Source organism: Bombyx mandarina, chromosome 10, assembly GCF_030267445.1.
Source record: "Bombyx mandarina strain Sakado chromosome 10, ASM3026744v2".
Classification (NCBI taxonomy): Eukaryota; Metazoa; Arthropoda; class Insecta; order Lepidoptera; family Bombycidae; genus Bombyx; species Bombyx mandarina.
This window is the reverse complement of record NC_143217.1, coordinates 13,140,713-13,201,660: the sequence shown is the minus strand read 5'-3', so window position 1 is coordinate 13,201,660 and position 60,948 is coordinate 13,140,713. Positions and strand designations below refer to the sequence as shown.

At 40.0% G+C, this 60,948-nt stretch overlaps 3 protein-coding genes across 7 annotated transcripts in view; 1 reads left to right on the top strand and 2 right to left on the bottom strand.

Annotated features, from left to right (window-relative positions):
* The first annotated feature begins 291 nt into the window (after positions 1-291).
* LOC114249495 (uncharacterized) lies at positions 292-16,417 on the top strand. Of its 2 annotated transcripts, none has more exons than XM_089730461.1 (11): positions 292-394; positions 8,042-8,092; positions 8,882-9,094; positions 9,589-9,669; positions 11,293-11,520; positions 12,011-12,211; positions 12,311-13,034; positions 13,703-14,109; positions 14,459-14,578; positions 15,025-15,216; positions 15,416-16,417. In XM_089730461.1, exons 1-11 carry the CDS (start codon positions 340-342, stop codon positions 16,243-16,245), a joined length of 3,102 nt encoding a protein of 1,033 aa, XP_089586587.1. In that variant the 5' UTR covers positions 292-339; the 3' UTR covers positions 16,246-16,417. The 2 variants fall into 2 exon arrangements, with proteins under 2 accessions (XP_089586587.1, XP_089586586.1); XM_089730460.1 differs by having other exon boundaries at positions 15,410-16,417.
* Positions 16,418-18,207: 1,790 nt separating this feature from the next.
* On the bottom strand, positions 18,208-34,804 carry LOC114242138 (rhomboid-related protein 2). Of its 4 annotated transcripts, none has more exons than XM_089730462.1 (8): positions 31,826-32,282; positions 31,254-31,329; positions 28,204-28,309; positions 23,507-23,868; positions 23,049-23,201; positions 22,499-22,674; positions 21,284-21,492; positions 18,208-19,644 (listed from the first exon to the last, which is right to left on the bottom strand). In XM_089730462.1, exons 4-8 carry the CDS (start codon positions 23,840-23,842, stop codon positions 19,526-19,528), a joined length of 993 nt encoding a protein of 330 aa, XP_089586588.1. In that variant the 5' UTR covers positions 23,843-23,868; positions 28,204-28,309; positions 31,254-31,329; positions 31,826-32,282; the 3' UTR covers positions 18,208-19,525. The 4 variants fall into 4 exon arrangements, with proteins under 4 accessions (XP_089586588.1, XP_089586589.1, XP_089586590.1 ...); XM_089730463.1 differs by having other exon boundaries at positions 28,204-28,303; positions 31,826-32,274; XM_089730464.1 differs by lacking the exons at positions 31,254-31,329; positions 31,826-32,282 and adding an exon at positions 29,055-29,076 and having other exon boundaries at positions 28,204-28,303.
* Positions 34,805-54,079: 19,275 nt separating this feature from the next.
* UGT48C1 (UDP-glycosyltransferase UGT48C1) overlaps positions 54,080-60,948 on the bottom strand; it is a 9,854-nt gene continuing 2,985 nt past the window's right edge. The window contains exons 6-8 of the mRNA XM_028173178.2: positions 60,888-60,948; positions 54,974-55,193; positions 54,080-54,597 (exon numbers count right to left, since the gene is read on the bottom strand). The exon at positions 60,888-60,948 is cut by the window's right edge and continues 147 nt beyond it. Coding sequence (XP_028028979.2) covers positions 54,327-54,597; positions 54,974-55,193; positions 60,888-60,948 — 552 coding nt within the window. The 3' untranslated portion in view covers positions 54,080-54,326. The remainder of the gene's footprint in view (positions 54,598-54,973; positions 55,194-60,887) is intronic.

Sequence of the window (60,948 nt, the reverse complement as noted above, 5' to 3'; positions counted from 1 at the left end):
TATTCTGAGGCAAAAAAAAACCGATTCCTCAGTACACTCCCCATGGAACATACGATACAAACACAGAGAGACTCAAAGTCCGCCCGTAGAGCCATAGGTACAATAATATGATTATTAACACATGAGAGCAGATATTCTGACTATGAGATATTCGATGGATACAATTTGTTGAAATGAATCATTGATTTCGTTACTAAATTGTCGACTCAAAAATGAATAAATATAATAAGCCACCTCTATACATTCTTAGTCGAGCCGTTTCCCACAAGGCACGTTGTCGGAGCCGCCTGACCACCTGACAGAGCGCGGGCTCAGTGAAGCTCGGTGGGACGGTGCGTGATGTCGTTCCCGGTGGTGACTGTCGCGCTCGCAGGCCTCCTCGCCGCGTGCTCAGGTCCTTTGTCATCATGCAAATATCGGACGTTGACCTATGGCACGTACTCAGGAATGAACACGGTGCTTTTAAATACTCACACTAGCCAAAATTTTATTTTTCATGCTGTGATTTTAAATGTTTCTTTTATTTCGTATTCGTTCGTTCTTTTATTAAGTTGTTCGTTTTTTTTTGCGATGACGGTTAAAAATTGAAAGTTGATCGACAGTTGTAAATCACATAAACTGCTCGTAATAACTGAATTGTGTTATGCTCGTAGAAATAGTTATATAGTTCAATAGTTTCATACAACGTAAAAAAGATAATAACATTAACAAAATCCAAAAATAATAATAGGTGAAGAAAACATTACGTTGATGCTTCCGCCGCGGTCACTAGTTAAGTTGATTTAAGACAGGAATAACAATGTTTAATTGTTATTTATATAAGGCGTGTCATGAACAGAACCTGAATGCGTGCCGTGGTCAACGAGATGATCCCCGGTGGATCGCTATTCAATTGCCAAAACATTTAGTTATTAGCGGCGACAATGAACGAATTGATGATACCTGAAAACGGAAAAAACGAAACCAGAATGTTTCGATTAAAAAGCCATTGTATATATTTATAGTCAAGCTCTATTCAAGTTCATATTTTTATTGAACTTTCGAACATCCGTAAGTATCCTCACTTCATTCATAAGCAGCGTGAAAAGCGCAGGTGTGCATATTTTTGACAAATGATTATAATTCTGATAACACGCTTGCTTCGCGATTTTACATTCATTGTTAATTTAATTTTGATAATTAATATTTGTGGTGTACACTGTACAGTGGTAATTAATATGTGTTAGAGCTGCCTTTTGAACATTTTTAATGTAACATTCAATCATTCTTATTTTTGATGTTTCTAGTCAATTCAGAACAATAATAAACCATTTAGTATTTCTATCAGTAGCGGTGACTCTAGTATGTATAGTATAGTTGAAGTACCTACCTATAGAGTTGTGGCATGCGAATAATTTCAATGTATAGCCAATAGTCACAGTTAAAACTTGCTCGGCGTTTAATACTTGAATGTAAAAAACATAAAATATGTTTCATTATCCCATAAGTATGTTAATATCAATGTAAATTCCACCTTAAAAGATCCGCTGTGACCACTCCAGCGCGGCGCTGGTTCAATCAATTCTGATAGCATGTTAGGACACGTTTTGACTCGTTATTTTTAGCAACGATAGAGCTGGATGTTGTACGAGTATAGTATAAATTCCTCGTCGTGATGGTTAATAATTTGCCAAATATTGACAATTTTATCTACTTACATGGCTCATAGACGTAGCCACGGGGAGACATAAAATAGCCGGCCTACCGCAAATTCAAATTATTTGCAGTATATTAAATGTTCAAAAATGCCGGTATATCAAAATATAGCTTCAGTTATGGATAGGCGAGGATCATCTCACACTTTTCATCGATATTAGAACTTTGTTCTTGCATTATTGTCTTGGTTTTGATTTTGTCGTAACATTCATTTTGTTTCACTGCTAAAATCAATTTTCGCATTTCGTCTGGAAAAATCGATGGATCCTGAATCAAGAGATGAAAGGATTGCCCAATTCAATTGTCTCAAATAATCGCATGGAGTTTGTGTTCTCATGTGATAACGAGTAATATCCACGAAGCATGTGTTTTGTAACTGTTCAGTTCACAATATTCTTTAGGCTTTGAATAATGTAAATTAGAGTGTGGACTAGTGAGGCGTGTTGCGAGTATGTGGTTGCAGTGACAAGAGGTCTAACTCGCGACGTCACTGGGTCAGTGGGCCTCTAGAACAACGGCTCAAGGACCGCGTATTTACATTACAATGTCATTGACGTGTGCTTTTTAAAGTCTCTTCACACTAATAGGTATTGTATTTATTTCTCTCTCAGTATTTTGCACTGTATGTTGAGTCTTCTCAGTTAGGTAGGTATATTTTTTCTAATTATACTAAATATATGTAGCTATTATTTTACACCAAAATCTCAGCATAGGTTAGTTTTTATTTGTGGAATCGTTTTTTTTTAATGCTTAGATGGGTGGACGAGCTCACAGCCCACCTAATGTTAAGTGATTACTGGAGCCCATAGACATCTACAACGTATATGCGCCACCCACCTTGAGATATAAGTTCTAAGGTCTCAGTTATAGTTACAACGGTCAAACCGAAACCCTTCAAACCGAAACGCATTACTGCTTCACGGCAGAAATAGGCAGGGTAGTAGGTACCTACCCGTGCGGACTCACAAGAGTTCCTACCACCGGTAAAAGTTTCTTGAGTTGTTGATGCCTTAAACATGTGGGACTTGAATATGAAAACCCTTACCCCGAATAGTCAACACTATAAATAATCCTCTCGTGGTACCTGATGTAGTGTTAAGTGCACACGCCATGGAGGCTACAATGATGGAAACTAACTACTCTGGCCAAATTTCAGGCGGAATGAATCATGTGTTCAAAGCACACGTGGTAATATGATTCCTGGTAATATGTGCTAGTTTATCTGTACATTGGCCGAAGTGTCAATTATATTGTAATTCTTATAGTTAGCATTAAAGTGGACTACAAATACTATTGATCATTCATAAAAGCTGGGATTTGTATTTAACAAAAAATATTTAGATACAATATAATGAATGCTAATGGTACAGCCAGTTATGTCACGTTGATACTTTAACTATGGGGCAGTGGCAAGGCGGCCTATATTTGATGTTTGTCAGACACTTTTTAATAATAGTTAAAATTATAAATAATTATATTGGATCTCCTAGGACTAATGTTTACGAATTCCATCAGGCTGAAACTTTTGACATTTCGGAGGCCTTCTAACTTTTCAGGACTTCCTTCAACTTTTGTTTTTTCTACTTCATCTTTAGTAGGAGTCCACGGCGCTACTCTAAGTACGCGCGGAGGGGCTGCTTCAACAAATAGCGTAATCTATATGATTTGTTTCTCTTCGCTTGTCTTATCCAGTTATTTCCAGCATTTTTTTGCTCTCGTGGAAGTTTTTTAATCGGTCTACCATCGATCGGTTTATTATGTTCTACAGTGCACTATTATTTACATGCGTACATGCGTTCGTTGTCACTTGAGGAGTGTCAAACGGCGTAGCTTGGACTCACCTATGGCGCAGGCCTAAGCGATTAGTTGGTATATAATAATTAGGTGTATATAGGGTCTTAGGTAGGTCTACTGTCTCTAATATGTTGTCTTTATCAAGAGTCAACCGGAATAGTAATGAATGTGAGATATTTTGTTCTGCAAATTCTGTGAGTGTTTGCGTGAATGACAAATTTGTAATTCCGTTAGGTGTAGTGTTACGTTCACCGGTCTTGTGATTTTTAATGATTGAGTCTTAGAGTTCGAGTGTACACATGACGTGTTTTGTAAATGTAGGTTCAACAGACTGTATGATTTTAGTAGATAAGGCCGATTTATCATGATCATCATATTATTATACAAGAAAAAGTTATGAATTTGGGTATAACTGTACGGATTTGTTAGTGTAGGCGGCAGGTGACATCACGACCAATCTTGTATTAAGTGACTACGGAACTCTACTCAGTTCACATGAGGAATCTTGCAACGAGATTTAGTGTCAACTGTAATGTATGGCTCCAAACTTCAGTGTTGATTTGTGGCAGTAGTTAGCAGGATGGATGTATGTACCTGCCCGTGTAAGCTTATATTTACTTCAGAATAGAACATGCTTTTAGTATTTGTGTCCCGGAATATTTTCATCACGATTACACCGGGATGATTATGCATAAGATCACAGCTACGGCTCAAAGTTAACTTCTTTGAACTTCTTTACAACGCGTAATTTAAAACATATTTGGCAAAAAAAAAATCTCGTTACGTTTATACCTACATTTTATTGGGGCACTCTTTTTAAGTTTGAGGTATCCCATTATAAACGAGTCATAGTTTCCTTAGACTGATTTTTTAAATAAAATCTTTTGTAGATTAATACTAACCAGTGTCTTTTAATCGATACTGATTATCTAAGTAAAAGCTGAAATTCGTAAATAAATACAAATATATATTTGGAAAATACTTTACTTTAGAGCCGTATGTAGGTATAGTCGTATAGTAACAAAACTAGCGATGATAACGTTTAATTGAAGGTTTATAAAGGCTATTTCAGTAACAATTAAAAAGTCTTATTGTTACCATGCTTAGAGCCGTGTGAAGAGATTTTGTTGAAAGTTTGAGATATCTACCAGCTACGAGTCCAAGAGGTCGGTGCTCGTAATTGAAAGCATTGTTTGGAATTACCATAGTATTCATTACAGATTAGACAGAACACTTCACTATTATGTTTTTGGAATAGTTACTATACAAGATTTCTCGTGCGAATGGAATAAATTTATGTATTTCACAAAATAAGCTCTGTATGTAAGAAAATGGAGTAGACGTTAAATATGTGCTGGTGTGGATTTAAGAAAGCATTGCGTCATCTTTAAGCTATTAGTGTAGTGGCATTGCATGTGTCGTCTGCTGACCGATGCGGGTTCGGTCGTAGTTAACATGCGGGGAATGCAGAGTTACTAAAGTGTTTACTTACACATAAAGTCACCATTCTAAGACATTTTGCATAGGTAGCGGCTTGGCCCCTGGTATTGCTGAAGTTCATGGGCGACGGTAACAAATCAGCATCAGATGGGCCGTATGCTCGTCTGCCTACAAGGGCAATAAAAAAATAAAAAATAAACTTAGATCAGTCGTAAAGAGATATTTGACTCTTAAAATGAAGCCACTGAGCTTCTTTAGTAGACAATAGGATCTCATGACCCTGAGAATTTTTGTAGTTCCGGTGTTCTGCATGAAATTTGGATTCAAGCAACAGTTGTTTAATTTAAACTAGAGGTCCCGCAGTAGTCGAAATTCGACTATAATTAATTGGAATTGTAAGTTTGTACACTATTATGATTGTATTTTATACTTCTATAATCACAAATTTCGCCAAGACTACACTATAAAGAATATTAACAAACACAAACAATATTTAATCTATTCTCAATTTGGCAACAGACGTCAAGAACAAAAGTTTGACAATAAATAGTATGCATGCGTGTGTGCGTCAAATACATGGTATGTAGTGTGTGTAATGTTTTCTTTATTGATTTAATGTACCTTTTATGCATTATTTTAAAAAAATATTAGCATTGTGCACTTCTTTTTTATATTCTCTATAAGTGTGAAAAATTTCATACTCCTCCGTCCGCGCAATTTTCGTTAAAAGGGATACAAAGTTTTTGCTTCACGTATTAATATATAGATAGTAACAAACAAATCCAACTACAAAAATGTCAAAATGCTTCCTCAGATTCATAGTGACGTCATAGGCAATATGAACATATCTTGAGTTTTGATACGTGCTCCCAGGATAAGTAAAATCTGCTCTTCGTCTGCGCTGTTCTTTTTGTTGAATTTTGTTAGGCACGTAGTTGGCTTTTTTGTAACTACTTATTTTTACTAATTATAAACATATCAAATGTATACATATCATCGTAATGTTCAATTATGTAAAATCTATACTAATATAATAAAGCTGAAGAGTTTGTTTGTTTGAACGCGCTAATTTCGGGAACTACTGGTCCAATTTGAAAAATTATTTCAGTGTTAGATAGTCCATTTATCGAGGAAGGCTGTAGGCTATATTATAACATCACGCTAAGACCATTACAAGCGGAGCATCAATAAATAATGTTACAAAATCTGGGTTTTTTCCCTTTTGAGAGCTTCCGCTGCGTGCGCTGCAGAAACGATTAAAGTTTCGCTAAAACAATGAATGACAGAATTGCTCCCCTTTAAAAGATCTAAAAAAAAGTCCGCGACAGCATATAGCAAAGATATTATAGTAAAAATCCTAACTTCGGCACTACTTAGGATATTGTTATGTTGCTACTGAGGTCGTGTGAGTCATTTGAAGGATATATATTTATTATTGGACACCCTGTCTGACAATTGTTCACGATTGACCTCCACAGTGAAAGAATAACATCGTGTAATAAAATTGAAACCGCAAAATTATAATTTGCATAGTTAGTGGTGGTAGAACCTCTTGTGAGTCCGCACGGATAGGTTCCACCACCTTGCCTATTACTGCCGTGAAGCAGTAATATGTTTCAGTTTGAAGAGTGGGGCTGCCGCTGTAACTATACTTAAAACCTTAGAACTTATATCTCAAGGTGGATGGCGCATTTACGTTGTAGATGTCTAGGGGCTCCAGTAACCACTTAATACTAGCTGGGGTGTGAGCTCGTTCACCCATCTAAGCAATAAAAAAAAAAACTGTTCTCGAATACGAATGATTAAGTTTATTATTAAGTTTAAGTTTGTGCAGTAATATGATCCTAGTACTAACACTGTCGCTTTATATCTGTGAAGGGATTTCGTGTATTATTTTAGAACAGGCCATCTGTTTGAAGCCTTTAGAACTGTAGATATTAAAATGGCTAATGTAGTTAAAGTTTTTTGCGGCCGCCGGTTCGGTTCCGTAGCGTTTTCCTTGTTCCGATCAACTGAGGATACCGGTTCCGATGAGACTTCGAGATAACTTCATATCCCGCATTGTTTAGTTGCTACTCAATATGTGGTGGAAAAGTGATTGTCTTTTGTATGAGGTTAGATTAGCAGGTATTGGATATGGCTTTGGTTAGCATTTATCATCGACATTATCATGTCAACGGTGAACTCATCCAAGCTGCCAGAATTGTGTATTTAATAACGGGTATACATAATGTAGTACAAACACCCATTTTTAAGTCCAATAGTCTTCATAGAGTCTGGTGTTTGAGGTGTATTATAATTTCGCATATTAATGTGTATAGTAAGCCGGGGTCACTGGACCGATTGACTTTTATAACAGCCGTCTGCGAGCCTTTTAAAGGCAAACGATCATTTCAAATTAGTACATAACTGTATTAAAATAGAGACAAATTTCCCTTGCAGTAAATTTAAGGACTTAAAATTACTTGAAGTGCTATGGAATTGTAGGCTTTTTCATTTGAATATAAGAGTGGTTTTATCCCGCTACTTTATGGTTGTATTTATAATGGTTTTGAATATACACATTCAGACAGATAGTGCGAAGATTTAGCTAAATTTAAATTTAGAGGTCGAACCCCACCATGTTTTTTTTTGGGCAGGGGTCTTAACCTCAAGCACGGGGTTTCCGTGCCTAGGGGGCGCATATCAGTGGCGCATATATCATGGTCTCATCAATCATCATGGTCAATCGTGTCAATTTGTTAAGTACGTATTTCATCAGTAAAATTGGTACCCGCCTGCGGGATTCGAACACCGGTGCATCGCTTCAACACGAATGCACCGGACGTCTTATCCTTTAGGCCACGACGATTTCAACATTGAACATTGCACAATCAGTTGAGTCAGGTCCAGGCGGGCGTGTGCAGGATTTAGTTCTAATAAAATCTAAGAGTAAATCATCTTATTTACTCTTAGTAATGTTTTTTTACGAATTGTTGGTTATTTTTCAAGGCTTCCATATTTAATTCGTATTGCGCTGTATAACGCTGATGATTTCATTTCGTATTGCGCTGATGATTTCAGATATACATATAAGTTTAAGTAATAATTTGTGGTTGTTTTATGTTTTTAGGCACAAATATAACGGAGAGGCTGCTTAAGGAACGAACTCACAAGGCACTTGGTGAGTCGTGGACGTATAAACTTTTGTAATTACAACCAAATGAATATTCCATACTGGGTACTGGGTACTGGGCAGTGATTACTGGGTTCTGGGATCAAATTATATCGACATAGCGGTCCTCATGTTAATCTACTAGTAGTAGACTGCTTCTGAACTCGCATGGACCAGTATAGCTGCCCCGGCCATTCAGAACACCATGTGTAACAGGTTGAAGAGTATGAATTCAACCTTAAGCGATGAGGCGATCCTGTTGTTGTATCTCTTTCTTTGTTCGATATCCAATTAACATAAGCTTTATAACACTAGTCACCCTGCTGTGAATTTGAAAATCATTCAACATCAGGCGGGCCAGGAGCTCGGCCGACTACTCATCATCATCAGCTTATAGCAGTCCACTGCTGGACATAGGCCTCTCCAATTGCTCGCCACTGAGCACGATCCTCAGCTTCTCTCATCCAGCTCCTGCCAGCTACCCTGCAAAGATCATCACTCCACCGAGCCTGGAGGCGTCCTGCACTGCGTTTTCCAATTCGCGGTCTCCACTCAAGAACACATTTACCCCAACGGTTATCGGTTGTCCGGCTAATATGGCCAGCCCGTTGCCATTTCGGCTCACAACAAATTCACTGTGCTATGTCTATAACTTTGGTTCTCTGTCGGATCACCTCGTTCCGGATTCGATCTAACGGAGAAACTTCAAGCATAGCCCTCTCCATAGTTCACTGAGCGACTTTAAACCGTTTACTGCAACCAATTCAATAATTTATAAATAAGCATTTTAACTTTCAGGTTCCAGTCTACCAGCAGACTGCCTTTACGGAGGTCGTTGGTTCAGCGACGGAGGGGAAGTAGACACAAGAGAAGCTTGTCTTCAATGTATCTGTAGCAGTGGAGCCCTGACCTGCCGGAGAAGAGCATGTGCCCCACTACCGGATCCACCTCCTAGGAAGTGTCACGCAGTCTACAGGAAAGGCAGCTGCTGCCCAGAACTTCAGTGCCCTGGTCCGTGTCTTAATCTATATATATATATATATATATAAATGAATTGCTGTTTGTTAGTCTCGCTAAAACTCGAGAAAGGCTGAACCGATTTGGCTAATTTTGGTCCTGAATTATTTGTGGAAGTCCAGAGAAGGTTTAAAAGGTAGATAAATATGAAAATGCTCTGAATTAAATAAAAATAATAATTTTGTTTTTCCTTTGATGTGTCCCCCGTCGGACGGATACCTTTTGTTTGTTTTAAGTTTATTTTATACAAAAGTTTCGGTCTTTTATTTATCGATTGAGGCACTGCGAAGTCTGCCGGGTCAGCTAGTTTTTTAATAATTTATGTTGTTGCGTTTATTCATAAAAGTTAGAACCACCATTCACAGTAGCTTTTTAAGAGATTCAAAAGAGGAGCGGCCTTGCTCTATTTCTGTCAGTGCTTATGTCCATGGGCGACTAATTTCGGTTAAAAACAGACAATGAGGATAAATTGTAATTTTGTTTCAAAGATGGTGTCGCGATAGTAGATCACAGTGGGGCAGCAAGATCCGAAGACAACCTCAAAGAGGATTTCCTTCCACCTACCAATGGTGAGTTGGCCAATGTCTATTACATGTGTACCTTTTTGAGTAGTGTATCATTAAAGAGCTCGCAGCATTGATGTTTGTAGGGACACAGTTTAGTAGCGCATGCGGTTTTGTACATCGCTGGCATTAATCGGACGTATATAGCCCACCCGACACGTCAGACACTTGTGACAATATACGGAGCAAAATTGGAACTAACTTGTATTATTAATAAAGGGCAGATTACACCCTTCACATCGCATAAGCAACCGTACAATGTTCAGCGATTAGCCTTCTAAGCCATAAAAAAAAAACAAAAAAAAAAGGTTAACGAAGCTCACAGAGAGTGTAATGTGGATTCCTTCACCAAGTTCGAATCGTGTTTGATTACGGCGTACCCGGATACAACCAAAGTCTCTGATAGCTTCATTGTGGTAACATAAGTGGCAATGAAAAAAATGGTATCAATTAGTACCGTAAACATTGAACCAGCTGAGAATGAGGGTGAGGAGTACATGATGATCCGACAGACGATAGAAAAGCGCTAGTAGCTGAATGAATTGCCACCTTTCGCATAGAAGCATTTCAGAATTACTAAATAAATAAAAATCATTTAAGACCAAATTAAAAACATTATAATTCCTTAACTAAACAATTCATAGAATTATACAGGATAATTTGTGGTAATAAGTTAATTAATTGTACTATCACAAATTACTCAGTAATTGGAGTTATCTCTTATATTAACCAATTCGGTAGAACGCGAAGAGGATATTACGACGTAAGCGTAGTTTTTAACTAGTGTTTTATTTTTATTGCGTAGGCGACCGAATGAGCTCACGGCCCACCTGGTGTTAAGTGGTTACAGGAAGGAACCCATAGACATCACAACGTAAATGCAGCTATCCACCTTGAGTCTTGGACTCTACGTCTCAATGGCTTAATAATCGGGTACATATAAAAACAATTTTCGTTGGTTTGATTATTGATGTGAAAAATTTATAGCCGCGCGTTAAACCAATTATTATTGTAGTAGTGTGTACTGTGTGGCGACGCGTCGCCATGCGTATGCAACTGTTTTTTAATATTAGTATTTTAATATTCATTATGCGAAATGAATTGTCTGCGGTAAAACTATACTTTTCTATTAAATTTTATCTATACCTGTACAAAATAATATCAATATTTCACATCTGCCAGCCTTCCTGCAATGGCTTATTTTTTATTGCACGATATTCCTGCAGCGTAGGTAAAAGCCATCCGTAAATAGTGTTAAGTACATAGAATACGTAATACGTATGTACTTAATTCACTCGTTAGGACATTGCGCATTGGAGTTAACGAGTTCAGGGCAGAGCGGGTTCTGTAGCCTATAGACATCACACCGTGAATGCTTCCACCCACCCAAGTAACAAGTAAGTCGGTAAGCGATAAAAAAAAAACAAAAAAAAAAGTCCCGGTCGGCGGTCGCACTACCTGGGTATGGGGATACTCAGGGAACGCTGCTACCCGTTCTTTTATTAATTAGTTCTCTTTTACAACACTAACAGGAAGAGCATGAATGGTGTTGTCTAAGGCATCTAGGCACCGAACAACGTCGGCGTTATCACCTCATCTACATTTATAAACCTTCGAATACTTATTCAGTGTTTCCAGCTTGCGTGGAAGGTGGTAACGTATATGCGGCAGGGTCAGCCCTACGTCCGACAGCAGCCTGCGAATCTTGCTTCTGCCTTCAGGCTGAACGTCGCTGTCTCCGGCCTAAGTGTCTTCCACCGCCCCCGGGCTGTAAGCCTGAACCGGCTTCTGGGGCCTGTTGCCCTCAAAGATATTACTGCCAGCATGCGGATTCACCACATAAAAATAGTACGCGCGGTGAGTAAGCACGTGAAAATACAGATTTTTTTTATTGTCCTGGTAGGCAGAAGAGCATACGACCCACCTGATGGTGAATGATTACCGACGCTTATGGACGTCAGCAATATCAGGGCAGCAGTCAAGTAGCTGTCTATCAGTGAGTACTCTCCGTAAATCTGGTTTGAAGAAGAACATTTCATAACGCTTGGAAAACACCGGGAATGTTCCAGTAGCTGCAAAAAGAGCTCCTATAATACTCCTAGAATAGAGTTTCCGTCCCGTCAGTAAAAAAACAAAGGTATAATACTGTATGTCAAAAGACTCGGCTAACAACGATGGGTGGAGTGTTCTAGTGTTACAAATGTATCAGCAAATGGTTGTAAATGTGTTTGGGTGTTTAATTGTTTCTTTCGCAGTTTCTTGGGTACTCATTATTATTTTGTGGTGATTTCTCAAAAAAAAATTTTAAGTATGAATTAACTAAAAACAGAAAAATAATAATTTTCAGACTGTCAAGTAAAGGGTACGTGGGTACCTGAAGGACAAAGAGTAAAGAAATCGGAAGAAAATAGTTGTTCTCAGTGTTTTTGTCTGCGTGGTGCGGTTCGGTGCCATACGGTCCAGTGTGCTCCGCCGCTGAGGGGTTGCACTCCTTTTGTGGTCCCAGGGGAGTGCTGTCCACGACATTACCACTGTGAGCACGGGCAAGGTATAAAACAGGGTATTCTCATTAGTAGGTTGTATAAATTTAAACTAAAAAATTCAAATTAATATCTTTCTGACCTCATCGAACTAATTAATATTTCAGAACATCGTATTGTTACATATTCATACAAAGCACCTAACAGCCTGCTGGGATCCGGTGATAATGAAGATCGTTCATTCCACGACATGAAGACAATAGGGCTTGAAAGCACAACCGGTAGCATTATCACTAAAATAAATACACCATCAACGGTAATTACAAATGACCTAGTTGCCACAACTAAAGTGAAAAGGAAAACTGATGAAATATCAAATCTGCAAAGTGCTAAACCTGTTAATAGCACGTCAACTGTAACTCCAGAAAAAGTGACAACCACAGACCAAATGCAGACTGACGTTACTACTGAAAAAGCCGTAGAACAATCCGAAGGCACTGTGAAAATCATGGTTAATGGTACAATTAATTGTACAGCTGAATTGTCATCCACAAAAATACCATATAATACAACTTTAAATGAAACTAATATTTTCGACGTACAGCCGAGAATACCCATAGTTAATACTGATGACTTCGAAGCGCAGACCTATCCTCCAAATGACATCATCACTGATAGAACCCTGGGTTTTGACGAAAGCGAAACATTTACTATAAATGTTACTAGTTCCCTGGTGACTAATACAAGTCAAACCAAGCCTCCAGTTGTGTCTGCATCTAAGCCAGTCCCAAATAACATGGTTGACACTGCGAATACTTCTAAGAAGACTAAAGGAGATTATGACTACGATTATACAGAGCCAACTTTACCACCATCCCTACCTAATTTAAAGTATGTTGACCCTTTTAATTTTTTTTCATATCAATAGAAATATTTCCTTCTAATAATTTTAATGTTTTAACAATGAAATCAAAGCAGAGACAGCAGCTTAGAATTAGTCTCTATTTTTTTGTTGGGTGAACTAACCTAACGTGAATGCATGAATGGTATGGCTACCATAAACACGGAAACACATACGATTCAACAAAATAACAAAAATACATGTTTTTTTCTAACTTGGTTTGCCCGTACTGTTTTTTTTGTATTCGTAATGTTAAGCAATAAAGGTATTCCATTAGCTAAGCTAACTAATCCTTCGTGCTGATCACAAGATATAACGTAGTTTTGAACATCTGTATTAGAAATGACATCATGGAAATTTAAGAAACAAACTTTATAACAAAATTCAGTGATGGTAGGGTCTCTAGTGAATCCGCTCGGGTAGGTACGGTCAACCTATCTATTTTTATCGTGAAGCAGTAATGTGTTTCGTTTTGAAGAGTGCAGCCGTTCTAGTGTAAAACTGAGACTTAACTTTTAAGTAGTAACTTAAGTAATTAAGTACTAATTAAGTATTTATCTTAAGTTAATTCTAGCCTATTCAAGTTTAATTTAGCCATTGACTTCCGCAACTAATTAAAAGTTGAATTAGTTACTAATTCGTAATACTTTAATTTCAGAATAATACCCTTTGTAGCGGCAGATGCCGTGGTGGATGATGAAACTTCTAAAGCAACCTTAACGTATCCAATTTTAGAAAGAGAAGATAAATTTCCTGTTTATTACCCAACCATTGACACCAAAGACACTCTTTTTCCTACAAGAAGAGAAGATGTCTATCCTCCGAAATATCCTGTGTTTATATCCAATAAAGGAGCAGAGTACCCTAGTCTGCTACCCGAAATCAACTTATCAAATTCTGCATTTGGGAGCAGCAGTAATGACCTCGAATATACTGTACCGACTGCCTTGGATGATCAGGCTAATGTGCCTAAAGTCATGACGGCCAAACCTTCAAGTGAACCTTCCAAATACGAAGTGGAAACTCCTGCTATCAGTTTGTTTTCGCCACCCGCAGAAACTGAAGGTGAACTATGCTTTCAAATATGCTATATCTAATTAGTACACATACAACAGAGTGATATGTGAACTCTAAAGTTTCAAATTGGACTAATTGCTAAAAAACTATGAACGATATCTTAAGTAAGCGGATGTACAGATTATTTTGGACTCTGCATCTACCAGTTTTTAGATAAATTGCAAGTATTTCTGACAAAAATGCTGAAGAAATTTCACAAAGTTAATTTTTCATCTGGAAAACCGTTGTTCGAAATGTAATTATATATTGTGTAGGCTATTTATAAACTTAAAACCAGTCTTTCTTGTCTATGTCCTTGTCTTTTTCTCCTCTCAAACTATTTTAATTTATTTTATAGGGGGATTTGTACCCAAAGATCCTGAAGAAATAGATAAGTACTACGCAGTGTATCCTAGTCCAGCGCCGGGGCCGCCTATTCCACATTTGACCACCTCGATGCAATTAGATGTTGCCAAAGGTAAAATTGTAAATAAACCAGGTCACGAATCATTAATGTATTCTAGCTTAAGGAAGCTGAGGCTTTATGTTTCAAAATTGGTAGTTGTATCTGTGGACTCTTGTTATTGTGCTAGCATTCTGTACTCGACTCTTTAACAGTAAAATTATTTAAATCATCACATCACGTATGTCGTTATAGCTGAGTGAATACATTTATTACGCAGTAACAACTCTGAGCGCTCGTTAATATATTTCACGGATTGTGAATTTAAAAATAGTCAGCACAAGATTTATTCTTAAATTTGCAAAGACAACGAATGAACAACGGGTGATAAATATCTAAGATAGACCGTCGGTAGTGGAGAGATATACATAAATCAGATAGATATATACTTATGATCTATATAGATATATACTCAGATAGATATATATAAATTATAATTTACTTATGTGCTCATATTTCAGAGTGTATAACCAGTGACGGTCGACGTGTGAAAGATGGTCATAAAATATCAGTATGGTGCTCAAACTGTGCCTGTCAGGATAGAGAGTTGAGATGCATTCCGCGGGACTGCTCTGTACCCAGTGGGTGTAACCGTCTACCTATTACTTCAGAAGCTAAAGACTTATGCTGTGGCGATTTAGTCTGTAACTCGGGTAAGTTAGTGAAGAGAGTACATACTTAACGGTAGACAGAATTTTGTTTGTGGCCTAACAATGACATTTACGATTTACCACAAAGGTATAACCATTCCTGTGTTTGTAAGCCAGTAACTTTTCCATGAATGAAAACTAAATACAGATAAAGTCTTTTTTTATGTTTTGTAATAATATTAAAATGTATTTTAAGTTTCAGTGGAATCTACAACAACTCCTATCGCAATAACAACGGAAAATAAAATAGCCGATGATACAAGAGTTAAGGTAGAAAAGTTCTCGATAAAACAAAAAAATGATTCACAATCTCAAACTGACAATCAACATGAACTCAAAACAGAACAGAATATTAAACCTGTCGAAGTTAATTCGGTTAAGGATACAACTGATGGGATATTTACTACAACACTGCCAGCACCAACAATCACTGCTGCAGAAATAATTACAACACCAGTTTTTGTCACTGAAACGATACAACCCAATGAAACCAATCCTAACGAGTATGAAGATGATGAAGACGATTCCTCGTTTGGAAGTTTACTTCAGTTGCTATTAAGTGGCGAAATCGAATCCACAACAGCGAAACCTAAAACCACCATGAAAACCAGTACTATCACGAGTACTGCAAGACCGTATCGACCCACTTTGAATCCATTCATTCCCTTACCGCCTCGTCCCTACATTCCACCAAATAAAGCGTCAGTCAACAGAATAGACCACTTAGTCTTAGGAGAAGCTACAGCCATACACACCACCCAAAGATCCGCGCTGAAAACGAATAAACCTGAAATCACAAGATCACCAGCCGTCACCGAGAAAGACAAGCTATCGGTACAGTATACTTCGGTGACGCACGAAGGACCCAGACCACCAAATCTTGGTTTAGGAGGAGGAATCTTGAAGATATCAGGCTGTAATATTTATGGAAAAATGTATGGCGTGGGACATTTTGTTCCTGAACTAACAACAAAATGCCAAGAGTGCTGGTGTGCTGATTACGGAGTACAGTGCAAGTCTAAAGGATGTTAGATGTTTTGGTTAAACGGGTATTATGAATTTCAACAGCTAATTAAGCTAATTCAACAGCTTCTAATTCAAACATCAAACAAGAGTCAGTTGTAACAATACAGCCTCCTGTGATGTGCATGAACAGATTCATTTTAGTGTAGTGTTAATAATTATATGTTGCTAGAATACGGATAATTTATATTGATTTTATTGTACAGAGCGTCAGAAAATGTTTTTTGACGAGTTTTAGTTATGATTAAAAAAACTTTTTCTGTATAATCAGACTATAAGCGTAGCCTCATTCGCTGTGAAACAAGTTTTAAATTCAAGCTGTACCACAACTTCCTATAAATTAATAATATAATTATATATTTCCTATTATATATTCCTATAATTCCTATAAATCGGTCATTGATCTCAGAAAATCATGACACTAAAGTAAAATTTCATAGGATAACCAAAACTTAAGGATTTTTATATATAATTCTAAAAGATAAGTTTATGTCGGTATTGTTAAAGGTTCTTTATATTTCCTTCTATCCAGCCTTCTGAATCTAATGGATATAAAAGGCTAAGGACGAGCGCCTTGGAAGCAAACTTAGATTCAAGCCGTTGTGATGCGTAGCTGAGAATATATACCGAGCTTGTTAGCCATCTGTCTTAGATTTTGGTAGTTTAATGAGGTATAAACTTGTGTGACCGGACTGTCAGTGTGATGTGGCTCCTTAATAACAATACTTAATTAGTAAGGATTGGACAGCGTTTGTTGAAACATGGCCGGTGGTAGACTAATTATTGAAAAGATAAATCCAAATGAAGCTAATAAATTTACCTGGTAACGCTATTAGAAATAAGCTGGATCGAGTCGCACGTACTGTTGTCTTTTTTTCTATTCCATTTATGTATATGTTGACTTCAACAAAAGGCTGAGCTGGGGGATACCATGAAGGGGTCTCTGAATTATTCAGAGACCCCTTCATGGTATTTCCTGAGCGAAAGAGTCCTTAAAACGAGAAACAACAGTAACAAGTTCTTAAAGAGTCCCCTACAGCAGGCAGCCGCTAGACTATACCTCTGGAGTTGCTAATGGTTTTGACAGTGACAGTGGATAATATATCACTTAACCCGTATATGGGACCGCCTTCAAAACGAATGAAAAATATTATATTCTGTAAAATAAAATAAATTGTTCGACTCTTTACGTTTTTGGAAAATATATCTGATTTAGTATCTATCGATTGATGCTGTGCAGGTGTTCTCAGGTTGGATTACGGGATCACGAAATGTGACTAGACTATTACTATTTATTCTTAGTCTAGTTAATGAATATCGTTTTGTTTTTGTGTATGTTGAGTAACACAGTTTTCAATGTTCTACTATAAGAGAAAATATTTTACAACCTATACATGTACATGAGTTTCGAGAACTTGTAAAACAACGTGCGTTAATTTAATATTTTTGGATATAAAACTTATGAATAGATTATATAAATTGAAATCTCGAAGATCGGCGGCTTGAAGTGGAACCAGCAGCGGACGCGCCCGTGTTCCCTGGAGACCGGAGACTCCACGCGCTACCTACTCTTTAAGCGGAGTGAAATACACAATATATTTTTGTATTCTGCTAAGAGAAGACTCTTTATCAATATCATTTATTAATATCACAGTATTTATTCATATCATAAAAATTAGGTTAATTATTTGTTAATTAAGAAAAATACAAATTTAATGACATTTTATTTTTGGGTTTGTCGTTAACTATACTTCCCGTGATCGACATCCTCCCAATTAAACAGAGGAGTACCAACAAAATAAGATAAAAGCTATCATCGTCATTTTCCAGATTAGTAGAAAGGTAATTTTAAATGGCAAACCTATACAAAAAAACCTTATAAGCCGGTATCAGCTCCGAGGCCAGATTTCGGTGGCTGATATGTACAATTACAATCAAATGTAACTTTAGATTACAAATAAATACAAAAGATTAAATTTGATACTTCATATTTTAATTCAACAAAATGAAAACAATTAATTGACGTCATTTACAATCAAATTATGTAAAAGGTTCCGAGCATCCTCAAATTCCACTGAAATAACAAGTAAATGTTTTAATTCATAACAACACTTCGATTTCACGGAAATCAATACTTAAATACCTATTTACTTATTTCCTTATCACGTAGTTCGTACAAAAATTGGTAACTGTCTACCCGTAGAACCCAATATGTGTATAAAAATTGATAATTCGCTCATACTTCATTGACAGTGAAATTAATGTTCAAAGCTCTCAATCTCAATTCAATAGCTTTATGACTTTACAATTCTATCACCGCCAACGAAGCTAGTAGACCATCATGATACCAACATAGTGAGGCCTCGTGAACACACTGTTCACTACATTGAAAACATCTTTTAATGTTCATTAATCGTTCAAATATTTGTACAAAATCTTACAAGTAAATATTCAAAAATTTTTGTTTTAAACAAATCTACACAATCAGATAAACGTCATCAATATCGCCATTCGTACTGTAGGCAAACATTTTTGTGTTTAAATTTAAATTACATTACAACAACTTAGCCACAAATGGTTTAATATCTATGTAAAAATGGACGGATCAAATACTTCACAGATACACGGTGAATATTTAGTATACCCAATTGTATTATCATAATAATCAAACATTTAATTAATTCAGAAACGCAGCTCTTTGCTCAAGCGATTGAAATTCAAATTTGAATGCGTTACCAATTTGATATACGACCAGAATATCTGATGAAATAAAATTGAATATTCAATTAACACTAATTAAAATTAAATATCTTTGGTAATTTTAATCACATTAGTAACTTAACTTTATTAAACTTAAAATTGTAATCATAATATCACAATATGTCGAGAAACGGAGAAGACTAAAACATTATAATCATTTTGATCGTTCGCAAAATCATAATATGGAGAATATTTAATAGCTTTCATGGACTTGGTCAGCAACAGTACTCTGCACAGTAGGCCTGCAAAGAGGGTATCCTCCTTGGAAAATTTATCTAGTTAGCAATTTATACAAAATAATTTTTGAAATGATTGCCAGCGCAATTTATTGTTATGATGGCGAGTGGATAGCACTATATCCCTTTAATTTGTCATGTGCATCTGTGTGTGACCACTGACGTTACTGACGATATGTCAGCATATGTCGTTGATTCGTCTCTAGTACACCTCACTAGGCCACGTGGCTCCATGACTCGTAACTAATATGGATCCTCTGCATCAGTTTCAGTTGTCTGCAAGAAGCTCTTTATCACTTGTCCTTTTCAGTCACATGTGCGAAATGTATAGCGGACATTATCACTCCTAAAAGTAGCACCAACGCTGATACAATTCTAGCTATGACGATATAGCGTTTGCCTTCGTTTTCACCTGCAATACACTGAACTGTTAGATAAGTTGTATTAAAGGTTGTCATGAGTAAACCTACTCAAAGTAATCCTAGTAATCAGAGTATAACCTATCCCGTAGAATAAGTCATACCTTGATTTCCTGGCGTTAGGGCGACTTGTGACCACCACCCTGCCTATTTTTACCGTGAAGCAGTAATGCGTTTTAATTGATGGGTGGGGCAGCCGTTGCGACTTGGAACTTATGTCTTTTTTTTATTTTTTTTATTGCTTAGATGGGTGGACGAGCTCACAGCCCACCTGGTGTTAAGTGGTTACTGGAGCCCATAGACATCCACAACGTAAATGCGCCACCCACCTTGAGATACAAGTTCTAAGGTCTCAAGTATAGTTACAACGTCTGCCCCACCCTTCAAACCGAAACGCATTACTGCTTCACGGCAGAAATAGGCAGGGTGGTGGTACCCACCCGCGCGGACTCACAAGAGGTCCTACCACCAGTAATTACGCAAATTATAATTTTGCGGGTTTCATTTTTATTACACGATGTTATTCCTTCACCGTGGAAGTCAATCGTGAACATTTGTTGAGTACGTATTTCATTAGAAAAATTGGTACTCGCCTGCGGGATTCGAACGCCGGTGCATCGCTCAACACGAATGCACCGGACGTCTTATCCGTTAGGCCACGACGACTTCAAAACGACTTCTGTCTTAACGTACGAGGCGGTATTTGTGTTTTTGGTGTGTAAGGACTCCGGGAATCACGTAGCATTAGGTGAGGCGTGAGCTCGTCAACCCATATAACGAACAAAAAATTATCTCTGTAATAGTTGAAAGGCATGCGACACGTGTCGCTTGCTGGGCGAGGACATAAAATTCCCATTATTGTGACTACTTTCCTAACGGTAAGACCACGGGCTAGTATCCTATTTATGGGCAATATCCAAATCTCAATATCAAATATACTAAAATATAGTTCATTTACACGTTTACTGATAGTCATGTTCTTAGTGCGTGCGGGATATCGCATGTGAGCTTATTATTCTTTGGCTTTACATTCCTACAGAGAGGCATCGGCATAGCAGCACGTGCCCGCGAGAGTCCTTATGCGTCTCACTAAAATGCTTCTTTGCCAGCAGTTTATTTAGTCCTACAGTCAGTCGCATAAGCACAAATCATCCGACAAAATTAACGGCAGTCAAAATTTCGGCTCGCTGCAGAACGTCTACAGAACGAGCCTTCAAGCAGCTTGAACAAAGTCTGAAGTTCTCTCGGCTTAAGCCGGAAGTTATTTATAAATATAGAAATTGAAACCGGAAATCAAGATCTATCTACAAATTAAATTAAAACTTTTGTTACTCGGGTATAGCATGGTTTTCAAGAACTGTTCTTTTTTTATTGCTTAGATGGGTGGACGAGCATACAGTCCACCTGGTGTTAAGTGGTTACTTGAGCCAATAGCCATCCACAACGTAAATGCGCCAGCCTACCTAGAGATATGAGTTCTAAGGTCTCAAGTATACCTACCCGTGCGGACTCACAAGAGGTCCTGCCACCATTTCTTTTTAGAATCTGTACAATTGTACCAGAGAATTCCTATAATTCAAACAGACCTCTATTAATTGGTAGAGATGACTAGTGTGGTGTAAGAATACAAACCAGTGAAAACGATGAACGCAAGAGGTATTCCTGCAGCAGCTCCCAAGACGTGCGCCGACCAAGCGATGTGAGTGGAGGGGGGCGCCCGGGCAGCTGCAGCGGCACTCTGGGGGGGCGGCACCGACGGGAGCAGCGCACAGTAACCTTCAGACGCGCTTAGCACGACCACGGACAATGGACGGAACCACCACAGTGGAATGTGGCCAAATCTGGAATTCAAAATAATTCATAATACACGGATACAGATTACCTGTCTCACATTTAGACCATCTTAAGTAATCAAAGTCGTCGTGGCCTAAAGGGTAAGACGTCTGGTGCATTCGTGTTGAGCGATGCACCGGTGTTCGAATCCCGCAGGCGGGTACCAATTTTTCTAATGAAATACGTACTCAACAAATGTTCACGATTGGCTTTCACGGTGAAGGAATAACATCGTGTAAAAAAATCAAACCCGCAAAATTATAATTTGCGTAATTACTGGTGGTAGAACCTCTTGGGAGTCCGCACGGGTAGGTACCACCACCCCACCTATCTCTGCCGTGAAGCAGTAATGCGTTTCGGTTTCAAAGGCGGGGCAGCCGTTGAACTTATATCTCAAGGTGGGTGGCGCATTTGCGTTGTGGATGTCTATGGGCTCCAGTAACCACTTAACACAAGATGGGCTGTAAGCTCGTCCAACCATATAAGAAATATATAAAAATGTATATAAAAATCAAAGATATATCGTCTCGTTAGTCCTAGATTTGATCGTGGAGACGCTGATTTCTGTACAATTGATCCGGGTTCTATACGAGATTCAAGGCTTTGTATCCGTGTATGTTAGTGTTTCTTCTTAGGTCTGATCCGAATAAGCAGTTTGTCAAAACATTGATTTTAAAACATAGGTGCGCGCGACCTTCACTTTCTCGAGCTACCAAATATATTTGGCCATCATCCGTTGGTAAAATAAGCAGTAGCTATTTTAGGTTTTATGGGCTCGGCGAACAGTTTTGGTGATTGAAGAACTTAAAAGCACCGAGAACGGATTCCGAGGAACCAACAAGAAATGTTTTGGACGACGGCGGCTTTGCGTTGCCACGTTGCCTGAGCCGAATATGATATTATAATAATAATAATTATATCCTGATTTATTAACACCAAAACATAGATATAACAGAATTTCTGTAAAGTCATTTCCTTTAAAATTTGTACGGAAATCAAAAGCAATAATTTTACCTCAAGCAAACGTTTGGTAAATGAGCCGTTAGAAGTGCGTACACTGCGGCCGAAGAACCGACCACCGGTACATGGGGTTGCAGGACTCCAGCGCCTAGGGCTCCGGCGATCACTCCTCCGCACCACAACAGCACGAGGCGCCACCACCTTTGTTCTCTTTCTAAGCGCCAACCTACCTTAAGGTAAAATTTCAAACATATGACACATATAACGGCCGTCTGGTGTAGTGGTAAGTGACATGGTCACTACACAAGGGGGTCGAGGGTTCGAATCCCGCTAAGGGAAGATATTTGTATGATAAATATAAATGTATTTTCCAGGGTTATGGATGTATATTAAATATATGTATGTGTATAATAAAAATCTTACATACCTGTTAAAATCTTACATACTGGTACCTGTAACACAAGTTCTTTACGAACTTATCACGGGACCAGTTACCATGGCGTAATTGTTGGTAAATATATTTTTTAAGCCCGTAAGGTTTTCCATTGTTTTATGATTTGCAATAGTGTTAGTCAACTGTTGTTTTTAAAAGTTCGATACTTACAGCTAAAGCTACAAGTGCATTTAGTGCTAGATGTAGGTGATTGGCGTGGATACAGCCGTACGTTAGGAGACGCCAAGGTTCTGTCCGCCACTTCTCTGGAGTCCACTCCAGCATGTCTCGAACTTCCTCTGAGACCAACAAGTGGATGCATACCTTAAAATTATAGAATATATCATGAGAGTCGCGCTTATGGTATTATAATCTATAAATATTGTCACCGTTCCTTTTGTTGATGAAGTCAATAGATTGCCGGCCTATAGGTGACACAACGTTAGCGTGGCTAAACGTAAAAGAATATCGTGCTTCTCAGTAAAATTGGATTAGTTAAGATTGGGCTAATTACACTTGAAATCAAAAAGAATGATTTATTTCCGCGGAAATAGGTTAAATCGTGCCATCAACCAATGTGAGTTCACAATACTCCACACTACTAGAATTTTTTTTTATCTTAAACTCACCATAACGCAGATAATGGTAACTATAAAGTAAGGAGGCTTCAATAAGACCGCGAGTCTCTCTAATCGCTTCTGTAAATCTGTCTTCTTCTGCTTCTTTTTTCTCTTCTTTGGATTTTTCTCGGTATAGCTTTGAGCACTGAGATTGACTACACCGTGAACTTGAGGGGGTTTTTCCGCGGAAACTAGCAGTTGTCTGCTTTCTCCAGGGATTTCATTCTCCACCCAGGCTTGCGCTGCAAGTCTTGTTTCTGGTAGCACCTTCCATCCAGTAGCAGGTGAGTCCCTCGTCAGTCTGTCGCACAGTTCGCGGGATTTGTTGCCATTTTCAAGTTTCATCTTCCGCCTGTCACCGGCCACACCAACTGCACGAATGGAATTCAATGTCTAAAACCCCATGACTTTATACTATAATACGGAAACTACATTTTTAAGGTATAAAATTAATGCCATTTAATAGAAATCGCGTTTTCCTTTATTGATTGTGGTTTATTCCCAATACACATATTTGTAGTATAATAGCTTAATATTTAATCGGGATAAATCGGATTTTATTCTACTTAATCTAGCCATAAATACTGTTACAATTAAAAATAAATAAAATATTACATTTGAATTTGGAATCTGTCATTATTATACGATTGCTCATTGAGTTTTCTCATTTTGGCGCCAATACATTGTACAATATTTTGCGATATTAAAATGGAGTGGGGTGATAAAGAGAACCGAATCGCTCTGATTGCATTACACAAAGTAGGTATGGAGCCAAATGCAATTTTTAAAACTCTCCATACGCTTGGTATTAGTAGAATGTTTGTGTACCGGGTTATTAATAGGTGCAATGAGATCTCCTCTGTTTGTGACAGAAAAAGATCTGGCCGTCCACGTAGTGTTCGTACGAAAAAGGTGGTCAAAGCAGTAAGGGAAAGAATGCCAAGAAATCCTGTCCGAAAGCAAAAGATTTTATATCGGGAGATGAAGATAGCACCTAGAACCATGTCGCGTATTTTAAAAGATGACTTAGTACTTGCAGCCTATAAGAGACGTACTGGTCATTTCTTAACTGATAATTTAAAAGAGAATAGGGTGGTTAAATCGAAACAACTACTGAAGCGGTACGCAAAGGGAGGTCATAGAAAATTTTTGTTTACGGATGAGAAAACTTTTTACAATTGAGCAACATTTTAACAAACAAAATGACCGTATTTATGCTCAAAGCTCTAAGGAAGTTTCCCAATTAGTCGACAGAGTGCAACGTGGGCACTATCCGACTTCAGTGATAGTTTGGTGCGGTATTAGCTATGAAGGAGTGACTGAGCCATACTTTTGTGAAAAAGGTATCAAAACATCGGCACAAGTGTATCAAGATATTATTGTTGAGCAGGTAGTGAAGCCCCTTAACAACACCATGTTCAATAATCAAGAATGGTCCTTCCAGCAAGACTCGGCGCCAGGTCATAAAGCTCGGTCTACGCAGTCTTGGTTGGAAACGAACGTTTCAGACTTCATCAGAGCTGACGACTGGCCGTCGTCTAGTCCCGATCTTAATCCACTGGATTATGATTTATGGTCAGTTTTAGAGAGTACGGCTTGCTCTCAACGCCATGATAATTTGGAGTCCCTAAAACAATCCGTACGATTGGCTGTGAAAAATGTTTCCCATGGAAAGAGTGCGTGCTTCTATTGATAACTGGCCTCAACGTTTAAAGGACTGTATTGCAGCCAATGGAGACCACTTCGAATAAACTTTTTATGCTTTAAATTGTTTTATATTTCTGTATTAAACTAACACACTGTAAAAGTAATAAATGTTATTTGCCATAGAAATTTTTTTGTTTTCCTTTGTAACAGTATTTATGGCCAGACTAAATATATCTCATTTTGTAAAGTCGTTTGGTGAAGTCTGTTTAGTACTCAGTCTCCTAAAAACAAAATCATGATACCCAGGCAGATGACTAAACCAACTGAACAAACTTAAAAGGTTTCCGTTTTGTGCTATTTGTTAAGAATACCCATCGAAGCCTCTTATTCACTTTATCTTTAACGTTGGTTGCGCCAGCGTCATAACAGATTTGTAGATAGATGTTTTTATAATAATATGGCAGCTATGACACTTTTCTCTTCCCCTACCTCACCCATCCCCCGCGCCCTGGATTGGCTAGTTCGAGCGTCGCGGGCACACAGAAAGAAAAAAAGAAGAAAAATATGGCGGTTACCTAGCGCGCGCTCCGCATTACAGAAATCAGTTATTTTGTGATTTAATTATTGAGATGGCCTTAGACTTTATTCTTATACAACATCAGTGTCAGTGTATCACAGTGTCGTGCAAGATAGAAGATACACCAACTGGCTTCAATCACTTTTAGCAGCCGTGATTCGGACGACTCTGTCGTCTCCAGGTACGGCGTTTTCCTTCACAATTTCCCTCGGGTTGTGTTCCTTTGTTTCTTCCCGCCACGGCCCGAGAAAGTGTCATAGTTAAACAACGCAAATACAGTCCACACTCATTTTGTAAAGATGACCGCTACAATTTTGGTCTACCAACCGCATAGCGCAACCAAACGTATATGTAGCTTTATCTACAACATTTAATATTTAGAAAAGTTTTTTAAGTATCGGGAACTGGTCTTGAGATATAATATCGCTAACATCCAGGAGAGACGTTCATTCCAGACCCGGTAAAAAATATATCTGAAAACGCACTGTGATTGTACGCAGTGGTTCTAGGTAGCATGGATGAGCTCTGCTCTGGTGGCAGCTGGTGCGCTGGTAAAAGTTACGAGATGATGAAATAATTTCAAACGATTTCTCAGAGTACTCCCCATGAAACATACAGTACAAAATACAGAGAGAAGCGAAGTCCCTCTGTCTCAAGCGTCAGTTGCGCACGCTACAAATGTCTTATTAATTTGTTATGTAACAATGTTTTGTTTTAATATTATTACGTCTTTGAATCCCATTTACCTTCATCTTGAATTTATATTTAGCACAGAAATCAATTCTAAGAACAATAACTAGCTTCCTCGTCACAATTTTACATTGTAACACATTTGTTGTACTGTATTTGAATATTTAATTATTATATTATACTACATATAACACAATTTCAATACTATATTTCTGGGTTTTCCTAATGAAATACAAAGCAGGAAAGTAAACCACAATAAATTATCAATTTTATTATTTATAAACTTTTTGAACTAAGTGTCATGAAATCGACTCACAAAATATTTGTAGTCGTTTCAAAACTGTGACAAATCGATAAGCCACCAGGTGGGCCATACGCTTGTCCGTCTACAAAGATATTTTACAAAAAAAAAGCTAAATTTTATCAAATCTATATAATATTTTTGCTGTAGATGGATTCATATAACAATATGAATGCCGCCACCCACTGTGAGACATAGTCTTGGTAGTAGATATTACATTACGGCTGTCCCAGTGGGTTTCGATCCGTTGATAGAATCAGCGAAGCACTGCTCTTGCTAGTGCTAGCAACGTCATCAGGTTAGAGTACTGTGAGCTCACCTACTCCCTTCGAGAATTTAGCATAACCCCTCGAGTTTACTAGAATAGCTAGGAATAAAAAGGCTTTCAGGCTTACAAGCAATTACTACGCAACAGGAGTAGGCGTCTCGTTGTGGTCCCTGTAGCCTCATATCATATCAAATATAATTCTATAACTTATGTTATTACACGCGTCCGTCATGAGTGACAATCGACAGGATGTCAAACCAAACATGACAATATGTATGCGTCAATATACTTCACACTTAGTTCTATTATGGTCACTGTCTAGATCTTTGATTAGATGTAGAAATCTAGATAAAATATTAATGAATATTTATTATTTCGTTTAAGGTAGCGTCGTGAACAGCTTGGAATATTATTATGAGCGTGGAAGAAAAGGAGCTCTCGAGTGCTCTGTGGGGGGAAGTCGGTACCGCAGCTCATGAGCTTATGGACAGTTGCACTTAAAGAAGAACAATCAAGCCTGTGTGTGTTGTCTGGCTGTGTGTGAACGTGTCATATTGCTTCAACTTAATGTAGATTGCGCCCGTACCACAGTACATGCTCGCGAACTATGCTCAGGAATAGCCCAACGTGGACCGCTTGAGCCCTGCGCACTCACGAGACCTCACAAGACCTCAGTTACGTAGTTTGACCATAAAATTTAACATCTTACAGATAAATTCACATTACTATCGTGACAAAGCTCGTGTTTTTATCGCGTCCATGTTAATGAAAAAGATACTAATGTAGTAAAAAAATCAAAACTAAAACCCAGCCAAACCAAAACTTTAATCGATAAACAAATGACTGAATTGGAAAATATTTTTAATAAATAAAGATATTTTTTTATTGCTTATATGGGTGGACGAGCTCACAGCCCACCTAGTGTTAAGTGGTTACTGGAGCCCGTAGACATCTACAACGTAAATGCGCCACCCACCTTGAGATATTAATTCTAAGATCTCAGTATAGTTACAACGGCTGCCCCACCCTTCAAAACGAAACGCATTACTGCTTCACGGCAGAAATAGGCAGGATGGTGGTACCTACCCGCGTGGACTCACAAGAGGTCCTACCACCAGTAAAATACAAATTAGTTTTTATACAAATTCGTTTTTGAATTAAACGATACACACTCACCACACACACTCACACATTACAAGTATAATGTAGAGAAGTACACTCACGTGCAATGGTCTGGTTTTTGGGGACGCTACAAAAAGTAGATCTCCCTCCGAGCACGCCCTTTCCTTGGAGACGGGTGGGGCCGCATGGTCATGTAGAGAACTGGAACTTATTAAAACAATTACATTTTATGAAATGCCTAATAAGCGCGATTCAAGTGCATAATGCTGACGGATAGGTGCAAACATAATTAAATCATAATACTACACATATGACGAACACGTTACACACGAGAGATATCAACAGGTACTAAAATTAAGAATATCGGAATTACGTTGTAGACATCTGTACGCATCGCGATGGGCCGGGTAAATAAACAATGGAACTAGTATTTTAGAGTGTGAAACTAATATACTATAATAGTATGGTAACAGTATTTTTTGTTAGTATGCTGATATTTGAGTTCCTTCTAATAGTGAATTTGCAAGTTCATAAGTAAAACTAGCTTGTTTTGTACCTATATTAATCAAGAACTCAAAAAATGGGAATTTTAATTTAATTATATTTTTTTTATTATGTAGAAAAGATTCTCTGAGGTATTCACAGAAAAATTTAAAATGCCAAAGTATGAGCTGTTTTAGCTGGGATGCTTAACATTATCACAATTCAACTACGATTTTGATCCCATTTTTCGATATGGACCTTCACATGCCGAAATGGAAAAACCGTTGTGTGGGTACTTAAATAAATAATAGCCTAGTTAAAAAGATTGAACAATAATTTAAAAGGACATGGCTCACCTATTTTCAGCAATAAACTAGGTAACATATAATTAGGTATAAGGTAATATCAGAGTGCCGCGATGCCGCCTCTAAATACAAACATTTCTATTTCGCTACCTGGTTTCAGTTACCTTGGCCCAAATTCGATAATAGCATGCGCCTGTTCGGGTTGTTGTTATTTGTGGTGTTTGAGTGAACGTGCTGCGACGCCATGCGCCAGATGCCCGGGACACCAGTGCTACGAGGCCCCTATTGTGTTGTGCTGTGCAATTGTGAGTGCCCAGAGCGCGCGTGTTTCATCTGGAGTTGCTGTGTCGAAGTGGAAACGCTTCGAACAGTGAGATGAAGGATCCGGGACCAGATAAGTGATCGACATCTTTTATTCCTTAACACTTTCCTGTCGAAGAGAGTGTGACAGGACGGGTCATGAATTACGAGAGCCGCCCAGCTCTGCTGGTCGGGGACCACAACGCAAAGCGCGTCGCGTGGGGCTCCCGACTTAACAAAACAGTGGGCAGGCGGCTGTTAGAAGATGCCGATAGGGGCGCCTACTCCGTGATCGGCCCTGATGAACCCACGCACGTTCCGTCCGCCGCGCGATCACAGCCCGATGTGCTGAACGTGTGTGTTCATAAGAGGCCACGGTGCCCCGTAACGATCGAGGCACTGTACGAGCTGGGTACCCCCATCTCCCTGTTCTGATCACACTGGGAATGGGGCTTACCCGGGTTGCGACTTCGCCCCTACGACCGAAGGTCAACTGGGAGCTCTTCAAGAGATGCCTAGTCGACCTTCCCGTGATTCAGGACCCCAACACCCCTGATGGGGTCGACAACGCGGCAGTCCGCCTTGTCGACTCCATCAGGGGAGCGATCGACCAGGCGACAACTCTTGTGCCCAGCGGCGGGCCCAGGGGTATACTCCCGGCACATCTGAAGGCGATTATTCGTCGGAAGAGGGGCTTGAGCATACTCTGGAGGCTCTGGGCGATAACTCGTTGTCCCAGGAGCTGGAAGCGGAATTGGCGGCGAAGATTCTCCTTTCGGGGACTTCCGTGTCCCTCCACCGACGGTGTTGGCCTCCGGGTTGCCGATCAGGACTAGGCTCGGCTTCTTTTTTTTTTATTTTTTTTATTGCTCATGTGGGTGGACGAAATCACAGCCCACCTGGTGTTAAGTGGTTACTGGAGCTCATAGACATCTACAATGTAAATGCGCCACCCACCTTGAGATATAAGTTCTAAGGTCTCAGTATAGTTACAACGGCTACCCCACCCTTCAAACCAAAACGCATTACTGCTTCACGGCAGAAATTTACAAGATGTATGTTCGTTTCCGTATCACGTACGCAGCTGCGACCTACTGCTGGGGTCGGCAACCTGTTTGTCCTTAAGGGCGTAATACTAAGTTTAAAAATCACCGAGGGCGCATACTTTACAAATAATCAAGAGGTATAAATAAGCATTAAAAAAACAGATTTATTTTGTTGGTGTCAAACTTGGGTGTCTATATTTTCAGCTAATTTCTTATAATTGGGGATATATTTAGAGTTCCCTGTCCTTAAACATTTATCTAAATGTGAGTCATTAAACTTTGTTCGGTATTGAAAGAAAATAATTATTTCGGATTACTTGGTAGATTTTAATGCACGGTGTACGCGTGGTCTCTTCGAAATACGATCACTCACTAACAAAAAATACGTGCGTGTTATTAGATACGCTCAACGTTAGCAAACTGCTAATTTTTGCACATTCCTAAACTCAACTGACTACTTGCTGTATATCGCCGTTTGACAAGAGTAAGTAAATCGCTTTGGCTATCATACAAATTAATTAGTCCAGCGCGGGCGCATTAAAAATCGACCGGGGGCGCCGCGTTGCCTACCCCTGGTGTATCGTGTTGAATCAGTAAAACCATAGAATTGAGACTTTGCAAATGTCAAGGTGAACAAAAAGGTGATCTTACAACAATCCGGTAGTCTACTTGCCTGCTTTCGGTAATAAAAGGAAGCCTGTTTATCGAGTAGCTAATTAGCTAACTAATAAACTATAGCTAAGCTATCAAATAAAAAGTAACGTGCACCAGACACAATTACAATTTTGTTATCAAGAAATAGAAAATTGTAAATGATAATAGGTCATTGGCCTATTGTATTGCTGTGACATTTATTATAGTGTGCACGTGATTTATTAAGGTTATTAATTATTTATTGTCTACTAAAAGGTGTACTCATATGTCTTTGGTTTTAAGTGGACGATCAAGAAGACGGTGAACTTGTTTGCTTGTTGGCTGCGATCATAAAATCTTATTAAATAATAGTATTCATATTACCTGTTAGATTGTCGATTAATTCATTAGCACCTGCCTCCGTGTGGCGCTGCGACGAGACAGAGACATCCACTTGACACTGCCGGGCCATAAGTGAGATAAGTCCTAAGCTATGTGTAATGTTAGCACGCAACATTAATTCTTAAGTACATTTGTATTAATGTCCATAATTTATCCATTTCAATTACCACATGTTTTAAAGATAACAATGTATGTATTAAAAATAAACGAAAGATAAAACAATTTTTATCGAGAATCCAACTACGTTTATGCCAATCTCCATTCAACATAATTACAAAAGAATTTATGCAAATAACTATAAGGCGCCCGCGGAGTTCTTAAATGTCAATCAAGGCAAAAATCTCTTTTCCGAACAAACCTCAAGTAAAAACTCCAATCTCAAATACTATAAATACAAATACTTTATTTTATTATAAACTAAAGGTAGCTAGCTTATGATGCATCAGACCCACATATTATATAAGAACCTATAACTTGATTGAGCAGAGCCCACTGTGATCACTAAGATTGATTTTGGTTTTAAAGTCAAAAGCACTTGATGTAAATCAACTCACCGTGAGTAGAAGAGTCTATCTTCAAAATCTATAACTACAACTAATAGTACGAGTACAGTACGCAATGCTGTACCTACTTCTGCGAGTTCACACTGACGACGTTGTCCAAAATAAAATTAATTGTTGAGATTATTATTTCTTGTAGTTTTTTTTTTGTTTTAATATTTGACCACGATAAGACTTCACGATAAAGGCACTCGCGACGCTACTGAAGTCGATCCACGAATGAGCGCCAATGAATTAAAGATTAACATGGTTCCATAGTTTGTTTCGTTAAACCTTCCTCAATCTTGTGCAGGTTTTATTTCCACGGAAAAATAAATGTTTTCACCGCGGGTGCTCAGTTTAGAGAGCCCACCTCAAAGTATGTCCCCATCGTAACATCATAATATATCAATTACGAATTCAAAAGACTCAGTAATTGTACTGTAAAAATACCTGACCTACCCTCAAACTTAAAACCATAATCATAAATGTTCTTAAATATTATGGTTCCTACCGTCCTCCAAAGTATATTGAAGTCTTGTGAATCGTCTCGACAAGATATTTTTAGATAAATTTTAATAATGTAAAAACGATTAATTTAACCGATAGCAAATATTTTGTAGGTTTGTCATCAATAGTTTTTTGTGAATGTGCAAGTCACGCACGGTAGAATTGAAAGTATTGAAACTTATTACAAATAAAAATAATCGAAAGAAAAACCCACCAATCAGTACGCAGCGCAATAACGGTGCAGCCTCATCCTGGAGGAATCGCCTGCATATCACGGTATCTCTACGTCAGGTTAAATGGTACCGCAAAAGAACTACGAGAGTCTGTATCTACTGTAACATCTCGTTATCGCGATTCAGGAATTGTTGAATTTACGTGCAGCGACATCTGTTGATTACAAACTAAATAGAAATAATTGTAAATCATCTTTTATATTTATAGTATGAGGTAGCGCCCTCTGTGAATTGATATTTTAACTTCACGTATATTTTTTTCGTTTCATCGAGTTTGAAATCACATCACAATGATTCTAAAGAAGTTTCACTTCAAAAACGGAGAAACGTTTAAATCTAGGTTTGCAATATATAGATCGAGAACCGTCTACATTTATTTCAATGTGTAGTTTTAGTTTTCTCACACGACAACAGCTGATAACGCGGGGCTGGGCGGGTTATCGCTCGCCGATTACTATGAGATTTGATAGATCAATTCATAACGAATAATTAGAATTCACTTGTAGCTTTTGTAGACTTGACTACAAGACGATGCTGCATAGAATGGAATCAGATTCGTTTTGCAAAGGCACAGAACGAATTTCCTTGAAATAAAAAGTGCTAACATTGTCCATAAATTGTTACCGTTAAACTTTCTGTTATTAATAATTATAAGTATTTGCTTGTTTCGCATTGGTTTCTTTAATGTATATTTGGAACTATGCCATTACAATATAAGATTAAAGGTATCTGAATAGTCCGTTTGATTTATCGTCGTGATTAATTTGGCAGCTGAATGATTGTCGGGCAGCTAATATTTCTGGGAATGACATTCTGGTTATCAATGCCAGCGTTTGGAAATTATTTTTAAAGCCTTAACGACTGGTTTGTCGATGAGGAATAGATAGATCTGTTTATGATATGCGCAGATGTACAGTCTGTTGCTCTAGCTGAAGGAGAACTCGCTCCGTGTACGCGCCCATTCCACCCGCAACACCAACAAGTCCGGATGGGTTTTTGAAAAAAATTGTCGCTGTCGTCGTAACCTTGTTTTGTATCTTCGGAGCATTGTCGCTGGTGTCGCGACCTTGATTCGTAAAAGCACAGTCTCGAAAAAGTCACGAAAACTCCGTAAACTGTCTTTTTCGAGACAAAAAAAAACCCAATACGATCTGTCTGCTTGTTGTGGCAACTCACAACCTACTGGGGTCCCACGTTCCCAGGCTCCATCCTAATTCCTGCTGAATGTCCTTTTCACGGCATAGGCACTCCCCCCCCCTGCAAATCACTGCTGACTGGTACAGCGCAGGGAGGTCAAACCTCATTCAGGGGACTCGCCTTTCGGCGAGCTAGGTTTAAGCCCCGGGGATGGGGATCTGTTTATACTAATCATCTTTCAGGAAGTCTGCTGATGAGATCTTTTAAGAAGTGAACAGGCCTTTTATCGTTGTCCTTACTGTTCCATTACACTGTGCAAGACCCATAAGTGCTATACACGAAGTCGTAAAGTAAGTAAGTCGTTGTGGCCTAAAGGATAAGACGACCGGTGCATTCGTATGTAGCGATGCACCGGTGTTCGAATGCCGCAGGCGGGTACCAATTTTTCTAATGAAATACGTACTCAAAAAATGTTCACAATTGACTTCCACGGTGAAGGAATAAAATCGTGTAAAAATCAAACCCGCAAAATTATAATTTGCATAATCACTGGTGGTAGGACCTCTTGGGAGTCCGCACGGGTAGGTACCACCACCCCACCTATTTCTGCCGTGAAGCAGTAATGCGTTTCGGTTCGAAGGGTGGGGTAGCCGTTGTAACTATACTGAGATCTTAGAGCTTATATCTCGAGGTGGGTGGCGCATTTACGTTGTAGATGTCTATGGGCTCCAGTAACCACTTAACACCAGGTGGGCTGTGAGCTCGTCCATCCATCTAAGCAATAAAAAAAAATACAACAGGGAGGGCTAGTGAAGCACTATCGTCCGCTCCAAGCGACAGAATGTAAATACAGCGAAGAGCGACATGATATTATAGTAATTCCTTTATTAGTTACCTACCAACATTTAACTACTAACTACTAACCGTAACTGTACTACTACTACTAATAAAATATCAGTTGCTTGGTGCAAATCAAAGCTGGTTTCATGCTTATTTGTTGAAGTTTTGTATCTTAATTCGAAAAGAACCGAACCAGCTGGGTACGACAGCAAAACAATTTATTGAAAAAACAAGTACCAGACTCCTTTACCTCTGTCGAAAATCCAACTTGCTGCCACTGTTTAGCAAAACATGCATCCCATCAAAATGTTGACAAATACAGCTTTTCAAAAACATCACAGCATCAACACTTGTTTAAATCACTGACGAGTTGTCTTATCCGAAAACAATGTATTTATAAATCGTTTTTATAAGAAATGTAAATACACAGGGCTTGTTTGTTACAAAATGTTTACAAATACGTGTAGGGCGGGCGGCGGGTCAACGCTCGACTGTAGCCGCCCGTCGTCATGGTGACTCGTGACATAGAATATCTCAGAGTAGACTGATTCTTAGGCGTGAACGTGGAGCACTGAACAGGTAGCGCTGTTTCTGAATGAAGCGATTAAAAAGTTTAAATTGCGCAAAACATATTTTCTGTTTTAATAGGTAATGATTACTAGTATGGATTTTTTTTTAAGAAAATTAGAGAGACCCTTTTAGTAAAAATAAAAAAAATCTGATGTAAGCACTAGGTCCCATAGTCATCAGAACGTGAACGCTGCCCCACCCATCCTGAGATATGAGACCAACGTCTATCTGTACAACGGATGTGCCATAGTTCAACCGGAGTGCATGATTGCTCGCGATAAAAACGGGCATGACGGGGGAACTTTCCCGTGCGGGGTTACATTACGCCCTACCACCAGTAAATTAAAACTAAAATATGTTTTGGGGTGGAGCGGCATACAAAACTGATTAAAGTAGTCGTCTACTAAATATGAACTAAGAGCACTTTATGGAGACATATATTGAGATATGTCCTTTTTCAAACGAAGTTTGTGAGAGTACTTACCCGTAGATAGAGTCTCTAATATATTAAGTGTATAATCTATGGATAGAGACTCGGCTCTGCTCCTGGCGTTGCTGACGTCTATGAGCGACGGTAACCACTCACCACCAGGTGGGCCGCATGCTCTTCTGACTACACGGGCTATAAATATAAAACATGGTCGTGTCCGCCGAGTCTCAAACTTGTCTCTGTGGCTCACAATTATTTACCAGCAACATAAACTTATAAATTATGCAAATTTCATATTGTTAGAGGATGTATTAATTTACAACCCCGGTAACCGTACTCGTCGAACTCGACAAAGAGGTCGACGTGCAACCTAACCCATGCATCAGCCCGCTGAGTTTCTCGCCGGATCTTCTCAGCGGATCGCGATTCCGATCCGGTAGTAGATTCATTCGCGAAACAATTGCTCTTGAGTTGTTAGGTCTCCTTCGGAGGCGCTCGGGCAGTTGTTAGCAAATCCCACCCCTCTTGGCTGAGCCTTTGCTCGCCCACCTGTCCTGGTGAAACTGGAAAGGTCTTCGGGCCACCAGTAAACTTTCAATAATAAAAAAAAAAAAAAAAAAAATAATTTACAGCGGAAGTCACTCGAGAGCACGTGGCGCTATTACGCGTATTTGTTAAGACAAATAGATTTTCCCTAGACTTAGTCAAAACATTTAGGTAATGATTTTTAAAAACTTGGACCGAATATTGATTTTATCTGTTTTAATTGATGAAAGAAATTACTTTAACAGTATGAATTGAACAGTAAACTAAAAAACTGTAATGTCAAGCGGAGACGAAAAGAAACAGTTTATTAATCATTATTATAATTTGTAGAAAACCACAATCATGTTCAGGTCTGTTTTTTTGTCTTTACACCTACTCGGTCAAGGCTGGATGGTTATGAATACCGGACCCTGTCGGACACATATGCCGATATTTGTATAGCTTCATAAACTGATAAAGATAGTACTCGTAGATAATAACTAATATAATAATTCAAATATCATATTTCAAATACATGTTTGTAAGTCATTTGAAGTATAAAAAAATTGAATATATTATATAATAATAACTAGATAATAACTAACTAATAACTAACTTATAATTTTTACAGTTTTTTCATAAACTAACATAGTTATTTTTAAATAGTGCAAAACATCACATTTGTGCTGATTTTGTTTTCAATGGTAACTAATAATAATGTTAAAATAGGTAATCATGATATTTATTCATTTCTCTCTTAAAGGTTTAGAGTACACTGCCCTCGGTACGAGTCTTTTTCACAGACTTGTTGTCAAAGACCATAAAGCATTTCTTATAAGTAAATACAAGTGTTCTATCGCGTGTGCTGTATGTCTGTGTGTGTGTTGTTTATGTGGAGGATTAGATTTTTAAATTAAATGTAGTTTTGCATCAAGCATTTATGTAGGTAAATGTATTGTATTTATTACATAGACAATGATTAATACCACAACATTCCTTACCACAACATAGTCCCCATTTCCTTAAACCTATATTGAGACCCCGATATAACTATTTTCGAGCAGACTATAGCCAAATCGTATCCTTCTTAATTAATATTCATTGGAATGAAAAGTTAGAGGGGTGTCAAAATGTAAATGAAATGACTGACATATTTTATCATTTCATTTATACGGCTATTGATTTATTTACGCCACGAACGAAGCCTGTGTCTACTAAATTTCCCCCATGGTTTGCCAACTCTCTAATAAGACTGTTTTTGAGAAAAATAAAGTGAAGTATCGATTTAAGAAATATAAAAATCCGCGCGACCAATTAGAGTTTGAGCTACTTCGAGAGCGTGTTCACAAATTGAGCGAGCAATATCTTCATGTATATAAGAAGAGAATTGAAGTTGATATTTGTAGGGATCTTAAAAGCTTTTGGCGCTGCATCAAAGATAGACGAAATTGTAGGACCACTGTACCAGCAATTATGTGTCAGGGAAACCAGATCGCATCTACCGGACCGCAAATCGCACAGATGTTCGCAAGTTGCTTTTCGTCAGTATTTAACAGAGACTTCCTAGCTGATTATGTAGACTTTTCTTTTAATACAACTCCTTTAAGTCGTATTAACATATCAGAACGTGACATTCAACGCGCAATTAAAAAGCTAGACATGTATAAAGGTGATGGACCAGATGATATTCCCCCGGTTTTTGTTAGACGTTGCGGCTCTGCTTTGGCTTTACCTTTGTCAATTGTCTTCAACAGATCCTTGAATGGTTGTGTATTTCCAGACATTTGGAAGAGCTCTAAAGTAGTTCCAGTATTTAAGAAAGGCGCCACAAGCAATGTTAGTAACTACAGACCAATTTCCATACTTTCATGCATTCCAAAGCTCTTCGAGTCACTTGTCTGTCCTTTTATTACACGGATTATCAACACGGATTTAGAAAAGGCAACTAATTTAGTCTCATTTACATCTTACCTCTGCCGGGAAATTGATAGAGGTCTGGAAGTAGATCCAATTTATATGGACTTTTCCAGTGTCGTCGATAAGGTCTGTCATTCTCGTTTAATAAATAAATTACAAGGATTGGTCATATCTGGAGTCTTTTTGCAAGATACGAACGAATAGTCCTGTGGGACTACATAGCCATTTCAGGCGTACCACAAGGATCCCATCTCGGTCCTGTATTGTTTTCGGCTTTTATTAATGATATAACTTCAGAAATACGCGACAGTCAATTTTGTCTTTTTGCTGAAGATTTAAAAATATACCGAAGAGTTATTTTACCAACAGACTCAGAACTTATACAATGTGACTTAGATAGAATAAATGTATGGTGTAATTTAAATGGAATGACATTAAATACAAAAAAGTCCTATTACATAAAGTTCTCTAAAAAACGAATCCCTATGACATCCTGTTATGTACTGAATGGTGACATTCTGCAGCAAGTCAATGAAATTCGAGATTTGGGCGTGATGATGGATAACAAATTAACATTCAAAGCACATATTGATGCAATTGTAATTAAAGCTGCTAAAATGCTGGGATTCCTAAAAAGAAATACTAAGGGATTTATGTCCTCAAACACTAACACTCCCCGCCAGTAGTTGTAACCACTTTGCTAAGGGGTATTCCAGGTACGCCGCGCTTGAGCTCGATCAACCAAAATAACTCACTGGTTCGCAGTCAACTTGAGTTCGCATCAGTAGTTTGGGGTCCCCATTACTCGCAGCGTATTGAAAGCGTGCAGCGTGCATTCACTAGGTACTTGGCATTCCATTTTTCTAGCATATCTTAGCGTACCACATATGATCTACGTCTTAAACATTTTAAAATGATATCGCTCGGAAACCGTCGTAGAATAACTAATATAATGTTCCTAAAAAAACTAATTTCCGGAAGCATAGATAGAGCCACTTAGTTCAGAAAACTTTAGCGTTCCATACCACTGCCCACGGCATCCTATCACTAAAATATTCCATCTTCCCGCAAGTAGAACAAACCTCCTTAGATATTCTCCTTTATCAAAGATTTGTAGTGAATATAACCAAATATGTGCATTAATTGACGGCATCGACATTTTTAACGACACGTGTGCTGGTCTCAAAAACAAACTATAATAGTATCCAATTTCTTTTATTTATAAATTTATGAGAGAATGTTAAGTAGTTAACTCTTGTTTCATGTTCTTTTAAAAAAAATTTATGTCGTTCTGTTATCATTTAAATTTAGCCTATTTTTCCGCTGTTTGTAAAATTGCTGTAACATGTCATAGTGCGTTATAAGAGATTGTTGTACATGCCTGTAACTGGCTTACATACCAGTACTTAATTTTATACATGTTAATTTTAAGCTTGAAAGTTTTGTGTGTATTGCTGTTGGTATGTCTAAATAAATAAATCAAGTAGTTGATTACATATTCTAGTGTGTTTGCCTATCGATTGTCTTAAAACTGTTTTTACGATATAATCTCGCATTTATCTCATTTTATTTTTTCTAACCTTTCGCACGACCTAGTTAGTTTTCATGATCACGAATGTGTAACGTGTTATTTGTCGACTTTTCAAAATATTGCGAATAAGTACATTTCTTGTATTTTGTTTGCTTAGGAACTGTTGACGAGCTAGTAGTGTTAGTATTTTACTTATTTCCATAAAATACACATACCTACACATGGAATTCCATACACATGGATGCAGTTATTGACCCTTGCCATAACAAGATAAAAGATAATTACAAAATATGTATTGTTATAATGCCTACATACAATTATTGTTGGAATGAGGTGTCAGTGTATAAGGTTTAGTAAATAAAGACAATACGGATCTAAACTTTTTTCCTACTAGCTGTCGATCGAATTCAAAAATCAAAACAAAACCAATAAAAATGTTGTAATTAGTTTTGCTATTGTGTTTTAACAGGCCTATCGCCATCTAGAAATATTGATCAAAACTAAATTCAGACATTATAATTGTTACCGATTATGTTGCACCTGTGAACATGTATTTAGTTTTCGTGTCGTTGTGTAGATGGCGCTAGGCTGATTGAAACACTTGTACCGCGATTTTTTATATATGAAAAGAAACGATTTCGAACGTGCCACTTGGATAGTTATTTTATGAAGGAAAAGGTTCAGCTACATCACAGAGGATGTTATAACTATCGTTTTATATCAGACAATTGAGTTTAGTGTCTTTACCTTGGGAAGAAATAAGGAAATGCAATACATATATTCGAATGGTCAAACTTCAGGAATTGATTCAGAGCGCGTGATTGGTTCGTGTTCGTAATACACAGTTCAGTGAGACACAAAATTGTTTTTTTTCAATTTTCCCTATCATCAGTACCTAGCATTGAATTTATTGAATAAGTGTAGTAAATAGGACAATCAGTAAGGATATTATTTCTATGAAAAGCAATAGAGGCTGCGGCCAGCAGGACAGGCAAGGCAAACAGCGTCTGACCAGATCCTCAGAACACATCCATCTTGACAATAATACCCCTCCGGTACCTTCTTAACGCTGTGAAGGTTGTGTGTTAACTCATTTGCGCGCAATAAAAACATCAGTAAAAATAAAATACCTTGAAAGCTCTAACAAATAACTTTGTAAGTATACTGCCCGTTTTCATGTTACCTGTCGCCCTAAGCCTTTAAGCTTTTACCTCTAACCTTTCTATTTAATTACGATCATTTTATTTAAGAAACAAAGCTCTTAATAACGGACTTTGTTGCTTTACTCTGTTATTAATAGACCTCTCTAACCTGTACTAGTACTACTCATAAATCAATATTATAAATATGAAGGTTTGTATGTGCAAAAATATGTGAGGTTTGGATGAATTTTGCACAGAGTTAGTTTATAACTTGGATCAGCCCAAAGGAGAGTTTTTATCGTGGTTAATGACATAACCAAAACAGGGTCGACTAATACTAATATAATAAATACCCCAGTAGCAAATTATGTGAAATCATGTACCAGCGGAGCTACAGGCCTGCTCATTGTAATAGTTTTTTTTTTATAGTTGAAGGATTACTGGTGGCCTGGAAGCCTTTCCGGTTTTACCAGGACAGTTGGGCGAGCAAGGGCTCAGTCAGGAGTGGTGGGATTTGCTAACAGCTGCCCGAGCGCCTCCGAAGGAGTCATAACAACTCAAGAGTAACTGCTTCGCGAATGAATCTACTACCGGATCGGAATCGCGACCCGCTGAGTAGATCCGGCGAGAAACTCAGCGAGCTGGTGCATGGGTTAGGTTGCACGTCGAACTTTTTGCCGATTTCGACGAGTACGGGTAGTGGGATCATAATAGTGAACCAGAGAAAAAAACTGTTAAATGTCTTCTGAATAACGTTTTATTTATCCACGTTGTATTCTAATATTCTAATCAAAAGTCGTCGCGAATTTCATTTGTGAACTTTCGACGTCAAATAAATGATGTTAAGTTTTGATGAAAATACATTCGCCGGTTGACGGATCATTTAATTAAAAGTTTGAAAAAGTAATTTCTTCTACTTCGTGTCTCTTGGAAACGCAGTGTTCGAGTCTCAGTCATATGTGTATATTATAACAATTATTTGTATTCTGTTCTCAGCCAACGGTTTATTTGGAATGGTAGCTCTTGTTGACTCCAAAATAATGTATAAACGAAATATACGAAGTATTGGCATATTCCCGAGATGTTGCAGGCGGCAGGGATTATGAAGCATTGCAATTAATGATTATTGATATCAAACATAATCAAAATGTCATGACTTTCATACTGTAGATAAATTCAAATTAATTTAGCCGAAAGGGAAAATTAAACAGTTTCATTTAGGGCAGATTAAATGACAGACAGTACAGAGAATACCATTTTTTGAAGTGAAACTTCTTTAGGGGCGTTCAGAGTAAAATTTCACTCGCGACAGATTCGTTACGGCTATAGAGAAAAGATAATTTAAGAAGAGCGAGAGTGAGAAAATAGACAAAGCGTCTCGCAGAGCACTCGACCGTGGAAAAAGGGGAAGGACAAAGCGAGCTAGGTCGTTTCTCTTATACACAGCATTCCCTATTCTCCGCCTCCGTTTTGTGCGGCTCTATGAAATGGAAAAAAATTAAGAAAACCACAATACTACACACCGCAAAAGAAGTTTCACGTCTTTCACCCGGTCACCGTCTTCGCAGCGGCGAACGGCTTGACGAGTAAATTAACCCTCAGACACAGCCCACTGAGTTTCTCGCCGGATCTTCTCAGTGGGTCGCGTTTCCGATCCAGTGTTAGCAACACTCCCGGTTTGAGCCCCGTGAGCTCACCTACACGTCAAGGAGTAGCTGAAATAGCCTCTCAAGGCTATAAAGTGCACCAAGTTACATGCGCAACATTTTTTTAAAATTATACGTCTTTTTAAATTAACAAGGCAAGGTAAATAGAGTTATCTAAGCTAATATTTGTAACAAACCGCGCCACTTTACAGTAATTTTAACTTTATAGGTTCTGACGCGGCGGCTTACCGCCTCATTAAGCTCGTTATAAATTTTACAAACAGAGCTTTTCAGTTTATTATTTAAGAGATACACAGCCGGTTTTGAAATTCAGATTAAAATTACTTAAAGTATACTTCATTCAGCCGACGAAAATTAGTTTAAAATGATTCATAAGAAGCTTTTACCAATGTTTCTATGGTCTCATTTTCTCTGATATCACTAATAATGTTCAAATACGTAAAATAATAATTTTCAGCTTCCATGATTCCGGATTAGTTTTTCATCATGGGCACTTGGACGCTTCGGAAACACAGAAAGTTCCTTAATAGCATTTCGTTCAATTATTTAGGCATACAACGACACAAACAAACTTATGAATCGTGATTAAGCCGTTTACAAGGGTCCAGGGAAGCTAAAAGCTTTCGAAGGACGAATTCGGATCATAACATTTTATTGAATTAATATTAATATCATTTACTAGTGGCAATACAGTTAAGAGTTTGACCTCCCGTTCGGATGCATGGCAGTTGGATGTATTGTATAGTAATTCCTAGTACAAGCGTGTTGCGAACTCACATAGGTACCTGTACTTATCATCATCTTGCCTGTATTTGCTGCAAAGCAGTGATGCATTTGAGGGGCTGAGCAGTGGATTTGCGAAGCAAGTCGTAGCAGCTGTCCAATTTGAGGGGATCAGATTGGTGACTAGGTAAGAGTTTATTCCCACACCGCTACGTCATCACCACCTCACTATCATAGGAAGGAAATCGAAACCGTCAATTTATTCTCAACGGAACATACAAAATTATATCAATGTGAGGATATATACAATGTATGTACCGTTACAATATTACGCAGTATGTAAAGATATGATATAAATAACAAAACAAGTACTTGCTCATACAATGTTTGTTCATCTAACAAATACCAGATGCATAACGATGTTTTGGAAACAAAATCTTCTTAAATAGACCGAGAATTTACAACAATTTTGTGTTGCACTGACTCAGATGCTCTAGAAGTCTCTTTCCTGTATTTTTATAGGATCACACTACCGAGAGGCGCACTTATAGCGGTCGTATTGATTATGAATGTGAACAATGCGTGGACGTTTTTCTTTGCCCATACCATAGGTGAACTATCTGTATGCATTCAGCAAAAAAATTTATTAAATACTTTATACCCAAAAAGTGTGTTTCCAGAGATATTTATTTGGAAGTATTGTGAATTGGAGTTACTCCTCGGGTCATGGAGTTATAATAGCGTTCGATAAATAAGTAGTTATAAGATTTTGATCTACTACAGAGAGGTTTATGACATATTATACTCATGAATATATTATTTGAAGTCGTCGTGGCCCAAAGGATAAGACGTCCGTTGCATTCGTATCTAGAGATGCACCGGTGTTCGAATCCCGCAGACGGGTAGCAATTTTTCTAATGAAATACGTACTTAATAAATGATCAAGATTGACTTCCACGGTAAAGGAATGAGATCGTGTAATAAAAATCAAACCCGCAAAATTATAATTTGTGTAATTACTGGTGGTAGGACCTCTTGTGAGTCCGCACGGGTAGGTACCACCGCCTTGCCTATTTCTACCGTGAAGCAGTAATGCGTTTCGGTTTGAAGGGTGGGGCAGCCGTTGTAACTACACTGAGACCTTAGAACTTATATCTCAAGGTGGATGGTGCATTTACGTCGTAGATGTCTATGGGCTCCAGTAACCACTTAGTACTTGGGCTGTGAGCTCGTCCACTGATCTAAGCAATAAAAAAATTATATTATGCTCCAACATCATCCCTATTTATGTCCGTAGAAGTAATGCATTCCCGTTTGTTCAATGATACGATCGCCATGCAGTACATAAACAAAACCACCCAGAAAAACACCTGGATTGATGATATAGGTAATGTAGTACTAAAAAAAATATTAAAATCAAAGGAGAAGATTGTCATTATTTCAATCTATTTGAGAGCTTAACTTCAGGACCTAAGCTTGGAGGCGGAATTCACTTTATGGCGTGTTTGGGCACAAGTAAAATAAGTTTAAAATGTAATGTTTAAAATTATAGAAACTATGTCGTTGGCTTACTTTGTTTGTTCGTATCGCGGTTCTGACCTGCGGAAGCCGTTGCCACAGGAAGTCGTTACACTTTCTGCTCACAGATCAATGTTTTCTAAAATCTTAAAACTAGTTACATTAATTTTACTTCGTTTACGGCTACCTCTGCATTACATTTTTATTTTACTAACAAATCCTAGCAACAATTTGATGTGATTCTCGCTAAATAAGAAGAAGCCAGAAACTTCCCTTAAGGAGTCAACAACTGCACCAAGGTCGTACTGCAGCGGGTCTACACGCAAATGCTTACAAACTACAATCATGGTCAGGTAATGTATCGGATGTGGTCGTGTCCTTGTAAACTATTCATCGATACAGGCAGCGTGGTCCATCCTCGAAAAGGGACCGGCTGGTTCTTCGTATATTCATGGCATATTTATTACTTATTTTTTATTGCTTAGATGGGTGGACGAGCTCACAGCCCACCTGGTGTTAAGTGGTTACTGGAGCTCATAGACATCTACAACGTAAAACGCCACCCACCTTGAGATATAAATTTTAAGTATGGTTACAACGGCTGCCCCACTCTTCAAAACCGAAACGCATTACTGCTTCACAGCAGAAATAGGCAGGGATCGTGGCACCTATCCGGACTCACAAGAGGTCCTACCGCCAGTAAGCATATCCAATATTTATTTAAATGAACGATGATGAAGCAATAAAATTCAGTAATAAAATCAGATCCACAAATTTGCATCAGTAGTGTATTTGTTACGAGCCCACACGGGTCATAAATACCCGCTTGTTTCTGCTGTAATATAGTGAAAGATATAATATATGATATTTCATTTTATTTGGGACTCAGTTGATTACAATCCGATCTTTCACTAGCTGTAGGTTCTGTGTGACTGCACTCTGCATTTCTGTCCACCAATGAATGTATCACTCTTAACTCAATGACGGTACGTTTCGGTCTACCTCAGTTTCAAGAGCACATCAAAGGAAGCGCATGAAGACGTAGCATTTACGAGCAAGTTAACGTTTTAGTTAAAAATATAATTGTTTTACGATTAGTTTAACGATCCACAGGAACTGATGTATTGAGTGGCCCCGGGGATCGCACTGGGTATGTTAAGTTGCTAAGAAAAATATATTTGAGATACTGCTCTCTTGAGTGTTTCAATCAAGAGTAACGTCGGGTCTAGGATCGTGCCGCTGTATTGTCTGTGTTTGAAAGCTAAATATTCCGCCCTACTTCTTTAGAAGTTACAAAGCAAAAATTGAAGGGAGGTAATCTACGGAGAAAAACAAAGGTCAAGGATACTAATAATAGTATATGCATATTTGCGTGTCAGACCTTCTTGATAAAAATGCACAATATTCCGACACAATTCTAAGCAAACCAGGGTATAACGCAGAGATCTCAAGTAAAGTCAAGAAATACTAGATGCAACGCTATGTCCCTAATATTCACAAAACAATAAAGAATCAACACGAAATCCTTAAGATCGTATATTTTGTTTAAGACATAACAACGCTTTATAAAATTCACTGCGAAAGTTTTAGAGCAGCGCCACTAGAACGGGCCGACAATAAACTTAGTTCCATTGAATTTCTGTTGTATTTATTCTTTGCGGTTAAACTATTAGCGTGCGCCTACATTGGAGCATTCAGAATTAGTCGCTTCCATAATTAGTTAATTAGGATACATGAGTAGAGACACACGCTCCTCAGGACACATGATTGGTGGAAATAGGCGTGCGGCAATCAGGTAGCGAGGACGAAATTTTTGAGTACCGCCTAATGAAAAACCGTCAGAACGGATCCACAAAGAAAGAAGTGTCGTTCTGCATATTGCTGTCACCACCAAATTGAACATGGTGGTACTAAAGGGATCGAATCTTAATAAAATACTTGTGTGCCGGACCAATTTGGTGGACGGCATACTCGATAAATATAAACAAATTAATTCTTTTAACGACTGGCGTTCTAAATGAAGAGTGTGGTGAGACAAATGGACTATAAACTCTCGTCTCCACTTTCATGATTCTTTTCTGTGCTGTAAATAATTGTTAAAGTTGTTTTACAAGCTCTATCTCATGGAGGACGCATAGAAGGACTCAAGCTGCTGATAGCTAGGGGGGGGGGATCCAAGAGGTAATTCGTTAACGCCTTAGCATCAGGTGGCTTAGAGTCCAAGGGAGCTTGTAGTTCCCGTCCTCCCACTCGTACATATCACGAATGATCCTTCGATGGAAAATTAAACGTCAAAACAAAAATTGTTTATAGGTAACAACCGGCTTCGACCATCGTGCGGAAACGTCCCGCTGAGCCTGTAGCCTCTCTTGCACTTGGTGCGATGTGAGATGGTACCAGGGTCGGCGGCGAGCTCCCTCTTTGAAAGAGCACGGCTGTAGTTTTTACTGGGTTAACTTGGATGTGCCATTTCCGAAACTATTCGCGACGTGGAATTATTCGTGACGAGGGGCTTGTTTCTAAGCAGTCATGACATCAGCGAAGACGGCGTGAATGTGTCACTGCCTATATAGACAAAATATTGATACCTACCCTTACTTACTCGGGACCAGTAGTGCAGTTTGTTCACAAGTCCTTACCGTTTTCTTGAAATAAACAAGTTGCTTGGTAGAAAAAATTATATCCGTCCGCACCGTATAAAATCGGAGGCAATAAAAAGAAACATATCCCTGTTATTCAAAAGAGCAGTTTATGATATTTCATAGTTAAATTTACGTATCAATACCAGTATATTTAGGCAGTCGTGACGTCATTGTTGAAGCTGCCAAGTCCATAAAGTATTTAACACCGTTTACGCCACAAACGGAACCGGAGCAAACATTAGTTTAGGAGTAAATCGTCCCAGTTCACGGCGCTCTTAGTTTATGAGCTAGGTAGGTATCTGTTTAGTTCATGTTGCAATGCAATGTATAATTATTTTATGTACTATACCTAGTCAGGTCATAAGTATTGTCACACAGTAAAAACTTTTCTTTTAGAATGCTGGCCACAAAAAAGTTTATTGAATTCGAATTTCGAATTGTTCATGAAAATAAAAATGTATACTTTTAGAATTTTACTCATTTTTAAATATGGAGTGGACGCTTAAAGAAGACCGTGTTGCATTTATTGCGTTGCATCGTTGCGGTTACGCGCCAATTCAAATTTTTAACATACTGAAAATTTTTAATATAACCAAAAGATTCGTTTATCGTACCATCAAACGATACAATGAAGACTCTAGTGTAGATGACAGGTCAAGAAGTGGTCGCCCTCGGTCTGTTAGGACTCCAGCAGTGATAAAAGCTGTGAAGGCGCGAATTCAAAGAAATCCCAAACGTAAGCAGAAACTGTTTGCCCTTCAGATGGGGTTAAGCAGAACCACGATGAAAGGTGAAAGGTTAAATGAAGACTTAGGGCATATCGAAGAAAAACAGGACATCGTTTGAATGCTTGTCTAATGGACCTGAGACTGAAGAGATGCCGCGCTTTGTTGAAGCGGTACGCGGGAAAAAAATATCGGGAAATTCTTTTTTCGGATGAAAAAATTTTTACCGTAGAAGAGAGCTACAACAAACAAAATGATAAGGTGTACGCACACAGTAGTGAAGAAACGAGCAACCGTATTCCGCGTGTCCAACGAGGTCATTTTCCATCCTCGCTCATGGTATGGTTGGGAGTTTCTTATTGGGGCTTAACAGAGGTACATTTTTGTGAGAAAGGTGTAAAAACGAATGCAGTTGTGTATCAAAATACAGTCCTGACGAACCTTGTGGAACCTCTTTCTCATACCATGTTCAATAACAGGCACTGGGTATTCCAACAAGATTCGGCGCCAGCTCATAGAGCGAAGAGCACACAAGACTGGCTGGCGGCGCGTGAAATCGACTTCATCCGGCACGAAGACTGGCCCTCCTGCAGTCCAGATTTGAATCCGTTAGATTACAAGATATGGCAACACTTGGAGGAAAAGGCGTGCTCAAAGCCTCATCCCAATTTGGAGTCACTCAAGACATCCTTGATTAAGGCAGCCGCCGATATTGACATGGACCTCGTTCGTGCTGCGATAGACGACTGGCCGCGCAGATTGAAGGCCTGTATTCAAAATCACGGAGGTCATTTTGAATAAACTTTAGTGTCATAAGAATCTATGTTTTGTTAAGTTCATTTTGGTATATGAATGGTTACATAATGAATAAACTTGTTTCAATTATTTTACATTAAACATGTGACAGAATTTATGACCTGACTAGGTAAGTATATTATTATCTTTGGTGAAACAAAAAATAACGGGAATTTTAACAGAAAGCAAGTTTCAAGTTCCGAACGCCGACTGATCGTAATTGGTGTCAGTAAATTGTATACTGCTTCTGATGTGTATAGAGAACGTTGGCTCTCTCTCATCAAGTCTCCCCTCCCCTCCTCTCTTCTCAGTCGGCTGATGTACCAATACGTTCATATATGATGGGTCTTTAATGGCATTTACATTAATAAGTTACCTAATTTATTGGCTAAAATTAGCCTTAAATTTTTTATTAATATAAGTCAGAAAAATGAAACCTGAAAGTAGAATTTACACAATATGTAATTTACATCAAGTTGAACTTTTACTATACTATAGTTATATATAGCTGGTAATGTCTAATGAACTGAATAGTGAGATTGGTTTTCGTTGAATTCCTGCTGATTATGTAGCAGTGGTTTAGTTTTCGCATCAACGCATTTTCCTTCGTGTGGTATAAGTTGCTATAGAGTTCCTTCTTACAGAATCTCTTTGCTAATAACCAGAAGAGCCTTGCTGTGAATTTGGAATAACTTTCCAATGATATAAGTTCCTACGAGATAGTAGTGGATACAAGCCTAAGCAATGCCATTTTATGTAGCTAAAATAAATAAAAAACTTGCGCAAATTATAGCTTTCGTCTTTCCTGTTAAAAATTCAATACTTGCAGCTATACCTATTCCATTAACGCGACCGTTTTTAGTTAATAGGCTGCTAAATTTGAGCACTCGTGATCATGCTTCACTATACATACCACACCACGTTATACGTGGCATGTGACAGTAAATTTAGAATGGAATGTGTTGAGTCTCGAACCTGCAACCCTTCACGAACGAAAGATACCGCTGGAGCTTGAGCGTGGCAACCTTTTATCATTTATTGGCAGGAGAATCCATGAGAACTAGACGAGTTCATGATGCCCTGGCTTGTAGCATACAATCGGTGGTTACAGCTATCAGAGGCTGAGTTCAGACAGCAGGGTGCTATCGACTGATTTTCGCGCCACTTGCCTTCGGCAAGTTATACCAGAAGTTTTCAACTTCTCGTATTTCTCTTACGTCTTGTACTACACGTCACGTTACAAGTTAATCGCTGAGTTATAGTCGAGTTAAGATATACTGGTGCAGGGACTACGCGATTTTACGCAATGTTTTGTTGATACGCGTCACGATAACCAGAGACTTGGTTGAGGTGCCAGCTGCAGGCAGCATTTACGAGCACATGAAACACATCCTCTGTATTTATTAAAGCTCCTGATGTTATTTCTGATAATCTCGGTAACAACCAGATATTAAGCTCAGTCCCATTTATATTACAAGCGATTTATAACAAGAGAAAACTCACAATTTCCTTTCAACAAATTAATGAGGCCCTTATTTCGTCTGCAGCTTAAGGAAAGACGAAAAATATACATGTATATTTCTCTGTTAAATTCTTTTTTTTAAGTGAATTCGTACTTATAGCTTGTACAAGAATGATTTCAACAAATGAAGAAAGATATCCCGAATTAAAACTCAATATTTTCTATTTGCGTAATTCCTGGTGACAGACGTGTCGTGAGCCCACACTTATAAAACCCCGTCTTGCCTATTCTTATTGCCAATTATTCTACCTAAGGAGTAGATTTTTGTTTAAAAATAAAACTAGCAAAGCAATCATCTGAAGCAGTAAATTATAATTTAAGACGGAACTATACCACAATCAAGTACATCTGTTAGCTAAGCTACAATTTGGGCATCGAGAGTTGAGCATCAGAGACCGTTGCACGTGCCTATCTGACAAGATTCCGACTTTTGTCAGAAAACACTCGACCAAACCATGTTTACCAGACTCCACAAACTGCAAGTCATCACAGACCCGCTACACGCTTCGTCTCGCGTTATACTTACCTATATATCTCCGGTGATGATGTTTTTATCTCCACACACCTATATATTTACATAACTAATTAGATCTTAAATGCATATGTCCGGCATGGTTGGGAGTTAAGAGAAGGTTGACCGGATAGGGCCTTAAGGAACAGGATAACTTGAAAAGCTACAGACTTGTCTTAATCAACAGTTTGGTAATACTGGATGGGGCTCACCAATTCACTCGTTCTCGAGTACTAGTCTTAGTAAACGCACCTTGCTTCATAAAATCAGCTCTGACTCAGAGACGAATAAACAAAAATCAATTATTCGTTTTCCTGAATTTGAGTCACGCGAGCACACAACCAGCATTACTAGTTCACATTTTTAGTACCGGTTATATTTAGTGTGTTTACGTTGAATGCTCTCGCGATCTTGTTTGAACTTGGCTTTGATATTAATTCTATTGAATTAGGCGGACGGCTAGCGGTAGAAACACGCAAACATACCTCACATCAACCACAAGTGAACAAATCTGAACTCAGTGGTATGTACGTGGCGGCCAGTCTTGTTTGGACTTGACTGCTGCGCTGAACCGCGGCTAAGGATCACGAGTGTGGTCTTGGCGGTGTCGCTCTTCAAACTAAAACCCAAAGCACTGAAACAGAAAAATGAAAGCATGCGGTAGGTATGTCCCGGTCGGCACACATACTAATGTAATCACTATGTGTTCGAATGCCGCAGGCGGGTACCAATATTTAATGAACTAATTTAATGAATGACTGTCTATATGACTTTGTTTCTGCTTTTATGTTACAATATATATTTTTTCCATGTTAATGTAATAAAAGCCCTTCGTTTTTATCTATTTTTTTTTCAAATGTTCTCGAGGTCTCTTATAGTGGTAAACAAGAGCGCATAACCGAATGTTCATTACCCCACAAAGTCCCCGGGGTAGTTAAATTTGCAGTGCAGGACTGTACTCAAATTTTATATTACATATGTAAATTCATAATGTAAACTCAAGTGTATTGCAGTGTTGCGTGGCCACGAAGATTATCTTTAACGTAATACCTAAATAGGTGTCTTGTTATGTTTTGCTCCACACGCACCTTAACGCAGTGATTCAAGATGCATTGAGGAACTAGCTACACTTGGTACGAAGCTTCTCATATTGAATTGCAGAAGAACACAGGTACCTTCTGATGGGAAGTGTTTTATGCATAGCCGTCAGCTGAGATTGGCTATGCCCTCGATAGTACCTCCAGCTTCTTTCGGCTAACAGCACCCTGGTCAAGGCGGCCCTTCGTCCTCCAGGACCGAACGTGTCAGTACAACCAGGTACCGGGCATGACAAAGTTGAATATGTAAATCTGGTAATCGACCTCTTTCAGTCTGTCTAAAAATTTTTGCGACAATCCAAACGCAATCTTTAATTTGGTAATAATATATTTAGGCGAAAGGGGCTTACGTGTCCCATAGAATTTTCCAATTCTACCCTGTACGTTATCACTGGTATAACGCGGCCCACATAAATCGTGCGTGGAATTACTGACTGATCCCAATGACTTTATTGCGCGTTTATGGTGAAGATAATGTTTTGTGGTTTCTTTCATTTGTTTATTTATATTTCCACTGATATTTTACCATTAAAATCATTTTAACCTACTTTTTAAGAGTTTCATGTCGATACCGTGCGTCAACCGGTAACGGGTAAACGTGTGCTGTTGATGGGTGCACACAAGCATGTCATGTTATTTGTCCAATAGGTCATGATAGTCAACTAGGCCTGCCCGCAACTTTGGCAGTCTACAAAAACTCCACTTATTTACCGCTACCCTATGATCCAGCACAGATTAGGTTTAATTTGTATTAATAGCCATCCTTAATATATTAAATTTATTTTGAGTTACGGAAAGTCAGAGAGGACGAACGAGCACCGTAAAAAGTTCTACCAAATCATCCACACGAGATTCAAAGATCGTTACGAACACACGACAAAATATCGATAATTTGATAGACAATGGTTTTAATTAAGTTTCAATTCTGTCTGTTAAAACACTTATCATCTCGGACTAAACCGAGTCGGATTTAAATAATAATTCAGAACAAATACTGTTATTGGCATAGTCAATCGAATGTGAAATGCATTGATGAAAGCGTCTTCCCTTGGGAGTTCAACTCGCGGGCTGCGTTTAATGAGATTGCGCAGCTGTACGGGGCTTGTGGTGCGGTACATAATGTTACGCGCTAGGGGTCGGGATAAATGAAATTGCACCGAAGTAAAACTTAAAAACTGTATTCAACACTTAGAACACTTCACTATACTTTAAAATTCTCAATTCGCTTCTTTCACTTTGCCTCAGGTGATCCGTTCGCTGTTTCGCTTCGAGTACTTCCGATTACTGACTGCCTTCGTGACATCCCTGCAACGCTTTTATAGTCGGTACCACATCCCTAGAATTATCGAGAATATTCCACACATCTCTAGTATTGTGTTTCCGCTATCTGACAATAGATGGCGATGTACTTCTCGGGAGTTCTAGGTGCTACTAGGTCCTTCGATATTCGTTCGACTATTCGGCGATAGATGGCGTTACTCTTACTGGCGTAACAATAATAATGAAAATGGGGTAAGAGATTTAGATTTTTTTATTTCCATTCTGAGCAGTTGAGCTACGGCTCATCTGATGGTAGTCTTTGTCAATCATCTTAAGCGAAGTTGTGAGCTTTGTTCGTATAGGTCAGACAGTCTCATCACTTTCTTAACCTGAGATCATTAACACTGCATTTCAAATCAATCAGATAAACATTCTCATTATTAGTAAATAATGCCAGTTAAGAACGCGTATTGTTTAGTGAGCAGGATGTGGCATTTTGCCAGCCAGGGAAGGTCCGCTGCATTGTTCCGCAGAGAACTGCTTAGTAGTCCGGTCAGAGTTGATACAATCACGATAATAATGTATTAATGTACCCCTTGTATCAAGCGGTCCTTACGAATACGAGAACACCCATTATTAAATATTATTCTATTAGAGGAGTTAGTGCGTGGTAGACCGGCACAGACGGTCCAAATTGTACTGTTCCCAATTTGTAGATATGTAAATCCCATTAGTGCAATTCGGGTTCTGGCTGGTTTTATTGTTTTCTATAACAGCAACAGCAACAGTACGGCGCGCAGGTTCAGCGCTACGCATGGAGGTGGTGGATAATATTCGCTTGTATTCTTTTGAGCTCCGGTGACCACTTAATTTCATATAGACGGGGAGCTCCCCTGCTGGTCTGCAGTACGGCAATACAAATAATAAAAAGATGTGAAAATTATTAAAACAAATTTTGTTGAATTTGTTATTTATTTTAATAATGAAATTGCAAACATATATTTGTCTATACAATTTTTATTTTTGTAATTGTGATGTTGGGCGTCGCTGAGTCTGTGGATTTCGATAGCCGCTTAAAACGCAAGGTGTATCGCAAATCTTCCAACCAACCATACCAAGGAATAAATTAAGAGTACCTCATAGTCCACCTGACGTTCCACTCTGGTCACCAGTCTATGATTGAACCAATTGACACAATAAACATGACATTATAAAGAACATCTAATCGTTCTTCTTGTTGTCAAGAACATCAGCCCTCCAGTGCACTTGTATTACCTTTAGCACTTTAGATAAGAACCAGACAAACATGAACAGTAGCAGCAGAACGTCTATATTGAGCATCTGCAGAGTAGTCAATTGAAGGAGAGCTGGAGACCTTAGTTGAAGAGCTCCACCAGTCTTTATCACCAGCTCGATCCAATGGAGGATTTGTCGTTGGGGCTCGAGTGTGCTCTGAAGGTAGATTGAGGCTTTTTCTGCGTTTTTGTGGTAACTGGAAGATTAAAAGCTTTATGGTACACTCATGGAAAGGCAAGCCTAAGTTCCCTCCCCGGTATGGCAACTCTGATAAGTTTGTTCCGCAAGCAAGTTCTGAAAGGAAGTCTTTGTTGGAGCTAGTAGCTTGACTCGGTAACTTTCTTTAGCTTTCTTTAGCAGTTATTTTATTTTGAATTGAAATTGTTTTATTGACAATATAATCTCTCAGTTTTTCTTAAATATTTTCTATGTAAAGCGCACTTAGGAATGGTTTCGTTAATTATTCCATCAACGTATTTTGGCAAATAATAAAATATGAAACAGAGAAACTGGTTTTAATCAACAAGTAATAAAGAGACAAATAAGAACAGAGAATAAATAAATTTTTCCACCTATTGTTGCTAAGAATCTTGTTCACGGAATCCTTGATCTTCTGTGCGATATGCTCACTGAATTTGACTTTGATCCCTCGTCTTCTCGCGTGAGCTAAATCCATGGTCACGAATTGATCTTGGTATAATGGTATGCCAATGACTGGTACACTGAAATACGCTGCTTCGAGTAGAGAAGTAGTTCCACCATTTGTTATCAGCAAAACTGTATTATTGTGGCCTGGAAAAGGGAATACAATTCCATAGATTTCAAGAATAATAGAAACACTCACGCACCTCTTAGCTTAAGATGTTAAGGTGTCATCATTAACAAATATGGTGTATAATGAGTTAAGGTTTTTACAATAACAGATAGGTACGAACAAGATCAAAATTTGTTATACTTTTTTTACTATTTAATGGTCAATATCGTAAGTTAGAAATCGTCATTCTTGTTTCTTGTTCTAGGTCGTGGTGATTCAAAGGATAAGACGCCCGGTGCATCCGTATCGAGTGATGTGACTGTGCTGGTCTTCGAATCCCGCAGGAGGGTACCGATTTCTTGAAAGAAATATATACTTAACAAATGCTCACGAATGACTCGCACGGTGAACTCGCAGCAATTATAATTTGCGTAATTACTAAGGGTAGGATATCTTGTGGGCACACGGGAAGGTGCCATCACCCTACCTATTTCTCAATACCCTCGAAGGTGGCTGTCCGGGGTCTCCCTGCGGACACCGATGCGGCGGAAGTAACGAACGCCCTCAAGGAGCTGGGCTTTCCTGCCCGATATGCCCGGTGCATCCAGGCCAAGAGGGGGAGACAGGGCTGCGTATTTTTCGTGGCTCTGGACCACCTCTCCAAGGGTGACCTCGCCCGGCTGTATACAGTTAACGAACTGTTATACTTGCCGGGGGTGACGGTCGAGGGATGGCGTCCAACCCGGGGACCTGCGCAGTGTCACCGCTGCCAGGCCTTCGGGCACGCGTCCACGAACTGTCACCGTGCGGTCCGCTGCGTTCGATGTGCCGGCGAGCACATTGTGGCGGACTGCCCGAGGCCAAGGGATGGCCCATTATCCTGTGCTAATTGCGGGAAGGACCACGCCGCCATCGATCGGCGGTGTGTGGTCTACCGCAAGAGGGCCAGGATGATGGGAGTAACCATCCCCCCTCCTGTTCCACCGGTGCCACGGCCCAGGAATGTCCCAGCTCCAGCACCTGCTCCTGTCGTCTCTGCACCCATCCCCAAGGGGAAGGGGAAGGGGAAAGGGAAATCCTCCCAAACCCCAGCCCCTCCCCCCCCTAGTACCTATCCGTCTGTCTCGGTGGTGGAGGCTGGGCCGTCAGCGGCCACGTTGATGGCGCAGGCCAACCCACCGAGGCGGCCAAATAAACCTACCCCTACTCCTCGTGGCCGAGCTAACATCGCTCGAACAACCGCGATCATGCCCCCACCTCAGACTCAGAGCATCGGCAACAAGAAAAAGGAGAAGAATAGGAAAAAGAAACTAAAAAGGAAATTGAGGAAAAAGAAAGAAAGAGAAGAAGTTAACAGGGGTACTGCCGAGCCCATCGTGCCGGATTCCCCACCCGCCCATGCTGAGGCGATGATCATCAATGATCAGCCACCTCCAAGCGTCAGCCCAACACCTGAGGCTCCCTCAACCGAGCCTAATTTAAACACACAGCCCCCTCTCCCCCCCGCCCTCAGCGCGAGCAGCGCAGCGGTCGGCAGGCCTCACAACCTGCCGGCTTTGCTGCATGGCTTCTCGCGCTCTGGGAGAAATTGTCCGAGGTGGTCTCCGGAGTGATCCGTGAGATCGCCTCGGGAGCCAGCCCTTTCGGGGCTCTCTTGTCGGGGTTCTACCGAATGATTGCGCAGTTCAATGGCTAGCCAGGAACTGCGCATCATTTATTGGAACCCCGGCGGGGTAAAACCCCGCAAGAACGAGCTCTTGGTTCTCGCCCGGGAGTACAACCCTGAGGTTGTGCTCCTGGGCGAGACCAAGCTACGTCCTCGGGATGTGTTCAGGATTCCAAACTACTTCATGTACCGACGTGACGAGGTGAGTCCTGCCGGGACGCCGTTCAGGGGCACTGCGGCGCTCGTCAGGCGAGACGTGGTGCATGATCAGTTGGATTTGCTGGCCTTCACATCGACAAGGTCGATCGGTGTGAGGATCCACACCTCGGGGGGAGATATGCGGGTTTATGCCGCGTATAGACCCCCGGGGCCTGATTTCCACCCCGGGGACATAAGACGGGTCCTGAATTGCGACAGCCGCCCAGCTCTGCTGGTCGGGGACCTCAACGCGAAGCACGTCGCGTGGGGCTCCCGACTGAACTCAGCAGTGGGCAGGCGGCTGTTAGAAGATGCCGATAGGGGCGACTACTCTGTGGTCGGCCCTGACGAACCCACACACATTCCGACCGCCGCGCAACTCCAGCCCGACGTGTTGGATGTGTGCGTTCACAAGGGGCTACGGTGCCCCTTAACTATTGAGGCACTGTACGACCTGGGTACCCCCCATCTCCCTATCCTGGTCACACTGGGAATGGGGCTCACCCGGGTTGCGACCTCGCCCCTACGACCGAAGGTCGACTGGGAGCTCTTTAAGAGACGCCTAGTCGACCTTCCCGCAATTCAGGACCCCAACACCCCTGAGGGGGTCGACGACGCGGCAGTCCGCCTTGTCGACTCCATCAGGGGAGCGATCGACCAGGCGACGACTCTTGTGCCCAGCGGCGGGCCCAGAGGTATACTCCCGGCCCATCTGAAAGCGATTATTCGCCGGAAGAGGGGCCTGAGGAGGCTCTGGGCGACAACTCGTTGTCCCAGGATCAAGCGCGAGCTTAATGAGCTGGAAGCGGAGTTGGCGGCGAAGATTAGCTCCTATCGGGGCTATGCGTGGGAGGAACGGATCGAGGAGGCCCGTGAGGACCCCTCGTCCGTGTCCCTCCACCGACTTTGCCGCCAGCTCTCAAATCGGCCTGCCCCGACTTGCCCACTCGTGGACGAGAGGGGCAACCGATGCTTCTCGGCTCAGGCCCGCGCCGATGTCCTGGCCGTAATGCTGGAGCGGCAGTTCGCTCCAAATAACTCTGCACCCTCAGAGGCCGCATTCCACCAATCGGTGGAAGAGAGCGTAGCAAGCCTACTCTCCTCCCCGGTGCCACCGTTGGGAGATGGTGATTTCATCACTCCCAGTGAATTGCGCCTCTCCATCAAGCGGATGAAGAGGCGCAAGGCGCCGGGCGAGGACGGTATTCCCTCCCTCGCATTTTTCCACTTCCCCGAAACGGTCGTGTCATTCATGACACGACTGTTCAATTCCATTCTGTCCACAGGACACTTCCCGGGAACTTGGAAATTGGGCAAGGTTATTGCCCTGCCCAAACCCGGCAAGGATAGGAGAAATCCCTCCAGTTATCGTCCGATCACTCTGCTGTCGCATATGGGCAAGTTGTTCGAGCGGCTGCTGCTGAGAAGGGTGTCGCCGCACATCCTTCTCAGACCCGAGCAATTCGGGTTTCGCAGCGGTCACTCGACAACGCTGCAATTGGTCCGCGTTATGCACCACTTGGCGGATCGGTCCAACGCGCGCCAGTACACGGCCGCAGTCTTTCTCGATATCGAGAAGGCCTTCGACCGTGTCTGGCATGCGGGACTGATCTACAAGCTGTTGCAGAACACGGACCTCCAGCACGCCTATGTGCGACTGCTGGGGTCGTACCTGGAGGGAAGATCCTTCCTTGTCGCGGTCGAGGGCGCAAAGTCGTCGGTGCGCCCAGTCACGGCCGGAGTTCCCCAGGGAAGCGTCCTGGCACCAGTCCTCTACGCTCTCTACACCAACGACATTCCCACGCTTGAGGGCAACCTCCAAGCGTGGGAAGCCGACGTGAAGTTGGCGCTGTTTGCCGACGACAGCGCCTACTTCTCGTCCTCTAATTTCCCCTCTGCGGCCATTTCGAGGATGCAGAGGCTGTTGGACCTACTGCCCCAGTGGCTGGACCGATGGAGGGTCGCGGTCAACGTGGGGAAGACCGCGGCTATCCTCTTCGGTCCGGTCCGCACAAGAGCCGTCCCAGGACAGCTCAGTCTCCGTGGAGTCAATGTCGAGTTTAGGCCCAGTGTCCGATACCTGGGAGTCAGTATCGACCGGAGTTTGAGGATGACCGCCCACGCCAAGTCGGCGTTGGCGGCCGCCCGCTATGCGAGGTTTCTCCTCCGGCCGGTGTTGGCCTCCAGGTTGCCGACCAGGACTAGACTCGGCATTTACAAGACGTATGTTCGTTCCCGTATCACGTACGCAGCTGCGGCCTGGTATCACCTCATCCCGCAGATCATGCGGGTGAAGTTACAGGCCCAGCAGAATCTGGCTCTTCGCACGATAGTCGGAGCAGGGCGTTACGTCAGAAATGACGTAATCGCCCGGGATCTAGATGTGGAGTCGCTCGAGGGGTTCATTCGGAGGCTAGCTCGTAATATGTACGAGCGGGCTGACGGTGGACCCCACGAGCATCTCCACAATATAGCTCCCTTGCACGCCAGACCACCTGATGGTCAGGCGCTACCAAGGGAGCTACTGGAACCCCCGGCTATGGTAAGATAGTCGGCTTAACCGGAGTGATATGGGAGTGCTCATAATGAGTGCCCCCATGGGACTGAGCTGTCCACACTCTTCATCTCCCCCCACACTGTTGGGGTGCCCCCCTATGGGGACCCATTTCTACCGCCGTTTGGGTGGACCACTCCCCCTTAAGGGGAGTGATTTACGTCGGTCCCTCCCCGCGACGGTCTTCCCCTTCTGGGGAGCCCTTAGCGGGTGAGCGCTAAACTAGTGCCGCGGCTCCCCCTCTGACTTGTAGAGGTGGGGCCGCGGCATGGGGCCGGTGGCGGGCCCCACGGTGCTGACTGTTGTCCCGCTTTGTATATATTGTAAATAGTAGTAGTTAATAGTTAGTATCGTAGTTTAGTTTTAGTTAGTTATAGTTAGTAGTTAGGAAAAAAAAAAAAAAAAAAAAAAAAAAAAAAAAAAAAAAAAAAAAAAAAAAAAAAAAAAAAAAAAAAAAAAAACAAAACAAAAAAAAAATCAAGCAGAGGACAGCAGCCGGCGCCGGGGTGACTCCTCCGCGGGCATCACTCCGCCCAACAGAACCAAGCCCATCGTATTATATATAAGTATTTATTATTTTGTCGATGTAGTGCAGCCGTGCGCGCTGCGAACAGCGTACCTCTCCCTACTTTTTCCCGCATCTATACCACCCCTGCCCTATGTGGCAGGGAGCTTCGTCCCGGGCAGTGGGGTTTGCCCCGAGGCCCGTTCCATGCCCCCGTGAGGGGGTATGACGACCCTTCTTCTTCCTACCTATTTCTAATGCGAAGCAGTAATGCATTTCGGCTTAGAGGGCGGGAAAACCGTTGTATTATAAAACTGATACACAGAATTCATGTCTCAAGGTGGGAGGCGACATTTACCTCTTTGATGTTTGTGGGCTTCGGCAATCACTTACCACTAGGTGGGCCGTTAGCTCATCTAACCGTAAGCAATTTAAGAAAATTAAAAAAGGATTTTGTAAACAAGCAACATAAAATAGTACACAGGACGGGTTATAGAAATATGGTTATTTGGTAATGATCTTGAAATAGGTAATGGTGAATTGTGCTAGACTAAGGCATGTCTAAAGATTGAGACAAAACAAAGTTTGTAAATTCGCATTCTTGATAACCGGTTCTCCTTACTCGAACTTGTAATTATCAATAAAAACACACCCAACAATGGGGCATTGCCACAATACTGTCGGTGATCAACATCGATTTCTAGAAACAAATGATTACAGAAACTATTCAACTTTGCTTTGTTCACTACAATCGATGTGCAAGTGTTCGCATCGGCAGGCTCGTTAAAAAACAATCGATCGGTACTTACTTAAGACGCGGAGCCGAGGAAGCTGTTTAAATACATAAACATTATCGGGTATATCCGTCAG

Excerpts from the sequence above, each read along its gene's own strand:
- LOC114242138 (XM_089730465.1), bottom strand. The coding sequence starts at position 23,842 with ATGAAACTTGAAAATGGCAACAAATCCCGCGAACTGTGCGACAGACTG. Across the intron at positions 22,675-23,048 it reads ATGCACTTGTAGCTTTAGCT|GTAGGTTGGCGCTTAGAAAG; the intron begins GTAAGTATCGAA and ends TTTTACCTTAAG. Across the intron at positions 21,493-22,498 it reads TTACCAAACGTTTGCTTGAG|ATTTGGCCACATTCCACTGT; the intron begins GTAAAATTATTG and ends TTTGAATTCCAG.
- LOC114249495 (XM_089730460.1), top strand. The coding sequence starts at position 340 with ATGTCGTTCCCGGTGGTGACTGTCGCGCTCGCAGGCCTCCTCGCCGCG. Across the intron at positions 9,670-11,292 it reads TTTCCTTCCACCTACCAATG|TGTTTCCAGCTTGCGTGGAA; the intron begins GTGAGTTGGCCA and ends ATACTTATTCAG. Across the intron at positions 14,579-15,024 it reads GCAATTAGATGTTGCCAAAG|AGTGTATAACCAGTGACGGT; the intron begins GTAAAATTGTAA and ends CTCATATTTCAG.